Source organism: Stegodyphus dumicola, chromosome 4, assembly GCF_044657685.1.
Source record: "Stegodyphus dumicola isolate Sdum_Otavi_A_Nest chromosome 4, ASM4465768v1".
Taxonomy (NCBI): Eukaryota; Metazoa; Arthropoda; class Arachnida; order Araneae; family Eresidae; genus Stegodyphus; species Stegodyphus dumicola.
This window is the reverse complement of record NC_140771.1, coordinates 47,305,518-47,377,606: the sequence shown is the minus strand read 5'-3', so window position 1 is coordinate 47,377,606 and position 72,089 is coordinate 47,305,518.

Below are 72,089 nucleotides of genomic sequence, written 5' to 3'. Positions count from 1 at the left end.
AATTAATGTATGGAAATAAGAAGTGCTATTGCGAGCTCCAAAGGGAAGTCTACAAGGATGAAAATTACCCAGTTCGGTGCAAAATGCCAACTTTTCTTTATCAGAGTCCTGCAAATTGATCTGGAAAAATGCTGACTTCAAATCCAGTATACAATATAATTTCCTACCAGCAATGTTATGCAAAATCTCAGAAATTTTTGGTAAACAAATTTTGTATGATTCTGTGATACAGTTTAATATACGATAATCTACAACCATACGAAATTTTAGTGCATTTTTATCTTCACCAGGTAAATTCTTTTTCCTAACAAATATTACAGGAAAACTATAACTTGAAGAAGAGGGTTCTATTATGCCTGCTTCTAATAATTTTACAATTTCTTGTTGAGCATACTGTTTTGCAATTTTAGGAATAGGGTAAGGTCTAGTTTGAATTGGGAAATTGTGAAGAAGTTTAAATTCTGGTACAACTTTATCAGTAGATCCTAAAGTATTATATGATTTTGAAAACACAGCATAGTTATTCATTAGCAATTCTATCATTTCATTTTTTTCTTGGTCATTTAAATGATCTAGTTTAAAGTCTGATACATTTAATTCCTCTTTTCTAAGTTTAATTACTTCTTGCAGATTTAGTGTGTTCATTTGTAAAGTCTCATGATTTTTGGGACTAACAATATCCTCAAAGTGAAATGGCACAGCAGTTCCAATAACAGAATTCTTCCTAAGAATTAATTTCTCATTGGTGTTGTTTTCAACAATAGTTTGAATGTGGTTGTGACAATCAACTATATGTAAAGATTCATTGATATGGAACTTATTTTGTGATGGCTTTGGAGAAAGCAAAATTTCTTTAAATTGTTTTAAAGCTTCAGGAACAGCTAAAGAAATGATTTGAGATTGACCTGGCTGGACAGTTATATTAGAAACCATTCTTAATGAATTTAAATTACAATTTTTTTTCTTACATTAACTGAGTTGCTTAATTTTTTATTGGGATAATTTTCTTCAAAGTCCCAATGAGTATTATTTACTATGAGTTTCTTATTTATGGAATCTAACAAAATTTTGTTACTTTGAATGAAGTCATAACCTAGGATTATCTGATAAGTAGAATTCCAATTGTTTTGGGTGACATAAAATAAATTAGTGAACCATTTACTTTGAATTTTAAATTTTAAATTAACTGCAGACATGTAAGGAATGCATGAATCTTCAATAGTTTTTATTCTTACCATCCGAGAAACAAATTCAACTTTAGTGAATTGTTTAATTTCCTCAATAACATCTGGTTGGACTAAAGATAAATTTGCACCAGTATCAAGAAGAGCTTCATAAGTCTGAGAGCCAATTTTAAGTTTGATTATTGGCAGATAATTAGAATTTTCTGAGTTACAAGACATCAACAATTAGGTTGAGTTTCTATTATTACATCTTTTATTTTTTGCAAACTTGTGTTGGACATTATTGCTGTTACTTTGGATCTTTTTTGGATTATGATGTCTATATAAGTGTTCTTTATAACCCCAGTCTCTGCGGATTCCTGCAAGGGGTCTAAAATTTTTGTTGTAATATATCTGGCAAGAATCCTTAGCTAGTTTAAATACTTATTCTGACCTTTTTTGTATTGACTATTATTTCTGTAAGGATAATAGTTCCTCCGCCAAGTATTTCGAAATTGTCTGTGTCCCCTGAATGTGTTGTTTCTAAAATTATGCTGGTGTTGCCTAGGAAAATACCAACAATCTGTTGTTAAGTATTTTTTGCTACATATATGACAAGATACACTATTAAAGTTGCTAGAATTTTGAGATGTAGAAGCATTGTGATTTATTCTTGTATAAGATGTGTTTATAGGCTTATTTTGAGAAAGTTGATTTACTTTATCTGTTAGCTCCTGAATAATTTTATTCTGTTTAAGTCTTTCTTTGAGAAGATTATTAATCTCTAAATTTTGCTCAACATTTATACTGTTCAAATATGTTTTCTCATCATTCAATGCATTTTCTATATTACTTGCCAATTCTACAGCCTTATCAAAGGAAGATGGACCCAATTTCTTAACTTCAATCCTAATGTCTGTTCTGAGGGCCTCAAGAAATTTAGTGAGCTTCATTTTCTCTTTTAATTTATGTAAACTAGAATCCTCAACCGAATCTTCATTTATGTATTTTGTCGCTGTTGTAGTAATCTCGTCAGCTAATTCCCTAACAGATTGGTTACACTTTTGAGAAATGTTTGAGAATTGCTGTAGAATGTCCTGAAAGGATTCAACTCGTGCAAATTTATTCTTTAATAATTTTTCTAAATTTTCAAATTTATTTTCCTTAGCCACTCTTGGTTCATTAATTAGGAATTCTAGAGCTTTATCCCTACAGTTTATTTTCAGAATGATTATTTTCTTTTCCTCTGACCATTTTTCTAATTTAGCAACACTATTTATTTGATCAAGAAAGAAATTTACATTTTCAGATAAGTTGCCACTAAATGTGGGCAGAGCAGAAGCTAGGGAAGTTGCCATACCAGTGTTAGATCTACCTTTAAGCTTTGACATGGATGAAGAAATATAGTTACTTATGTTGCATTACCTTACAATCTGCTATTTCTATTTTAATGTTATTGAGATCTACATTATTTTACACAAACACTTAGCACTCTCTCTGATAATTTACATATACATTTACCAAACATGCATATAAGAGTAGATAGCAAAGTTAAGGTATTTTTTTTTATTTTATTTTTTTTATCTAGTAATTAATTAGGATCTCCTGTAACTTTAACCATGCATACATCAAATTAGTGATGCAATATAAGTACATTGATCATTAACACTTCTGGATTCTAATACTGCTGAACATTATTTTATCATTACATACCACAATCCAATGAAATTACTGAAATCAGCTTTTGATTCAAATATCTTAAAACTTCCTTTAAATATGCACATATATATAATAATACATATGAAATTGAATTTTTGAATTATCCAAAATAGAATTACTCTTTCATGACATATTACCCATCATTTATCATAAATTTTCAACAATATAAATCATATGTGTAGCAAATATACTATAGGTCACACATTTTATTTGAATTCTCAACCTGAACTAAATGATTTTGTTATTTCTTTTGTCACGGCACCATATGTGGTGAAATATTATTGAGAAGAGCTATATGTAGTGAAAATATTTGTAGCAGTAAAAATACTTATATATTTTAATTTCTTATCTAATGAGAAATGTGTTAATTTCTGCAAGCTATGAGAAATATTTAATATAATTATTCAGGTGTATCAGTGATAACCAATATTTTGAATATCAATTTTAACAGCGATGAAATTATGACAGTGATTAAGAGTACATCACGTTGTTTCCGCAATAACCCGAATGACAGGGATAAAATATGTGACCCACAGAGGATAGCAAAATAAAGTACTTACCCCAGACTTCGTGATAGTTGAAGAAGAAAATACAAGTTATTCATCTACTATTTATCTTTCCTATCAAAATTTTATTGCTGAGCTCACACAAATAAACAAGAAAATTAAATATCAGATCATAACTATAGTCCTACTATAAATACAGAGCGTCCATTCGTTTATCGATATACTACAGAGCACTATCCATTTGCATCACTTTCTATAGATCACGAAATATCTGGAATCGAAGAAATATGTAGACCAGGAATATACGTACTTATCTTGAAATTTCTTTTGATTTTGAAGCTTCTACCAGTGCATTAATTTGGAGCAGCTCACCACGTGGCGATTAGACAATGGATGAGTCTTAAATTGCACAATGAGATCTTTTATGATTCTTGGTTTAAAACTATGTTCATTTTCATATCTATGCTTCGTTCTGCCCAATACTTTGTATAAAGACGGGCGGGGAATTCGCCCGCCAGGATGAGGTTCCTTGGATTAACAAGATTAACAATTTGCCGAGGCAAGCACACAGGTCGAAACGCGTGGTTCTTCAATTTCTAACTAGCCACCTCCACGCTCGTGAAGCAAGAAAGCACACTTCGAACTCGTTTCCTTTCTATTTAACTCAGAATACTTCCGCTGATAATTTGAATCCTTGCGCGTTCTACTAAAATTTACATACTCTGGCATTGGCAGTTCCAGGGGAAAGTAAGGCTTGACAGGAAAGATAGTTTAAACTTAAAATAAATGTTAGTTAAAATAAATATAAACCCTACATCGTATTACAAAATTAGTGCTGAATGCGACAGAACAAGATTCGCAAATTTAGCATTTACTGTGTATTTTATAATTAGGAGTGATTGTAATTATTGATCTGTAGATAATAAATATGAAAATAATTAAGGTTTAGAAAATATTTCTTCGTTAAATAGAATGGGAATTAGATTAACAAGACATAATTCTTTAAATTATTATTATCTAGATTGTCAGCTGCAATTAGGGAGTTCTTTTAACTATTATTATGGAGACTTTCAGCTGCAATTAGAGAAAAGGAACAATTTTAAGGAAGAATATTTAAAATATAGCTCAAAATTATATTACAAAAAATCTATTTTGAAATAATAAAAAGAAATTGCTTTACTTATTTATGTCTTTATTCTCTCGATCGTAAAATGTCATTTAAATACTAAGCAAGTTTGCTTTCCTGGAGCTCTTAACAAAGAATTTAAGAAACTATGAAGAATTTTATTTTCATTATAAAGATGCTTTGAAAGTAAATTGGCTTTATGTTTCTAACAGATCGGGTATGAAATAAGAAAGCATAATAATCTACTTCCGTTTTATGAAAATCATAGTGAATTACATATATACTGAATAATATTTAACTTAATGAATGCATTGTTGAATTTTGCATGTATTTGTTAAACACAAATGCTATTAAAGATAATTTTTCTTCCCTAAATTTATGTTAGAAGAAAATAAGCTAGGAAATATTTTGAGATGTATAACAATGAAAGGAACTTTTAAGAAAAAATAAAACATATTTGCCACTCACGAAGCGGTTTTGCAACAAGTCGACGGACTGCTGAGCTACTTGGTAGAACAAGACGACGCGGAGTTTGGCCGAGAAACTTATGCTACGAAAAATACAATCTCGGATCAAGAGAAAATGCTTCCAAAGCAAGAAGCAAACACAAATGACTGATTTCTCCAAAAAGGTGTAGTTTTACAGTTATGCTTTTGTAATTACATAATACGTTACAGTGTTAAAACAGTATATATGTATTGAATTCTCTGTGTATCTTTGACGCCTCTCGTAAGCACAAAGCACTTTTCTGTTTTCATTAACGAAATGCATTTTAGGTTAGTTTTGAGTGATATACTAAAATATTAAACGTTAGTTAAACATTTCCTGCTGTTTATTTTACGTTTTATTGTACATAAAAAGATTTTTCAAAGTTGGAATGATTGTTTTCTTTTTTGCAATACCCGTTTTCAGCTTTTTTCGGATTATCCGCGATTTTTGTTATCCGCGGCGGCCGCGCCACCCAATTCCGCGGATAATCGGGAGTGTACTGTAATAATACTGTTATGATACTAATGTTTCATTATAAACTAGCCGCTACGCTGCCAGCCTTCGTCTGCCTTTTAAATGTACCTGAAACACGCCTAAAGGGAACATCAATCATTAAATTTAAAAACCGCACATAATTTTACTCTGCAGAAAAAAATTATCAAAAAAAGGGGGGAACCAGACACAAATTTAAATAAAAATGTCTTACATATATTTCCGAGTGTCAACACTGTTGATATCAGCAACAATGGCTGCGTGCCATTGTTGCTGATATACGGAGAGAGAATTATCGATTTGATACGATTTCATCACAAAACATAAAATAAAAAAATAATAATAATAATAAAAAAAACGCATTCGAATTTTGAAAAAAAAATCGCTTCGAAATGCACTGGATTTTGTCTTAAATTCACCTATGTACTGTTACGTTTTTTTTCCTGACACCAGTTGTTATGTTATTTTCTTCCTTCCCGTTCGTGTGGATTTGGAGTGAATAACGACGATACTACTTGATGGAATATCGAAACACACTTTATTTAGCCAATATTAATCAGGACAGCTCCAAAGTCCCTTTTTACAGTCTTCGAAGATCTACTAGAAACACGCAGGAACAATAAGCGACACAGCCTTCAGGCTATCAGGCTATCACGGTGAAGACAGCTTCACGGCAAAGCACCAGAGTACAGCTCCCGACTCTGCTCGGTTGTTCTCGGAACTCCACGTACTCTCGAGACTCTCCACGCTACAACTCGCGATGCACTCGACGACATACGGAGCATAGCTCCCGCCTCTTCGTTTCAGTCGTTCCCGGTGCTTAACACGCTCTCTCGACGATGCACTAACCGCGATACACTAGTAGACTCTTTCGGTGCACTCGACGACCCACTCGGCACTCGCTGCCCGACTATCGACTCGGATCGACTCCGTGCGGACTAACTCGAGACTAACTGTCTCGCACTTGACAAAGCACACTCTGACTGCGCACCAGCAGGGTTTATACAGCTTTCGGGTTGTTTTCAAGAACATTCTGGGCTAAACCGGTAAGAATTCGTTCCAGAAGGTTCTCCATCCGTCTATAGCATATCGCCAAGTTTGTCGCCAAATAGGCGATTTCTCGCCAAATGTGGCATCCTTGCCTTCTTTTGCTATTTTATTCCAACCCTAAACCTGCTTTGCGGGAAAGCTATCTCACCGCGTCTGTACATTTCGTATCAGTACTAAATTTTGTATTTCTGAGTCTATCAGCTTATGCGCAGCACGAAAGAAAGACACACACAGACAGACAGACTCTTCCTTTTATATTATATAGATTAACATCACATGGAGATTTATGAACGTCTTTCTTTCTCTGTTATTAAATAAAGAAAAATCCTTATGTACTCATGTATGTATGTTCCTCGCATTGCTGAGAAACTGCTGGATTTTGAGCCACCACATTTTCAACACACCTAGGTCTCCACCCATATGTGTGTACCTAGAAACTCAGATTTGAACTTCGAAATTGCGTTTTACGTATTTCATATTTTCTCCGTATTTAATAGCATTTTCCCTAACAAACTCAACGATTTAAAAACAGTATGCTACCACTCGGCAAATCGTAAAATATTTATGTTTTAAATTTAATTGAAAACTCGACGACTTCAAAGAATTATGGTCTCGGTAAACTGGGTAACACATAAGATTTAGGATTCCTTTCAAATTTAGGAAGTCAGCGATTTAAAAGAAATGTGTTGCTAGTGTCAGATATAAAATATTTTAGTAATTTAACTCTCCACGCTCCCATTTGTTGCCAACTATCAAAGCGTAACATGCTTAAGTTCCCTTCCAAATAGTCTCTTATTGATAAGAAGCTAGCGATTTAAAAACAGTAATGATAGCTTTTCATCTGCATTATTAGTAATTACTAGTTGGATTCGTTAAATTATAAAAGCCGCATTAGAATTAGTATTTAAAAAAGGAAAGATGGTACTTTCCTGTTTTGCCAGTGCAGGCGATAAAGTCGCCAATAATGGTAAAACTGATGCCAAACGATCCTCACTGGTAACCTTTTACGCCTCATTTTCAAAACAAATCGCAGCCATTTCTTATCAGAATAATTGTTTTTTTTTTTTTTTTTTTTTTTTTTTTTTTCAATACTGGCATCAAATTACATAAAATTTTACCAGATATTTCAATTTTATGCTCTAAGACTATTCGCGGTAATTAAGTCAATTAAGAAGCAATCACACCGCTCACCCGAAGACGAAAATCTAGTAAAGACAAAGTCAAGGGTTAAATTCATCCAATTCTAATAGAATACACCAGCGAAGTAAAGCACTGCGGTTTTACATAATTTCTGAGTAAGCTATTCGTACGAATTGAAACAATTCTTGCAGTTAAACTTGTATTTCAAACTAAGATTTAGCTTGAAATTAATGCAGATAATTACTGACAGAAAAAGAATTTTTGTAACGTAGATTACGTGAGATGAGATCACATGGAGTCACGTGATAAGAACCGGCGAATCAGGATGTTGAAAGGGAAAGCATAGCAAATTCTTAAATTAATGTCTTTTTACAAATTTATTGTCTTTATTTATTGGCTTTTTACAAAATTTTAAACGCTATTAAAACGTTTATGCCTTCAAAATGAAAAATTCTTAGAACTAACATTTGTTAAATTTTTTTTATGTGTATACTGTATGTTGTCGCCAATAAAGTCTGCTTGGCGAGATTTGCCCCAGCGAAACGGAAAAGTACCGAAAAGATTTAGTTATTCAAGCATTTATTTTATTTCTCACGATGATATCATGATTCAAAGGTTTGCAACAAATATCTCACGCAACTGACAAAACTACGTCTTTTGCCAGGACTCGAAATCCACTACGCGAAAGAGAGGAATGCATCTTTGAGCATCATCAAGCGTACAATAAGGCAAAGACAAGCAATAAAGAAATATGAAGTAATAAAATTATATAGTAAATGAAAATTTACAACAAAATGCATATAAATGAATCATACAAATGTCAAAACAAGTCATATAAATGAATAAAATGAAATATTTACAAACACAGCAATCAGTCTTTTTGTCATTCTGAAATAATCGTTGATATAAGACAGATATAAAACATATGTTGCTCAATATTTACGTCAGCCTGCAGTTGACTGCAAAACTATAGAATATCTGTTTCGAATTTTAGAAGTAACTTATGTCCTAAAACCATTTCAACCCAATTTGATGTACATTTTTTTTAATAATCTTCTGAATATTTCGATACTGTCTTTCAAAATGTGAAACCTCCGTACTTTTCTCAAAGTTAAATGCCTTAAAATAATAAAAATGTATGTTTATTTAGTAGAAAATAAAACGTTCTGGCCAAACGTCATATTGCTTTTTTATGTTATCAGACGGCTGCTGAATATTTTTAACATTTAGAATGTATGAAATTGATCCGCTATATATCTGCTGACAGCATCAAATTCTTTTGACAGCCGGATTTTAAAAATGATCTGAAATTTTCCCTTTTCCATTGGAACTCCTGCTTGTTGCAATCCCCAAACAAACTCTAAAATAGGATATCTGATAAAAATCGCTCTGGACTAGCAATGAAGAAAATTCTTCGCTGATCATTCGCACCGATAACAGAGTCCTGGCGCTTTGGAATCGTTGGATCAGAAGAAGGCCTCTGGACGTTCCAAAAGCCTCAAATCGAAGAAAAAGGAGAGAAAGAATTTTATTTTTTGTTTCGAATGAGCCGGACAAACTGGCGAAGGTGAGCAGCTTACTCGTTCTAGAGAGGGGGGATGTCGTTTTCTGAGGGAAAAGGAGGAAGTCTGAAAGATTTTGGTTCAAAAACTTCGTATATATTTGATTTTTCGCTTCCGCACATCCTATGCTTTTTGTGTTTCAAACTGTTTTTAGTTTATTTTTAGGTTCTCTTCAACGTTTTTCATTTTTGTTTTAGGGAACGTGAAACGGTCATTGATGATTCCGGTTCGAAGACTGAAACATCCCCTCGAATTTTCTCAATTCGAGGGAGGCGCAAACTTTATTTCTCAGTTTATTGTTTTTAAGACGTTCTTAAAAGTTGTATTATTTGTAAATGTAGAAAACATTGACAGAAACTAAGCATATTTGCTTAATAAAGGTTCTGTTAGCTGGTGTTGAGTAGGATATTTTTTATACGTGATGCAGTAACTGTAAATATTTGTGGTTATTTACGTGCAATTTGGTTTTGTTATATTTTTTGTACTTTTCTATATTAGAGTTTAATTATTTATAAACAATGAACATGTCCCTTTTATGGAGGGAAAAATTGAAATATTATTTTGGTAAGGATTATAAAGTATTGCCGCTCTATGGGGCAGTAGTTAGTAACTTTGTTTACCGTACCGAAGAGCCCGGGTTCGAATCATGGAGAAGGCCTATATGTTGTAAATATAAATAACGTTTCGTCATGGAGTTACTCTATTTGTATTTAGGGTACCCTATCTGTACTTTAAGTGAATGTCGTTTCGTGTAGTTTGGTAACAGGGGAAGATCGAAGGAGATACTCAGATCCATCCCCCGATGATCTCTTTCAAAATTGGGGTGGAACTGGGCAGAAGACTTGCTGTAATCTGTAAGATTCAATAATATGTACACGACAACAACAAAAATAACATTATAAAGTATTAAAGAAGTTCACAAAAATACAAAGGGAAAAAAAGGTAGAAAATCACTAAAATAGCAAAAGTAAGCCAAGTTATGTTGCATATTGAATATATCCTTTTTTTAAATTCATTTCATCCTGTTCGCTGCTGATTAAAAAGTTAAATTTGAAGTTACTGAAAAAACTTCTATTTTTGAGATTTGAATTTTTCCTCCTTTATTACGTCCTTCGCCGTTATGCTCTCGAGGAGGACTTTTTAAGGGAAACTCGCTTGTGTCCACATTACACACGGTAAAAACGACGAAAATGCCCATGCAGCCAGCCCGTTCAAATGGACTTGAAATCCGGACCAAACTACCAAATTTCAACGGCTTTTACTGCTCGGGCACTGGTGGGAAAATTTTCCTATTAATAACAATATAAAATAGTATGAAAAGTTTAATGCTATTAAAAAATTTAATCACTGCTCTTGTAGTAATTTTCAGCCCCATTTTCGTTGCGACTGATTGAGATGCATCCACAACATGCTCAAAAGAATGACGCAGTTTCATATGTTAATAATAAATTATTTCTTACTTTGCACGTGCATTACCCACAACATCGGCAGTAGCAGCTGCTAAAATTTCATATGTAGTGTCCGTTACCCATGCTTGTTACGTGGCTGCGAGGGCAGTTTTCAAGATGGTGTCGCAGCAGATGACTTTCTTTATAATTAAAGCGAAGCTAGAGTTTCATGTGTGGTTTTAATATGTCAAAACCAGTTATAATGGTGACATTTTCCACATCCATTTCACATCAATATGCAAGACCTCTTCACTCGTGCGTAATTTACTGTAATACTAGATCGGCCGAGATTCAAAATGGAGATAACGAGTCTTTTCCTTGAACATCCCTTCTGCCAAATCTTAACAGTATTCGATTTCTGACAGTTTCCATATCTCCCGTACAACTGGACCGATTGGCGAAATTCAACTTGCGTTTTCCTCCATGTCTCGAAAGCTCGACTTAAGATATGTATTAGATTTATAAACAGTATTGTTCTAATGTAGGTATTTTGGCACAATTTCGGACTGTTTCTGAAATGACATACCAATGTTTTTCCATATTTCAATTCTAGGACTCAAATTGCACTAAACTGCCAAGTTATGTAAAAATCGCACGAGTAGTTTTTAAAAAATTAGATCTCAAAATTTTAGCTCCTCAATGTTAATTGCGTTTGGTATATATTTATTAATATGTCTTTTTTTATTAAACTTATTTGACTCTTCCCTTCACATTTCGAAATTAGGTTTATTCGAAATAAAATTCGTCCATTTTTTATTTATTTTAACAATTTGTATTTTTAAATAATTTTTATGAATTTTTCGAAAAAATTTTAAATTATAATCTATAAAGTTTTACCATCATCTTAAAGTAGATGCATTTTTAAGCATACCTGCAAAAAATTACAGTTTTTTTATTCAAAATTTCCGAAGATATACGTGAATTTATTCCAAAAGTTAAGCACGGAGAGGAAAATGATAATTGAGTATCTGCAGCGAATTGCATCCTCTTCAATTCTGATTTCCGGAAGCCAATCAGAATTGAAGAGGATGCAATTCGCTGCAGAGGTAGATGGAAGTATGCAAATATGTTAGGTAACAGCCAATCGCGTTTTCATGTCAAAAAATATGCAAAAAAAGGCATTCTTATAAGAAGCCAGCTTTATGAAGGAAAGACGAATGGAAGATTCTGAGCGCTGGCGTGCTGTGGGGCGCATTGAAGCAGGACAGTCGATCACAGATGCTGCTCTTTTCTTCGGCATTCATCATTCTGTAATTTGAAGTTTATGGAAACAATTTCAAACCACACAGACAGTTGTCCGAAGGCCCGTAGCCGGTCGCTCAAGGGTTACAACCCCCGCGGAAGATCGATATATTGCTATTTTAACCAAGCGGAATCGCAGAGCGACCTCCACACATGTGGCATCTATGGTTACAGCGTCCATTGGTAAGGCAATATCTGCAGCTACTGTACGCTGAAGATTACATATGAGTAGACTGTACGCCCGAGTACCTCGAGTCTGTGTTCCTCTATCCATCCAATCAAGAGAGGTACGATTACAGTGGTGCCGGGAACATGTCAATTGGAATGTGTCTGACTGGGGCAATGTCCTGTTTACTGATGAGTCAAGATTTGCTCTTGAGCCAGATGACAAGCGTATAAGGATATGACGTGAACAACGAACACGCAATCAGTCCCAAAACATCACCGAACACCACGCATTCCGAGGCGGAAGCATTATGGTGTGGGCAGGGATTTCATTAGGATACCGCACCGACCTGCACATCTTTAAACGGGGTTCTTTGACGGCTGTCCGGTATCGAGATGAAGTCCTAGAACCCATTGTGAAATTGCACGCTGCAGCAGTTGGCCCTACTTTTGTTTTAATGGACGATAACGCACGTCCCCCTAGATCTGACATCGTCAATGACTACCTGGAGAGTGAAGGGATTGCACGTATGGCGTGGCCAGCATATTCGCCCGACCTTAATCCCAATGAAAATCTTTGGGATGCTCTTGGCCGTGCTGTATCTTCATGTTTCCCACCTCCAGCCACTCTTATTGAGCTGGAAACTGCTCTACAAGAAGAATGGCGATTGCTTAATTCTGCGGTGGTTGACCACCTAATTGAAAGCATGCTCACAAGATGTAAACTTTGTATACAGAAGAGGGGGGATCACATACCCTATTAATATCCTTTTTTCATTTTATGCTGTTTATTTTCACTTTATACATAAGTCTGTTTAAGTCTCCAGTATGTCATTATCTGATAACTTACAAAAATTTAATATTGTTTTCATTTTTGTATATAATTATTGATTTTGTTTCATGCATATATGCTACTTTCCTGCCGAATTTTGTTAAATCAATCAATTTTGTTAATTCAATCAATCAATTTGTTAAATAAATCAATCAAAACAGTATTTGTTGATTTTTGTTTGTTTGCATTTTACATCTTCGTGCTTAACTTTTGGAAGTGAGTGTATATTGTCGCCTTTTGAAATTTGGCATATTTCTTGAAAGCGATAATAACATAATTTGTGGTTTTGGCACTTTGTTAAAATTATTTGAGAATAGGAACGATGTGTCTTTTTTCCGCTCATGCACAATGTAAAAAGGTAGGAACGAGTGAATTTTTTTCCGCTCCTACACAATGGAAGAAAAAGGAAAATAGGTTGCCATATATTAAGAAGTTCGCCAAGTGGATTATTCTTGGCACAAACTGAAACAAATTTGCCAAGATAAATTTTTCAATGTCTCCGTTAGTTCCGCATCAAATTTAATAAAATTTAACAAAATTTAACAATTAATCAAATTTAACAAAATTTGATATCTAGGCATAATTTGAGTCATAGAATCGAAATATTGAAAAAAGTTGGTATGTTATTTCAGAAAAGTCCGATTTAGTGTCAAAATATCTATGTTAGAACAATGATATATATAAATCTAATATATATCCTAAGTCGTGTTTCCGAGATATGAAAAAGGCAATTTTCATTTCGTCAATTGGCCCAGTAGAACGGGAGATATAGAACTGTCCCATTTTTTTTCGCAGTATATGTTTGATGATCCGTGCTTTACATCTAAAAATTTGTTATTGACTCATGAGACCCCTAAATAGTTCTTTCTCCTGGTAGAGATGACGTAAGATGAAAAATTTACTTTTTTTAAGTTTCGAAATTGTAAACTAAATCATGCTAAATACAGTCTTTAGAAATTCTCTGTGAAAATTTTCTTTGTTTTTGTTCTCAAAATTCTGTAATTGACTACATTTTAACTTCCAGTTTAAATTTACACATTAGTTTAGAAATTAGGTATGGGTATAGCTTATTGTATGATAATAATGTGTACAAAATAACAATGAAAATGCAATCAATTAGCATGAGCTATGGTCAAGAGTCCAAGGTTGTCGAAATTTGAAGTTGGCAGATGGCAGTGAAAATGTGGCTAGAATGGTGTGTGGTCACCTCTGATAGACAGACAGCATCCACTAAAAGCAGTCATGCTGTTAAAAGGAGAGTTAAGGAGTGTCTGTGGAAATCCCATCCACTCTTCGACAAGAGCAATTTTTTAACGCCTGAATGGTTCTGTGTGGGATTTAGCGTATTATAATCCTCTCAGGAGCATCCCAAGCATATTCAATAGGATTAAGATCAGAAAGATTTGGCACGCCATTCCACTTGGGGAATATTCTCGCTTTCCAGATAGTCATCAACCAAGCGGGAGCTATATGGTCGTGCTTTCTTGTCCATAAAATTAAACTCAAGGAAAACAGCTTCCCTGAAAAGTCGCACATAGGGCTTTAGGACCTCGTGCTTGTATGGTCCATGTTGCTGGGATGGAATCGGGTCCCAGATTCCATCCATATCAATAATCAACGGGAATTAGGTTATAGAGTGAATATGGACCCATTCATGAAGAGAACTTTAGCCCACTGAAGCTCTGTCTAGATTTGCAAATTATCAGTTTTAAAGAAATTAAAATTTACGAGAAAAGAAGAGAATTTGATTTCCCTACTGTAAAACTCATTCGTTGGCACATCAGTATCTCCAAAAGGTAATACTTAATAGCATACATACACTATTCCTTAGAATAAAAAATATTTGCAACAATGTTGGGTACTTACAAGAAGAAATCAATAACTTAGTCAAAATTCTCTTTCTGAATAAAACACCTCTATTCAAAATTTCTATATCTTTAAAGAAAGCTGGTATTAACTACTTTTTTCTAAATTTCTCATCTAAAGTGAAGTGACAATTATTGCTTAAACCTTAATCGAAGGTAATAGTTGCATGACTACGATAAGAAATTTAATGTAAATATGTACAAAGATCTTGTTTCTTTCCCTTTTAATTATTACTTATACTATCTTTCCAATATTCTGTAAATTTAATAACTGGCAAATCTTGATTTTACTAAAAAAATGGGGCTTCAAGTATCAAAAACGTATTGTACACCGATTACGTGAAGACTTTTATCTTTTATAACCTGTATTTTTCCTTTTCCTCAAGTTTGAGCCAGTTCTGTTTTCGCATTTTAAGATTGTTTCTTATGCCGCCATTTTGGAGCTGACAATCACCTTCCTCGTCGGTAATAATTTTTACAAACCGCCCCCGAATTTTGGCACCCCTCTCAAACAAAGTTTAACAGGATAGAACATTTTGAACACATGTTAAATTACTTAGTTCTGCTACTGGACACTTTGAACCTTATCGCATACTTTTTCAAAGAGCTACTAAATTTTTGCTTCTCCAGAGTAGCCCTGAATTCAACTTTCTTTTGCAAGGAATACAGTTTGGTAGACTTAAGAATTAAAGTTTACATTAAGATGGTGCCTCCCAGACGGTACAGTGGTTAGGGAAGGCAGACTGTGATACCGAAGGGCCTGGGTTCAAATCTCGGAGAAGGCATGGTTGTAACTGTCCGTCCCTTCAGTAGACACCTAATAGGAGGCGATGGGGGTCCCACCTATTAGGTGCCTCCATAAATAAAGAGACCAGCACATCTGGCCTTGTATAGATTAATGGACTGGGTTACACTGTAACCGTTCACAATCTGCCATTAAAAAAACACATTACGATGGTCGTCTTAAGAATTACATAAGTTTGCGGGTTTCTTTCTTTCTTTCTTTCTTTTTTTTTTTTTTTTTCCCAATTTTTGTTTCAAACAGGTTTTTAGAGTTTAGTTGTTTAAGGATCAGATGATATTTTATTATTTGCAGTAATCTCTATGAAAGGTTTTTCCTTTTTTTTAGTATTACAGTTTAGGTTAATATAATCGAAGACCACCCAATTTTTGAGTGTTGTTTAAATGACAATTTGATTTAAAGTCTATTTGTTACGCCTGGTTTTGAATTTCGGATTTCCATATAATGTTTTTAAACCAATTTGTTTTTTTGAATGTCAATTTACATAATGTAACGTTTTACGGTTTTTTTAGTAGTCAATTTGGCACGGTGTCAAATTTATTCTTTTTCCCAAGTGTTTCGAAAGCGTGTAGGGAAAATTCTGGATACATTTGAGATTCGATTTTATATAGGAATTTTTATATCTTAAATGGGAATTTAATTGAATCTTTTCTCCATATTTGATCCCAAATGAACTAGGAGAACGAAACATGTTTTCGAAACATATTAATCGACATTTATGAAACTTTAATTCATTTTCCCCTGATGAGTTAGTTCTGAATTGGAGCTTCAGTAAAAGGAGATTAAATTTTATATTTTCATAATTTTGTATATGTTTCCTTTTCGCATTTTTATTTTTCGATTTTGTTCTACTAATGAATTCTTCTTTTAATGTTGATTAGATATTGTATTAAACCTTTTTTACAAGGTTACAATTATTAATATTGTTAAAGAATTGCCTTGCTTTGATTCCAATTTAGTTTTAACTTTAAATACTTTTATTTTATCTCAATCCTGCAACTATAGTGCAGGACGGATTTAAAAATTTTGTTTTTATTTTTAGCCTATCATTATGCCTCTTTTTGTATTTAACACACACATGCATATGTATAATATAATATAATATAATATATGTAATGTTCTAATGAGTACAGGAAATGTATCCACCTATGTTTACAAGCGATCTATGCTTACTGCCTTTTAAAATGAAAGATGGTGAGAGATTATGGCTTCAGCGGAAGTGAGTATACTTTTAGATTCCTTTCACAATTCACTCAGATAATTATAAGAATAACATATGAAGCATATTCTAACGGACACATTTTCATATAGATTGATGAACAGTCAGACTGATTGGTGCATGATGTACTGAAGAACCATTGCGCATAAGAAGCGAGAGCTATAGAATAGACATAAAATAGGTTAATAAAAATAAAATAAAATATTGCAAGCTAAACATATGTTAGCAAGTTAAACATATGTTGCAAGCTAAACATAACACTTTTCAATATATCTTTCTATATGTATTCTTTTTATTTTCTTCCTAAATTCTTTGTTTTTAAAATTGTTAATTTTTAAGTGTTTAACATTTATATTACCCGTTTGGAATTTCAAATATTACTTTGGGACATGTTGTATTTCAATTTCGGTTTATATAAATAAAATGATAATTTGAATAACCTTCTGCTTAGAAGGATTCCTGAATGCGAGTAGCAACAATAATAATAATAACAAACCTGAAGCTTGTATGCACCGAAGTTATTTTATTTATTGCTCGGTAAAATAAATAATAATTAAAAAAAATTAAAGAAGCACTGCATTCCGGTAGGAAAAGATAAATCTATCGCTTCGAAATATTTAGCTAACAAGTACGAGTTCAAATCAAATAAAAATCACTTGCCTTCAACATTTCCATTCTTTCATAGTCATTTAAAACCATCGTCTTCCACTTCACGATGCTTAAAATAAGACTGAATCTCTGGAGGAAACTAATTTGTCAACTACTCGTCACGGATATTGGGCGAGATCGGCCAGATTTCGGGGGGCGGGAGATGCGTAGAATATTAATCTGTGCACGGGCTGACAAATGAGAACATTCTCGATACATTCTCGAAAAGGACGCTGGATACTTTTCAGCGAAAGGGATGACGAATGGCCCGCTAGTGTCTCTAGGGAAGTTATCACCAACCTCCATCCATCACAACTCCAGCGACCATTTTAATATGTGCTACATTTTACGGAAAGGTCTTTTCAGTGGTGCTCCCTGCTTCACGAGGTCATTATTTTTTGTCAGCAGCTTTTATGCAGCGAATATTTCTCGAGCACATTTTGGAGTAGATACATTTTTAGCAGCAACTTCTACCTATTGTTTGCCTGAAAAGCAATATTAAGTCGAAGAACTAGATGATACTGTTATTACCATTGATGTTTTACACTTAACTGTCCTAATTACTCATCAGTTTCATAAATTAAACGTGTTAACTATGTGAACTTGTGGAATTTGTATTAATTAATCGTTCATGAATACGGTTATACAGTTATCTTCATAAAAGCATTTAATACTTGTAATATGAGATACGAAGCTGCCCATTTGATGTCGCTAGAATAACGTGTGTGAGTGTACCCTTATTGAGTGAGCCAATATAAAAGCCGTAAATTTATCTATTCATTTAATAAAAGCTGTGTATGGAGCTTTCTGTATCTGAGCTAATAGCACCATAGTTACCAAATTAGTTTAAAGTGGGCCAATGTGTGATTGCCCATTTCGGTACTGTGGTACACCATACGAGGATCCTAAGGTTGGTTGATTGCTAAATTAAGATAGAGCACTTAAGGATTATCTACTAAAGGAAGTGATTCTTTGTAACACTGTATTGGGTTCAATTAAACTTAGCTTGCTGACTTGAGAATGTGGTAGACTTTTGGATTATCAGTATATCTGTAGGAGCTAATGAATTACCTGGAAAATCAGGACCTCTTATTTTATTGTAAAACTTATTTATTATAATTTCTACTCTGCTGATGAAAATATTATATGTAACGAAAGCGCTGCATTTTGTAGTTTGTAATTTCATTTATATTTTAATTTGTAAAGCTTATTGACTTTCCTAATTGTTGTTCGTCGACAAAATGTACGTACGAAACATTTGAGGCAGTTTTGTCTGCTTTTTTTTACTCGTATGTCACTAGAGCACTTTGTTTACTTATTTTAGTAGCAATGTCCTATTAATATCCTAACATAAGCCGTATATGAGATTCCAAGATTTTGTTTTTAGTCAAAAACTTATTATTATTATTTTTTTACTTTTTGATGTATCTGATAAAATTTGAATAATTTAAACGTTTATGTATGAATTTGATTGTATAGTTTTATTCTGTAGTATGTGAAACCTAATAAAAAAAGTACTTCTTCTGATGTTAGGAAAATAATTGCTTCTTATCCATACGAACAACGAGTTGATAAAATGCGCATGACTTCATCTTCTTCCTCCAAAGTATGACGATTTATATGATGGTGTTCATTCATATTCCATTTATTTAAATTTATGCTTGGCTTAGAAGTTCCATTTCAGCTCACTTAAAATTCATCCTCTTACTAATAATGAAATATTAAATTTAAATTTAAAAAACATTCAGTTTTACCAATTGCATGATAGCTAAAAGAATCGCCTGATTTTTAAAAAACCTCCATAATTGGGAAAAGTATTTTAAGATTTCCGAAATACCTTCATTCCAAAGATACGGCTATTCTAAGGCATAAAGATTCGAATTAAAAAAAACTCCTTTGAGGGTATAGCGCTGCTTTTGCGAAACGTACGTGAGAAAGTACGTGTTCACGGGAGAATTAACGTATATAAAAATATACGTGTTTCAAGAAAAATCAGGTGAATTGAAGATTGTCGAAAACATTGCAATATTCAATCGAAAAAAGTAGATCAATCATCTTAACTAAAATTCTGTACGAAAGAACTTCTCTCTAGCTGTTAAATAGTGAAGAGCGTTTTGTTATAAAAAATTTTAACTTTTAAGGCGTAATATTCATTCATTTACCCTCACTGGTTTATCGAAATAAATTCTGTCATTTACTTCACATGAAGAATACTAACAGAAGTAAAATACAGCAATGTGGTTTTCACTATATTATTCCAGTGTACACTCACGGTATAGGTACACTCACCAGTGTACACTCACGGTACACGCGCTGTACTGTTACTATGTACACGCACTGTGTACTATTATAGAGCACACGCACATTGCAAGTGGAATATCAAACATAGTGAGTAACATAGCAGCAAAAACAGCTCGAAAGAAAACAACGCATGACGGAAACGTCGTTGAATAAAACATGGTTGGGAAAAAAGAAAGCAAGCAGAAATCTCCGCAGTTCCGAAACATCGGCATCGAAAATAAAATTGTTCAAAACTTCACATTTTCAAAACATCGTGGTAAAAATTAAAGCAACTACAATTCATCTTATTACTATAACATCACAGGCATGCGTTTTTCAGGCTTTAAATTTTGTAACTGCATATTCAAAATATGATTTGTAAAAGCAAGGCGGAATGAGGAATCGTTTGCATGGTTTTCCTGATGTATAACGTCGATATTAGCAGTTCCTGACAACGTCCTCCACAGAGGCGTCCCTTCCCTTAAGAAGGTAGCGCTAGTGTATTTTGCCATAATTCAGTAAATCCAAATCCCCTACTGAAATATTACATAGCTCATATAATTTGTCATAACTAACAAATCAGCATCCAAACAACACGCTGGGCATGAAAACATTAATGACACTATAAAAAGATGAATAAACTGAAAAAAATTCTTTAAAGGAATATCAGTTTAAAAATGTTGAAGGAAACCCATCTAATAATTTGACTATTAACTAAACAATTTTAATACCGGTAACCTCAAGAATACTCATCTTATGTTTTTAGCAAAAAATTATTAGTTAATTAAAAAAATGAAATGCAAGCATAAAAATATTTCCCATTCCTTCTTGTGCTCTCATATGAATATGCGAGTATGCATTTTCAAAGCCTGGAAAATACATGCATGTGATGTTATCGTCATTCTATGATTATTTGTATATGCTTAATTTTTTTACCTCGATGTTTTTAAACTGCGAAGTTTTTGAGCCGTTTATTTTCAACGACGATGTTTTGTACCACGATATTTTAGTTACTGCGATGTTTTCTCTTGCCTTCCTTTTCTCGTAACAATGTTTTGTCCGACGACTTTCCCGTCTTGTGTTGTTTCTCCGCGACGTTTTCGTCTGAGATGTTTTTGTCGCGATATTTTCGCCCGTAATCAGGTGGGAAGAAAGGACAATCATTGTGCCATGAATCTCATCCAGGAAGAGATTTACTCTGTTAGAAGGATGTTAAAACTTGAAATTTACTCGGAACATCATAAACAGGCACCCTTGATATTCCAATCAGCAACTTTGAAGAATATAGCAAGAAATATATATCGCGGTGTCAATTCGAATTTTAAATAACCAGGTGATATTTCTAGCACCTCTTGTAAAAGTATAGCTTTTTTTTCCACTTTCATTGAAACTTAGTAAATTTACCGATTGATTAATACCCTGACCCTAAAACAAAATAAATAACAAGAAAACAAATACATGACCTTTTAAAATTAGAATTCCCAAGCCTGGGAATCGAATTTAAAGGCCAGTTTTAAAAGTATATTTTTCTTATTGAAAAGAAAGCGAAAAAAAAAAAAAAGAAGATTTAAAAAATTAAATAAAATATTTGAAAGGTTTCAGATTTTAAATTACGCCCAAAGAGGCATTCTTTAACGTTTTGTGTGTTACCTTTATTTATTTATTATTATGCTCTTTGCACTTAAACCATAAAATTCAGTTCAACAGCAATGCCGCAAAATAATTTTAAAATAAGCATATTTTTAGAATTTCGCATACACAGTTCCGCGGGCGCTGGAGATAAAAAGGTTTTTTTTTCTCTCCCGTAGAGTGTTGCCATTCTCGCTTTTAAATCGTTGAGTTTGTTAAACAGAAATTCGTTAAAGTTTTACAAAATATGAAACCGATCATAAAACAAATTCCAAATTTCAAATTTGATCTTCCACATGCCCATATTCGTAGGAGGATTACATCATTCAAAATTCGATGGTTCTATGTACCGTTGTTTTATCACAATGCTAGAAATATATATACATTTATGCAGATTTTTCATTATTTAATTTCTTCAAATATAATGCAGAAATCTAACATTTGGTGGCAACAGTTTGAAACGTAAAACGAACAAGTGATTCAACGCAAAATTTCAAAACGAAAATAATAGTCCTTCAGGTACAAAGCCCCTTTGGACTAATAACTCTACAGATTATTTTTTAAAAATATATTGATTTTCCGAAAACTTTCGCTTTCGAAACATCCCAGTTATATACGAATTAGAAATACTATTAATCATCTAATACTTATCTATTTAAAGTTCTGTCATCCACTAATTGTATATTTTATTACTGTAGCATTACTGTAGCTCAAAAATTCGATTACGCTAAAGATTATTTCAGCCACAGATCAGACACTAGACTCCAGTGTATGAATATAACCGGCAAAAGGAAAGAAAATACACACCATCTAATATTTGAAGGAAAGTACGGAAATAATGGTTCAAAGATCTGTTATATTCTTAGAAACATCATGAATCCTCCGAAAAGAATTCAGATTCTCTTCAATCTAAATTAAGATTTGAAAAATTCTTCAGAATGTAAGAGAATATTTCAAATTACGGGTATTCGTAAAAAATGTAAATGTTTCCATGAGTTCCCGTTATTTGTTTACTTTCTGCACGTCCGTATATTTACGTTCAGCAGGGTAAGAATGAAATATGCACCATTGGTTCCACTAATGAGACTTAATTCTTCTCAGGGACGCAGCTGAGAAACGCTGATCACGTGACAGAAGAAAAACAATGCCATCCGTAATGATTAGAAATATTGGGTTGAGATGATGATTCTCTGCGTCAAAGCTATTTCAATGCCAGTTTCCATGGTTACCACCAACGAGAAATAAAGATGTTTATTTGGTTAGGTTTTCTGAATGTTATTACCTATAACGGGAGAGAGACACACAACAACTTTAATCTAATGTTGAATCATCTACTATTTCTAAGCGTCAGAAATCTTTAGACAGTTTCAGTCATATCAATCATAATTACGAAAATATTATAATAGCGCATAATTTACGTGTTAACAACCGGCAATCTTCTTGGAAAACATAGAACGACGTCGGATAATTTCGGTAGATTTACGTTACATAATTTCTCATAAGCTTTGACCTGAAATGATTCGTTACACGGTAAAAAAAAAGTTCGCTCTTTACAGGCAAAAGTTTGTAAAGTTACAGAAATCAAAAAGGTACACAAGAATTTCCTGTAATGGTAACAGGTTGAAAGCAAACTGTGGCGGGGACAGCAGATTTGCCTGTAGCATTACAGATAATGTTTCAGAAGCCGCGCGGAAGAATCACGTGACTGACTGAAAATTAGCCAATCAGGAGAAAAGTGTTTGAAAGCTAGTTGCAGAAAAAAACATGGCTGAATGCGTGTTGGTTGTATAGCGCAGGTAAGTAAGAAAATGTTTACAATTACTGTTTGAAATATTTTTTTGTTCATTTTATGCAGATTATTCTCATGCACTTTGCACTGTTACATGTAGTGAGTAAGTATTTAAACGTTTAAGCTTAGCTATTAATTAATATCAGTGTTCGTAATGTCTAATGAGTTGAAAGAGTGCAAAATATTTATTCCAAATGCAAATCTAATAGTAGTATTTTGTCATTACACTCCGATAAATTACGCCTTAAATTGCCCGTATTATTATTTATAACTAATTATTCCAAAATTTAATCACTGTTGTGGTATTTAATTGAACCGGTAATGTGGTTGTTGAAAACAATATTAATTATGTTAGCGTTCGTTTGCAATCATCTGACCAAAGAACGTTTGACATCTTTTTCCCGGCAGGCCTTGCGAGAAACGTTTATATAAACTTTTAGAATTCTGAATGTAATGTATATATTTTTTGCTTACTAGTTTTAGTTTATTCTTTCTTTAGGATTACCTGATTAATTATACTTGGTTTATAATTCAGTCTAATAATATGTTTATGTACGAGTGTGTTATGAAGTAAAATTACAAAAACTTGAACAACGCGGTCGAGAATCTCATTTATTCTTTAGTGTAATAATATTTTTTTTTTCACTGGTATTAATTTCTTACGAAAATGTTATAATTCCAAAATGAAGTAATTATATTGATTAAAAATATGTCGCATCAAATACTTCTCGTAATGTTCTGTTTTACTAACTAGATGCAACTTAATTATTCCATATATTTTAATATACCAATATCAACAGGGGAAAGATGGAAATGACCTAAAATATTTTTCTAAAAATTCGTTAAACTAGTTATAAACGAAAACTAAAATTTTGTACATTATTTCCAAAAATATCATTTCATTAATATTTTATAAATGACAAAATTTATTATATTGTATAAATATCTACCACTGCATACTTATAAGTTTTAAACATTTAATGTAGAATTTATGTTCATTTTATTTTGCCCAGTTTTAATACAGTTTTGAAGTATGATAGTCTTGTTACTAGGATAGCATGAATCTGCTAATACAAGTTTAATACATTTCTTGACAAATGTTTCTCTTATTCATGTTATATAATATATAAATCATAAAATAAGTTTTCTTTAAAATAAATTATAATTGTTTATTGAAATTTAAAACAATTCTGTATCTGTATGTTAGTATTAAAAATAAAATAATAATTAAATTTTAATGAAGCATTGATTTTAGCATTTAACAATGTAAATATATATACTATATACCCACATGAATAAATGGAAGAGCAAGCTATTTTTCCTTACAAAGCCGTCCATGAATATATACTTTCCTTTAGGCTGATAGACTTTGCATGCTTTGCCATATTCTATCAATCAAATGATGCAAATATGCAAAAAATTTTACTTTTTAAAGTTAATGCAGGAAATAAAATTCAGTGCATTTGTAAACTACATTAGTTCTCTTATAGCTTGCCATTTAATTGCCCAATGACTTACTAGTCCAAAGTAATGCAGAATTCAGATATCGTTCAAATAAAAGAAATTTATGAAGGTCTGATGTTTTAGACGTATATATGAAGATTAATTTTTTTAAATATTATTTTAAGTTAACCAAATTAATTTCAAATTTAAGTAAATATTCATGCCTTTCAGTAGCATTATTTTTGGAAATCTTAAATTAAATACTGAATGCAATATTTCTTGTTAATAAAAGAAAAACAATGTTATGAAAGACTAGTGAAGTCTATTTGCAAGTTCTAATTACGAAAGGCCATTTTTTTAAAGAAAAGGTTTTAACGTAAAACTTCCAAACTCACACATGTGGAATATTAATTCTATATATTTTATCTCATTCTTACGTTATTGAATAATTTCATAGCATTTCATGTGACACTAGTAGTAATTATTAATTACATTTTATGCAGTTTCTGATCTATGTTTTGATTTTTATTAATTACGTAAGGTTACATAAGGTTTAAAATTATGTAAGGTAAAAAATCCTTCTGCATCTATTAATGCATGCAGAAGTGACTGAAATTATGCCAGTGAATTTTTTTTAAATCAAAAACAAATTTCTGTGGAAAATTAAAGTTATAAATTCTAAATGCAAACAAAGGAGGGAATTTGAAAATTATCAAATAAACCAAAGTGTTGGTAATTTTTGCAGTTTTGCAGAAGAATTTTTATACTTTGCAGAACGGGAATATGATGTTTGGTTTTATTAGTATTAATTATTACAACTGAATTATTGCAACTTAAACACGTAATTTATAATTTTCTAATTTATTTTGATCATGTATATTTCATGTGTAATAAGTCTTTAAAATGAACTTAATTCTCATCATATTTATTAACACAAATTTTTTTAAAGAAGAAAAAGTCACATTTGTTTTTTTAGTTGCACACAAAGATACATGCCTACATATATATATATATAGAGAGAGAGAAAGATATGTTATGTTTACTTGCAGACATTTTCATCCTTTTTACTAATATTATAGTATGAAAATCAAGGGGGAAATTAAGCAATCAATTTAATTTTGAAGGGTGTGATTACAGTAAGATAACCAATCAAAAATATCCATGAATGAACTACTGGTAACTATCATATTATTTAAAAGAGACCTACATTCCAATAAGAATGCTTAGTAACATTAAAATTTCAGTATCTGATAATAATAATTTTCATTCCCACTTCCCTATACCTTGAATTTCACTCTTATTATTGTCCACTGCTACTCCCTAGACCTCAAAGCATTTAATGCATCTGGAACTGCAATTTGTGTCGTCTTCTACAGCATGCAAGTTATCACCGTTCAGTTTGTACTACCACGAGCAATGATCTTCAGAATTACCGTATTGAGTTGCATTTTCCACCCCACCCAGCTTTAGAACCAGATTCTCATAATTAAAAAAGTATTTGCAGAATTTTCCCCCTTTTAATGCATTCAGAAAATGAAGATCCCAAGATTTTAAAATGGATTTATCGACATAATGATTGTTTTCGTCATACTAACAAAGGCAAACTTTTGCACATTAAAGGCTCCGTTGAATCTTTCTCTTCTAACTGTTGAATATTATGTCAGGCTAATAAAAAAAATTATCTATGATAGTTAAAGCAAATACCAACTGCCATTCACTGTGCAATTTTGCCATATCAGCTGCATATTCACCTTCTCTAATTATTTATGTATGGTCTGAGGTCTAAGGAGTTGCAAGAATAACAATGAGAATGAGAGAAATTCAAATTATAAAGAAAAGAGATAACTTATTAGATGTTGCAATTATGTGTATTCTTATTGAAATAGAGGTTTCTTTTAAAGAAATAATATTGTGATAGTAGTAGTTTATACGTGATTACTTTTCATTTGTTATATTCCTACTGTGATTGTGTCCTAAAATTAGTAAAAATAAGTGGGAATATGGCATCAAGAGCATTAGATATCCCCATTTTCTTGAAGCTGTTCACTATTATTGTTTCATCAATGATAGACCATGCACCCAAATTCCCTTAGCAAATCAGTTAGTAAGATGAAAACGACCACTATGCGGACGAAAAATTGAGGGTAACTCGTTTTGTGAGCGCCTTAAGGAAGACAAACATTACCAAAATCATTAAAACATAATCAGAATCCTGTGCTAAAAGAAAGCTAGGGGGAAAATGTTGTCCGAGTCCCAGTGATTCATTTGGACGAATATGTAATATTGTTTTAGAAATTTATAACAAATACAACAAAATTTATAACAAATTTTATGTAAAATAAATTTATAACAAATTTTATATAATTTATAACAAAATTTATAACAAATTAAGGTAACAAATACAATATTTTTCGAATGCTAGAATAGTTCGAGAAATTTATTCAAGTTATGAATTCTGAATATAAGTATACTGTATATTATATTTAATAACTATGGTGGCTTCATTTATGAAAAGATTTGCATATTGGCTGTTTTTGTACAATGAACCTTCTCTAAGCTTATTATAAAGAAAAGAGATAACTTATTAGATGTTGCAATTATGTGTATTCTTATTGAAATAGAGGTTTCTTTTAAAGAAATAATATTGTGATAGTAGTAGTTTATACGTGATTACTTTTCATTTGTTATATTCCTACTGTGATTGTGTCCTAAAATTAGTAAAAATAAGTGGGAATATGGCATCAAGAGCATTAGATATCCCCATTTTCTTGAAGCTATTCACTATTATTGTTTCATCAATGATAGACCATGCACCCAAATTCCCTTAGCAAATCAGTTAGTAAGATGAAAACGACCATACGTGATTCCTGAAGATTTTGATCTTCAATGATAGTAGGCATCCTAGAGAAGTTATATTTACTTATTAGTTATTTTATGAGGAATGCTGGGTAAATTTAAAAAGTGGTTGACAGGGGTAGTTTGTCGTAATGAGACGGTTCACTGTAATCCAATATTTTAAAGAATTTAAGCTGTTCTTAATGTCTTAAGATATTATAAAGAAATATGATTAAAAGTGTTATATAAGCACACGTTTAAAACATCTATTAAAATAATTTTTATAAGCTTTTTAAGAGCATGGTTATGATTTAAAAAAAATGTTTTTTTCTTTATTTAGGAGGCATGGTTTACAAAGAGGGAAAAACCATTCATTTTTTCCAAGCAGTCGAAACGAATTTTTATGAAATGTTTGTTATATTGTGTTATTTTTAATTAATTCTTTTTTCAGATTTTATGTAAAGTTTATGAATTAAGTAATAAATTATTATTACTTCTGTATTTTAATTAGCATATTATTTGCTTCATAATATTTCACAATAAAATTATAAATTCAATAAACTTCTTAATTAACATGCTGTAATATATACATATAGGGCATAAAGTTTGTTTTGTGGTGTCACATGTATATTTCACAATTTTGTATGCAAATCTCGAACTTTATAATAAATAGGAATACTTTTTTAGTATCACTTTCTAAATGGTAAATATTAAGCTTAAATTTATTACATATCATGTTTGTAAAAAATTATAGGTAAAATTAAAATGCATTAAATTTTAAGCTAAAGTGAAGTATTAATTTTTGAAACAAATTTGTTAAAGGCATAATTGTATCAAGCATTAAGAATTTTAATGGAAGCAAGGCTTTGAAAATTAATGTCAGTTGGTGAAGTTTTATACTTATTCAAAAAACATGACATTAGGTTTTTAATGAAAGACTTCTATCTGTTAATTCAAAGGAAATTATTTGAAGGTAAGTTAAAAACGTTATGCATTTACCATCTATTATTTCAAACAATAGCAGACTGTTGACAAACACTAAGTGCATATAAGAATAAAAAGATTAGTTGGACGTTGTAATGCAAGCTTATGAACAAAATTTTGAATTCCTGGTAGTAACAAAATGAAGTTCATTGCTATGTTGAATTCTTTAATTTATTGAAAATGTCATTTTTTAGAAGGAGAGAATATAATATTTTTGAAACATAAAGAACAGCTGTTCTGAGTTCTTCATAGAAATATTTCACAAAATGTCTTTTACAGTAATAATATGATCCTATCAACATGTTTACTCATATAAGTTAAATCTAAAGCAACATGTGTCTATTTTAGCTAAAATTACTAAAAAGAAAGTTCTAGAACATATCTTAATAACTGACACTAAAACATGCAAATAAAGCATATTGTTTTTTTTCTCAGCTATTTTACAGGCCAAATATAAATTCCAGATGCCATTTCATTATTTTATATAAAGGATATACATGTAATTTAATGTAAGGAGTAGCATATCAATTTGAACTTAATTATCAAATTAAGCTCAAATCGATTATTAATCAAAATGATATATAACATACAAATATCATTGTTTTACTCAAAACATATTGATTTCAACGTATTTTATTATAATAAGCATCATTTTAGACAAAATTCTATTACTTTTATAGACATATCCTTTAGTATTTCATGTATGAAAAATATATTGTACACACATATAATTACTTAATGAGATATTAGAAGGAAATAATCTGAAACCCTTACAGATACAACCATTGGAATTTTACGTAAGAAAATATCTTCTACTCACATAATAACTTGCAGAAATAATACAAGCAAATAACCTGTAACGGTTACAGATATATCTGTTGAGATTTTACATGAGAAAAATATGTTCGTTTTACATAATTATTTGCTGTAATATTACTAGCAAATAATCTGTAACATTACAGATATATCGTTTGGGATTTTACATGAGAAAAACATGTTCTTTTTACATAATTATTTGCTGTAATATTACACGCAAATAATCTGTAACCATTACAGATACATCGTTTGGGAATTTACATGAGAAAAATATGTTCTACTTACTATATGCTGTGATATTATAAGAAAAAGATCTGTAACCATTACAGGCAAAACTCTTGTAATGTTACAAAGAAAACACCTGTTTCTGTTACTCAAATAACCCATGGCATCCCAGTTTCTACGAGTTTTCTTAGTAACCTTACAGATTTTTTTTTACAGTGTACATAATAATAATAGTTTAATATATTTAAATAATATAATAATATAGTGATAACATATGGAACATTTTATAATAATTTTCTGTTCATGAGTGGCGCAAAAGACATGGGAGTTAGCAAGGCCAACTGCTAAAATGCTTGGCTCATGTTTGAATTCAAAAGGCGTAGAAAGTACAGCCTCTTGCAACTTCCGTATGCTGCTAGTAATATTTTTGCAGCATAGAAAAATTTAACATCTGTTCAGCAAGGAAGTGTGGAACAAGCGCACAACATGTAAGATTACATCCATTGATGATCTTAGATTGCCATTCAAACCATCCATTGGATATATACGTCTCCAATGAGATCGATTTGTTACGATGGTGCCATGCTTAAAGTCCATGGTTTCAGATGTACGACAAGTATTATGATTCCGCTGGGGATAACACAACACCAAAAGTAAATATCCGCGGTAGTATATTATTAGGAGTTTCAATCTTAGCTATTTTGACCAATTGACCATACTCATGATGAGTACTGAACACGATCAAATCACTGGCATGATATGATTATCCCAAATATGGCCATGTAAACTCCCGGTGCAGCCTCACGGGGCTCCAGCGAGTTGTTTCTTCGAGATAGTGGAGGACGTGGGACATATGCCTGTTTACTTATATTATAAGCCAGGCGTCCCCGTCCTCCGTCACCCGTCACCTAGCATGATATGCTGAGCAATAATATGAATAATTAAAGTGATTTTTAATGACTTATTCGGTATGAAAATGATTAAATTATAATTTAAATGAGGAGTAAGAAAGCAACAGATGTAAGTCGATTTTGGTATCTGATAATGTAATATTATTGTTAAGAACTTCTATATATGTAAGTAATTTTAGTGAAGTTTTACGTAAAGTTGTGGTATCTCGCATAATGTAACATGAAATGCCTCGAAAAAGCGAAGCTCTGTCGAAAAAATAACGTTACAGAGGAAAGTCCAATTTAATATTGAAGTAAATTTCCATCATGCCAAAGTTGCGAGACAGCGCCAAATTTGTCGCTAAATCCAGCTAGAAATCGCTAAAAGACGCTTGGGGAACTTGGGGATCATTTGGCAACATTTTGGCCCTACCATTGTAATTGTATAACTATGCAACTATTCAAATTCCGGCTATGTAACTGTAACTGTGTATGCAATTTGAAGAAATCGAAGGCTTGAAATTACTCGGCGGCAGAGAGAACACTGCATAAAATCAAAGACAGCATTAGTTCTCAGTTTTTTAGTTCAGAGTTGACTTCGGACTATTGAAAGATCTCTGTGAGAGCTGTGAGTTATGTTGTTGATACGTATTATGTAACCAATTATGTTATATTGTCCTTATTATGTAAATATTGAACAATTTATAATAAATAGCAGATAGTGGATGGCCCCAGGTAATGAGCAATTAAGGTGATAAGTCGTCATGACGGTTCAGCTGATTATTTCGTGGTTTCCTGTCTTGTCTTGTGAGAGTTTAGTCAGCTTTGAATTGCGTTGTTTTGAACAGTCTTGGTAGTTTGAAGTGATAACTACTGCTAGTGCTCTGTCATACTGAAAAGTGTTGTACGAGGATTTCTATGTAAAGTTCCAGAACTGTAAATTATTTCTTTCGTGGAAGTAAATTTTGTCAAGCTATCATCGGTTCTACGTGCATTCAATCCATTACGAATCAGCACGTTTGTAAAAGTATTGTGACAGTAAAACGGGGACGAGATATTACTGCTTCTTGAAGGTTAATGTTCATAAGAGTAAGTATTTTCTTACCTTATAAATTAAATGCGTACATGTGTACTTTAAGTGTACCTTAATTTGCTTAAATTAGATAAATAATTAATAAAGTAAAATACGATATATGTTCCTAAGAACTTTGAAATTCTTTGCTTTTATGTAATTCACTGATGTAATTTGTATAACTTGGAGTCATAGTTTTTATGTACTTCACCGAGTTTGCTAACCCATAACAGATTGATTAAATTTAAATGGTTAATAATACTTCTGTGTTTTGCCAGATGGCAACAATCTGAGACCTGAATAAAGGCCTGATGTATTCTGATGTAAGAATTAGAACTTACGCTACCAGCTGTGTCAGTATTTGTCAAGGTGCCCGAAAAGAAATGCAGAGTAACATAGCATAATGCAATTGTGTACTTTCAATAATAAATAATCCGAAAGGTTTCAGATTTTAATGATCGTCCAATAGGTTTGTTCAGTTTTTATACACTCTCGTTGAGCTCTCACTCTGCCAGTCTACTGTAGTCCTCGCTCTCGCAAACCCCTTTCTATTTGTCGTTTTAGCTTTATTACACTCATGTTCATAAATTAAGGATAATGCAAAATCAGGCAAAGGAAGAGTTAGAAGCAAAACAAATTTGACTTATTTGTAAAGCTTATTTATTAAATTAACCTATTTACAAAAAACCAATATTACATTGTTGGTATGATTGTTAATACATTGTATGTCCCCCAGACGATGCAATACAGTCCGTACAACGCCTAGGCATGCTGACTATCAAATTATCGATCTGATCTTGGGGGATATTACACCACTCAAAAAGCAATGATCTCCAAAGTTCCGGTAGACATGTAGGAGGAGGTTGACGGGCTGGAACTCGTCGGCCAAGCATGTCCCACACGTGCTCTACTGGATTCAAGTCCGGTGAGAATGCTGGCCAGTCCATACGGATGATATCCTTCGACTGAAGGCATTCGCTTACGATGTTTGCACGGTGAGGACGGCCGTTGTCATCCATAAACACAAATTGTGCGCCCATGGCGCCCCGAAACAAACCTACATGTTGTTCCAGAATGACGTCCCGATAGATTTGGCTTGTCATGGTTCCAATTTGAACATACAGGTCAGTTCTGGAACCCAGAATAATTCCACTCCAAACGAGCACTCCTGCACCACCGTAACGGTGTCGTTCAATGATGTTTTCTTGGTGGTAACGGGTACCTGGAGCTCTCCATATGAAAGTCCGGCAAGAATCAGACTGCAAGCTAAACCTGGACTCGTCGGAAAACATCACACAAGCCCACTGTTGCTGTGTCCACGATGCATGCTCTCTACTCCAGGCTAACCGCAGGCGACAGTGAGTTGCAGTAAGTGAAACGCATCTGACAGGTCTACGAGCATATAGACCAATCTGCCCTAAGCGTCTGTACACGGTCTGCCTTGAAATTGTCGTACCAGTGGCTGAAGAGAGCTGACGGGACAGGTCTGGTGCTGTGCTCCGCCTGTTTCTTTTGGCAGTAACTGCAAATACCGGTATCTCTCGTTCGGCGTTGTAACTCTGGGGCGATCTGTTCTGTAACGTCTACTCACATTACCATCATCTTGGAATCGTTGTCAAAGCCTGGAGATGACACTCTGGTCAATTATAAGTTCGTCTGATACTTCCAGTTGGGTACGCCCACATTCCAGACGGCCGATAATTCTACCACGTAAAAAATCATCCAAATGCGTCCTTTGTATCATAACTATTCGGTTATTGCACTGAAATGCTTATAAAGCGCCTGCGAACAATTTTACTTCTTTGCCTGTATTCCTTATGTATCACTTTCTTACACTCTCGTCATTGTAACGTACCATCGGTGTCATCTAGTTACTTCCTGAAATTTGCATATGATTCTTGAAGATGTGTGTAATGATTTTACAGATGATATATTTATTTTATAGTCGATTTCCGCGTGACTCCTAATTATCCTTAATTTATGGACATGAGTGTATTAAGCGTAATTTTCTTCGAACGAATGCCATATGCAATTCAACGGCAAAATTAAAAAAAAAATTAACAGCATCATAGCAGCATTTGTTTAGAATTCTTAGAATTTCATGTACAGGGGCAAGTATTTGCATACATTTTTCGATTTTTGCGAGTCTTTCCTCAGTTTATCTTATCAATGCTCAGTTTCTTAGTAAGATGGTATGCAAAACCTTTTTTTGTCTTTTTATGGTAAACGTTTTGTGTGTTACTTTATTTATTAAATATCATGTTCTTCGCACTTACGCTCGTTGAGTATGTTTAACAAAAGTACATTAAAGTTTTACAAATTATGAAACATAAAATTCGAAATTTAAAATTTAGTCTTCCAGGTGCACATGCTTGAATGGAGAACTGCGTTATTCGGAATGTGATGGCTCTAGGTGTCATTTTTTTTTCACAGTGCGAGGAACATACATACATACATGCCTCAGATTCTTCATTATTTAATTTCTTAAAAATAATTCAATTTAAATATAATTTAAATATTTAAATATAAATTATAATTTAAATATTTAAATATAAATTATAATTTAAATATAATATATATAAATTTAAATATTCAATTTAAATATTTTTAATAAATTAATATTTGGTGGACCAATTTCAAACGTTATTCGCCATTTATAGAGAACTGACGCAAAATTCCATATCAAGACTAATAGTCCTTCTTAGACTAAAGAAAAAGAAACTGGACAGACAACTGTGGTTGATTTTGGAATGCTGAATATCTTGCTTCTTCGACGGCCCAGTGGACAAAGAGATTTTTTCCAACGAACTAAGTGCAGGCATTTTCAGCCGTATTATAAACTTACTCAAATTTTGACCGGTTATGGGAACTTTGGAATTTACTAATTTCGTTTCAGTGTTGTTACTAGTGGATTCTGTGCTTGGGGCGATGCCGTGAAAGATGTGAAACATATTTTATTACATTGTATGTTGCATGCGAGTGCTAGAAGTGCTTTTCAAGTGAATTTAGAGCAACTCTTTCTTTACTGGCCTCCTTTATTCCTATGATCTATACTGTCTTGCGGGACTTTATTTGTTGCATGAACTTTTAGAATTATTATGTATATGATTGGATTTTAGTCTTTTATGTGTCAATGTATTATTTTGTGTATTATCTATATAGGATTACGTTATGTATTGATGTATTGTATTGTTGATGCTTCATTTTCCATTTGTATCAATATTATTTTCAAGTCCTACTTTATTTTTATTATTATTGTTTTATAATCAAATTGATTTATTTTACGAGCAGTAACATAGTTTAATTATTCATGGTACATTTTATTATTTTTATTGTAATTGTATTTGTATTTTACATTTCTTCTTTGCTTTCTACAGACATTGATATTATGTTTGTATTTTTGAATTGTATCTGCTTGTATTATGAGTTACTAACTTACATCTGCAGCTTCGTGGAATACATTATGGAACACGAGAAGTTTTGTGTTTGTTTTCTTAATTTTAAAAAAATAAGAAAAATGCACTAAAAGCAACCGAACCATTATACGTAGCGATGAATGTGTCATATGCCAATATAGAAAAATATATATTACAAATGTATTATTTACTTCTTAACATCATTTCTGTGTAATTTCTATAATCAATGTTCATACCAAATTTTGTCGTAGGTAAATGTATGGGTAACATAACTAAAACTTTTCAACCAATACTGTATCATAGTGTAACATAAACAACAAAACAATTCTAAATTTCAGAAAAACTTGCGTTGTGTTGCTAAACCCATTCTATGACTGAGGTCCAGTGTAAAAGAATTAATTACAATAATTACAACAAGGTAAGTAAAATCAAACTAACGTTTACTTTTGGTGAAAAGGATATTAGGTTACAATTCTGATAGAGTCATGAGACTCACTATTTACGTTACAATTATTAAGAGGTGGCTGGATAATGAGCATAGCTGAAGAACACAAAAATATAAAACATACCTTTAAAAAAATAAACAGGGTCAGAGGGGGCCTCACAACTTTAAGGGAAGTATGGAATTCACACAAAAATCTTGAAACTTAACATGTAGTAGGACTTAGGCACCGTTACTAGGATTGCAGCATATCTGTTGAAAAGAAAGGATAGAAGTTAGCGAAACAAATAAAATCAACCAATAATAACAACAACGACGAGGTCTGGCTCCTATTTGCCGCCCAAAGCAGCAATTCCGTCAGGAAGGTTCGATACGTCTAACCTCTAGAGATCTGAGAGGATTCTGAGAGGATCACGGACCACTTCATTTTTCCTTCTCGGCTTAGCATATGGTGTAGGACGTATTTTCCCTGCAACTCTCGGGGTCTGCCAGGCAGAATATAGAAAAAGGTCTCATCTTGTCGCTGCAGCTGCGTCAAGCATCAGAAAAGAAAGGTGTCACCGAAAATCCTTTCCTCCTCTCTCCTCTCGAAAACACTGCGCAGACACTTTAATAGCTGGTGCGTTTTTTGAAAATTTGGCGTAGAAGGAGAACAGCAACCAGCCAAGTCTTGCAACCCAAACAGAGAATTCTTAACGGGAAGGGGCTTCCCGACTACCAGAAAAGCCAGTTAGCGCAGTTCAATCATTCGGCCTCCAAGGCCACACCAATGTGTGAACAATTTCCGCAGACGATAACAAGGGGGATATCTAGCCTCGCACCAAGGTCCAAGTCGACCATGTAGAGCTTCCTACCCAACGATTATTTCCCCCTCCTCAAAATACGCTGTTGAACCTTTCCCTGCTCGCCCTGTCCAGCAAAACGGGGTCCTCTTTAAGGGAAACTCCAGATGGTGTATACATCCAACACGTCATCCGCACATGTGGTTTTTCGTTTGGGCGAAAGAATTTCGGGGTGCAGTAATCCTCTGATAAGGGATTCTGAGAATGAATTCCAAGCCAACGGTTAGGGTGTAAAAATTTTCAGAACCAAGTCAACACAAACGACTTTGGGAAGTTAAAAATTAAACTATTAATTACATAACAATATAATTCATAAAAAATTTTAGTACTATATAAATTGTTTTTTCATCAGCATATTAAGTGTAAATACTCATAACCCAGATTGAGTTACAATTACTATTGATTTACCTTGCCGCCAGTCAGAAAATATGTATTCGACAACTTTAATAGAAAGAGGGGTAAAAAATTAAGTTAAGTAAAAACAAAATTAACACACTAACAGTGCAGCAACAAAACTTTAAAATAATTAAAAAGTTAAACAACATTAAGGGTCAAAATAAATAAACTTAAGTCCCTAAACTCAAATTAAAACTAACCAACTTAAGAAAACTTTTAAAGCAACCAAACTTAAATTTAAAGTTTACAAAAGTTACAGTTTAAACTTACAACCAACTTTAAACAACTAAAGCAAAAATACATAACAAATGTTGAAAATGGGAACAGGAGAAAAATTTTCTAAATTCCTCGTTGACTGGAGTAATAATAGAGTATAGTTTGCTATTTAATAGGGGGACAGGAAAGTAATGTCGTTTCTGCGCATGTCGACAGTAACATGCTAAGGACAGAGGTGGAAGCAAATCCATGTCAAACACTCTTAACCAACCTTGGTCGACCATCCAAGAACATTTAAAGCAGAGTGGAAAAATAAGCAAAGTAGGTGTTTAAAACTCCCATAATCTGTCCGAAAAGAACAAAGCCAACCTATCCATCACATGCAACGTATTGCTTCAACGGCACCATACAGAACCGTTTTTTGATCGTTTGATTAGTGGAGACAAAAATATAAGTCCTATATGATAATCCAAAACTCAAAAGGCAGTTTTAATAGGGGTTCCAAAGGGTTTACATCCTGAAAAGGCGCTTCTGGGTGTTTGATGGGAGTATTCGCGGAATTGTTCATTTTGAATTGCTGAAACCTGGACAAACTGTTAATGCAGACCTTTATTGGATGTAGTGAACCAATCTTTAATCGAAAAATATCACTTGTCAACAGAAAAGACGTCATTCTGCAACACGACAATGCAAGATCGCACTGTGCAAGACGAACACTGGAAAAAAAATTAATGAATTGGGGAGGTACTGCCATACTCACCCACCATACTCGCCCGATATCGCAGCATTGGATTTCCATTTATTCGGATCCCTACAACGTTTTCTTAGTGGCAAAAAATTTGAAAATTTGGATGATGTCCAAAATGTCGTCTTGAGATATTTTACTCAAAAACCAATTGATTTTTATCGGTCCGGGATTGAAGATCTGCACATTAGATAGCAAAAGGGTGTTGATAACGAGGGTAATTATATTATTGATTAAAAATAAAAATTTGTTAAAAATGTATTCATTTGAATTTAATGTAAGAAAGCGACATTACTTTCCGGTCCCCCTATTACTTGAAGTTTGAAACCCTTTACTGACGAGAAAGGAACACCGCTCATTACTATGGAAACGGTCTGTGCATTTTCGTGACATCATCCGCAGCAAAACTCATCTTTAGATTGGAATTAGTTGTACAGAAAATCTGATTAAGTTCATCTTAACAAAAAAAAATGAAGTATTTTATATCTTTTCAACACAAATGCATTAAAAATACACACGAAATGATAAAAACTTAAGTTTATGAATTTCACTTTGCGAAGTTAAAATAGAATTCCCCAACTGAAGACACTTTTCGAAAAAGAAGCTCTTTACGAAATTGAAGTTAAAAGAAAACGATTATAGAATTTACTTTACCGCAGGGATTTATTAATTAATGCTACTGTGATATTAGAATTTATATAGATACACACACACACACACACACACATATATATATATATATAATTGCTTATATATATATATATAAGAAATAATTTAAAACATGGTCTACAAGAAATTTTTTTATATTATGTTACATAACAAAATTTTTTAAAATGCTAAATAAACAAACAATGGAACTATGTTTATATTTTCATGTGCACAGAAAATAAAAGAAACAGAGTTGAATATTTTTAAATGTATTTTTCAAGCGAAAGAGTAGCGCAGATATTTTAGTTAATTAAAGATTTACGACTTTTTTGGGCTCATATGACATTTTTACAATGCACTTGAAGAGCACCAAATTATTTGCATTTTTTATTTGTGAACAGTGCTTTCGTAACATAGGTTCGTGTAAATGTAATATGTTTTTTTCTTTTCAAAAAATAACAACACTAATGACAACGAAATTTTTACTCTCTGAAGATGTCTAAGAGAGAAAAAATAACTTTTTACACACTTAGCTCTGGCTCTCAAGACGCAGTTCTGTGCTCAAAAATTGAAACATCAGACGGTGTTATTTTATAAAGATAAAGCTTAGGGAAAAAGTTAAGATTTTGCAGACGACGAATAAAAACAAAATCCTCAACAAGGCTCTCTGTAAACAGATAAATTTTGATTTTAAAAATGCTCCGCTAGAGTAGAACAGTTTACTTAGCAATGGATTAATCTTTCAGAAGAAGAAAAAATGAGTCAGAGTACATAATTTCAGAAAAATATTTGAATCAAGTATACAAATATTTTGTCGATAAGAAAATTCTCATTAGAAATTGGACATAACCTTAGAAACAACAAACATCTAAAGAGCAGGTTTCAGATGTTCACGAATATTTTTCTAGTAGATTATTTCTAGAAGTAAGTTTAAAATTTTACTTTATTAAGATTAGTCTGCATTTTAATCACTTAAAAATAAAATTAAGAGAAAAATGTTATTTAAAAACTTCAGATTATAATCTGACAGTTCTAAGAAATTTACTTTTTAAACGTTTCAGAAAGACTGAAAAAAAAATTTTAAAAATATATAAAATGTGAAACATCGTGAAAACCTTTCAAAATTATTCTGTATTAATTAAGTAACATATTAGGAATATCTCGTTTAAATTATAACAACGCAGATGCTCAAAAGAATTATCAGTTGGCTTGTCATAAGTTAAATATAAATTAACACATTTTTAACAGAAATATCTTTTTACTTGATCAAATTACTAAATCAAGTTATCATTTTACTTCATCAATCTGTAATTTACATTTAAATTATTAAACTGTAAAGTTATTAGTCTCAAAGGCATTTAAGGCATTTTGCCGTTGAATAACTAAAAGCGTTGTATATCTTTTCAAATTGTTGCCACCAAATATTATCGCCCTGTATTATACTTAAAGAAATTAAATAATGACGAATCTGCATAAATGCATGTATGTTTCTTGCATTGTCAAGAAAGGGTACCTAGAGCCATCAGATTTTGAATAACGTAGTCCTCCACCCGAATATAGGCACTTTGATGCCGGAATTTAGAATTTGTTTTATTGCCAATTTTATATTTTTTAAACTAACGAATTTTTGATTAAGGAACTTAACGATTTCAAAGCGCGCAGTAGCAACTCACTGTACGGAATACAACATTTTGATCTCCAGCGCGCGAGACGCTCTATCGGAAATTCTTATGGTATGCTGTTTTAAAACATTTTTAGCACATATGCTCTCGAAACATGCATGTGTGTGTAAATGAAAAAAGCCCCTTTGGGTGTAATATAATATCTGAAAGCTTTCAGGTTTTTTATTTTTATTTTATTTTATTTTATTTTATTATTGCTTTTAAATCTATCATTTTCTTAATTAATAGCAAACTGAACGAATCTCAAAGATTGATTAAATATGTTAGGTCTATTTGTATGACAACATTCTAAAAATCTAAGCACGTTGGAATATAAATTAAAGCAATGTTCAGATGTTGAAACTTATTTCTCATACTGGGTAAATTAGAAGTTTTATGTTTTACCACTATCAACACTCGCCAAAAAATGCTTTCACACCTTTAATTAAGGATGGGAAGCCTTAATTTTAGAAAGGATGTTAAATATTAATTGAAAACCAATAGCAGATAGCTTTTTTACATGGACCAAGGCTTACTAATTTCTGTGATTTTCAGCATTACACTAGGTGGGTATGAGAAACAAGAAGTATATCACGTCACATAAATATTAATCACTCGTTATTGTACAATTATTTTAATAGTCACTTAAGATAGATTAAATTTGAATCTTAATATTTCTATGATAGATAGAATAATTCATTTTCGTAGCTTATCCAAAAGCTGAAAACCCGTCGCATTTTATTAGAAGAATAAAGTAAGATTTCTAATTTAAAATATTTTCTCGGCTCTCTTCAGGCATATGAAAGCAACTATAAAACGGAATGCTGTTCTGTGATATTATGAGTAAGAGATAAATTGAAATTATCTTTTTTTCCTTTAATATCAGGGTTAGAAGAAAACTACTTAAAAAAAATGCACGAAAGTTGATGAAATTGTCTGTGTGGAAATAACGTTTTACGAAACGGAGAATCATAACAGTAAGGAATAAATTATCATTAAATTAAACAACATATATTTCGCACAGTTATTAAAATCGCAATACAAAAATTGGAAGAAAATTCGTAGGATGAAAGAAGTGACAGCAGACGGTGTCACAGTAGATGACCACCGTGGATAGTCACAGTAGATGTCATAATAAATAGTCATAATAAATGGTCACAATAGATGTCACAGTAGATGGTAACAGTAGATGGTCATAGTATGTGTCACAATAGATGATGTCATAGTAGATGTAGTAAATGGTCATAGTAGATGGCACAGTAGACGGTCATAGTAGATGGCACAGTAGATGGTCACAGTAAGTGGCACAGTAGATGTCCCACTCGATGTCACAATGGATGGTCCTACTGGATCTCATAGGAGTAATGGCAGATTGTGTCAAGGTACTTAGAAATTGTTTTCATCTTGTAATACTTCTTTGGCGAAATGAAGCAACTCCAATGATGGAACACAGCAATAACTTTTATTTAACACTCAAAAATGACGACATACAAACAAGAAGAGAAAACATATTCTAACATTTAAAAATAAATTACATTCTTCGTGCGAGAGTCGCACGAGGCACTCGAGTCTGGTTTCATATATTGCCATTCACAAATACCTTAATGTTCATCTATTTAAATTATTTAAACTACAAGATTTTAATATTATTTAAAGCTGTTACAACCTCTCCCCCAACGGAGAGACTTTTGCCGAAGGGAAAAGTTCTGTAAAATTCGAAAGTTTATAAGATCGGCTTGCTAAATTGCATAAAGAGAAAAAGATAACTTCTCTCATAAGTTTCCAAATTTTCAGGCCGAAAATTTTAAATTTTAAACAAATATTTTTACACCACATTTAAATAGAAAATGGACAGTGTTCAAATTAGTCTTCCTTTTTTTTCCTTGACGGCGCCTAGATCTCTTCCATGTTGGACCAGTTCCTCGGCTATAATTCACAGCAAAGCCTTTCCTCAGTTCATCTGTGCCTTTCGGATAATATTCATTTGTCATTTGCTTTCGACAATTGTTTTCTTCGTCTATTAGTAGCGGCTTTGATATTAAATCAAAAGCCGAAAGATGATGATAACGCTGCATTGCAAAATAATTCTCAATATTAATTTCTTTACCGTTTTCCAGTTTTTCGTGAACATCTTCCACGTTTAATTCCGGTGATTTTACTTCTTCAAAGACATCTCTGGATGCTTTATTTTCTTCCTTCATCGGTTCCAAGATTTCTGTTCAGCTATTTTTCTTTTCCTTTGAGCTCTAGTAGAGACGGCATTAAAATGGTATCACTAAGTTTACGTTCAAGTGATAAACTAATAAAATAAGGCAGTTCAGTGTTAACAGGAAGTAATAACCTGATATCACTAATATTGCGTTCAGTGATGAACTAATAAAATAAGGCAATTCAATATTAACAGGAAGTAATAAGCTGGTATCACTAATATTGCGTTCAGTGATGAACTAATAAAATAAGACAATTCAATATTAACAGGAAGTAATAAGCTGGTATCACTAATATTATGTTCAGTGATGAACTAATAAAATAAGGCAATTCAATATCAACAGGAAGTAATAATCTGGTATCGCTAATATTGCGTTCAGTGATGAACTAATAAAATAAAGCAATTCAATATTAACAGGAGGTAATAATCTGGCATCACTAATATTATGTTCAATGATGAACTAATAAAATAAAAATACGCACGATTATTCGATCTCGCCGGTGCCTCCAAAATAATTATGACTGTAATACTTCTTTGGCGAAATGAAGCAACTCCAATGATGGAACACAGCAATAACTTTTATTTAACACTCAAAAATGGCGACATACAAACAAGAAGAGAAAACATATTCTAACATTTAAAAATAAATTACATTCTTCGTGCGAGAGTCGCACGAGGCACTCGAGTCTGGTTTCATATATTGCCATTCACAAATACCTTAATGTTCATCTATTTAAATTATTTAAACTACAAGATTTTAATATTATTTAAAGCTGTTACAACCTATAACAGAATATAATTTAGTTGTGCACCATTCGGAATTTATAAACATCGTTAAATCATCCGTTAAAATATATTTAAATTTAAAATTAATTAAATGTAAAACTACTCTTCTTCTGTTTTTTATTTACTCCGGTCGAGTAAATAGAAATACAAACGTAATATGAACAAAAATATTGTCGCTTCTGATTTAAAGCTTGCTTTCCTTATTTTGAACGATGATTTATTTTATATAATAAATTTATTTTGGAAATTAAATTACTTAAAAATACAGATAAACTGTTAGTAGTAGCATTCTGTTAATTCTAATAGGCTATTCCTATTTCCTGTGCTTTTTTTATCTCTTCGCTCCTCACGTCGAACCGTGACGCTCAGTGTAACTATGTGCCCGAGCGCATTTGGCAGTTAAGCCCAACATGCAAAAGAAAAGCGTTCTGATAAAGCCAGCTTTTTGTCCAAATATATTTAGATTCTTGCATATATTACTAAAATAATATTTCTTGTAACATAAAAAAATATTAATACTCAAAATTCAAATAAAAATTCTGAATAAGTTATGCAAAATTAGTGACATTGATTATACTCCCACATTTAAATTATCTCTGTATAATAATGAAATACAAAAGTTATGAATTTGAATGCCGTGCTTATTGTATCCTTTTGCTATATTTACCTGCAGAGATTTTAAACCGCTTGAATTGAGTGAAACGTTTCCAAATTATGTTAGCGTTACGCATTTTAATTTCGTAGAATAATATAATAAATAATACTCATCACGACAGCAATAACACTCTAAAGATTCTATTCAAAAAAATTTAGCATTATTACTACATAATTTATGTACATTTATAATTTGAGATAAACTGTTCAGTTTCAGCTAATCGAATATAGTACGATGGGCCGTCAGTGATACTTCGTTCCCGTATCACATTTCATACGGTAGGCCAACGGAGGGAAACTGATTCATATCATATATAATAAGCTGGAATCGAAGAGGTTAATGTGTTGCGACATTAGGTATTTTTGTAAGCAAGAGAGATGAAAAATTAGCAGTCGTCTTCGCCGGGAATCAAACCATGGACCTCTGAAATACCGGCTCAGTGTGCTGACCACTACACCACGAAGGCACGCTAGGAAGGTTGAAGAAATACCTTATAAATGGCTGTCGAATTAATCTTAATTTGGGGGGTGTCATCTCCGCTATTGCAGGAGTGCGTCGAGAGTATACTACTCTTCTTTTATTACCAGAGCATGAAATTTTCCTCTTTTGATGAATTCAGAGAAGGCGGCCAGTTCAGAGTGCGAAAGCTATAATACTCACTTTCGATTGTTAAAGCACAAGCATAAACCAAAGCTCTAAATTAATTTCGTGTAATAAGCATTTTAATTTCAAAGCAAATCGCATCTGTTCATTGGAAATCTTTCAAAATTTTTCTACACAATGATGTAACATAGCACTGTGGTATTTACATTTTACTAGCGAAATGTTGTTTAATTTACATTTATACTTTCTGGCTGTTTTTGTCATGAAGTTTATTTATTCCAGAATATATACAGATTTCATCGGCAAGCAGTTTTTACTATAAACTTGAGAAAAATACTAAATTCGGTTAATCTTTGGATTATGGTAACTTGGCGAATTTTTGACGAAAATTTGGCGACCAACCCCGCTACAGAAACCTGCTAGTTTTTGTTTCGATGCCATTTTGTTTTCACGAAGTAAAGGCATTTTTTTTTTGTTTTTTACTCAACATTTTTTTCCAACAATCTGCTAGCCTAATTACGCTTATGCTAGAACTTTTATGGAACAAAAGTGATTAATCATGACGGACATTAGGTGCAAAATTGGGAGAAAGTGCAGAATCGCAACCTGCTTGCCGCGATTTTAAGAATTGTACATACACGGTATCCATGTACACGTCGACCTATTTTCACTTAAATAAGCATCCCAGAATTGCACATAAATGGCATTGCGCACACTCTTGACTTTATCCATGTACACTGCTAAAGTCCTAGCTAGTAACCTTTATCGCTTTACCAAAATGTCGCCAAACTACCTGTTACTATATTCCAAAGATTAGCCCTAAATTGTTGTGTAAGAGTTTTAGTGAGTCGTCCCCTGCTTCTTTGCTGAGTATCGGATACTGGCGGTTCCAAAGCTGGTTTTTTATTAGGATATTGTAGAGTGAGGTTAGATACAGACCTGGTAAATCACGTGTCTGAATTTCTGTCGCGCTGTACGCATAGCTTGCAGTCTGTATAAAGGTTAGATTAAAATTTTTGAACTGATAGATTCTGAGAAACATCTTGTGTGGACACCAGGCGAAGTTGGCTGGCATATTTATGTTTATAGATTATTTTAATTTAATCCCTTATAAGTGATGAGGTATAATAAGTTTAATATGATGTTACTTCTGTGCAGCTTTGCTTAGCATTAAATCACCTCCCAGCCATACGTAGCATCTTATTTTTATCGAAGTTCAGCTAGCTAAGATATATACGCACACTAGGTGTTACAGCACTGTGATTTCCATGCCTTTCAGTATGGCAGATAAATGATTGAACTTCTTTTTATATTAATTTACTTAAATCCGAAACGTTAAAGATCCTTATCTGAACAACGTATTAGAAATCGATTCCTCACTAGGAATTGATGTAAAATAAAACGAAGAATGAGTACCAGCTATTAGTAGCGAATAAGTATTAGCAGAAACCAAAAATTAGCAGCATTGTGTGGTACTATAGTATTATCACTGGTTCCTAAAAGCATGCCATGTATCATAACAGTCTTAAAATACAAAAGCCGGCAAAACGATGGAAAGTCAGTTTTCCGATAGTAGGAAATATATTTCTCTTCTAAACCACATTTAAAGAATAGTGTATTATGATTTTAAGTATTGATAAAAAATGCCCTATTCCGTTAGATGAAAAACCACTTTTATAGAAATATTCTGAGATGAAAGAATTTCGAACTGTGACACTTCAGCAAGTTTTGATAGAGGAAGAGGAGGGAAAAATTCTAGAATGAATTCGAATAAGGTAAAAGCTGGCATCAAGAACTGCAGGGGGGGGCAGAAAATTGTCTACCCTCCTCTTTCCCAATACTTTGGCACTTGCGGCATTCCATTCTACTTCCCACCCTAAGTTTTTCGACTGCTTCCTTTATATATATATATATATATATGTCATACTATTATTTCACGAGTAAAGATTTTTATTTATGGGAGGACGAATCTTTCGAAAATGCGAATAAAAGATAAAGCTCAGAGATGTCAAAACGTCAATTTTGATGTCAGGTGGATGTCAAAGTAACATTTATGCTGGGGAAGATGTCTTGAAATTTAATTTTTTTTCCACCTAACCGTTGCCGCTTTCTTTTGTATTGATTCTCTCTTTTATTTATTTTATTTTTAGTAGAAATTTTTCTTGCCTTTGATTTTTCCTTCCGCATCCCCGTGGGCAATCGTAACTGTAACGGTTACTCCGCTTTACCAATGCGCGGCATTTTTCTTCAAAGCAAGCGTTACCGAAGAATCTGAAATATTGGATCAAGCGTAGAAAGTAAGAGGAAATGAAGAAAAATGAAATTGTCTAGGGTGAAAAGTATCTCTATTTCGGTTTTGATTTTCCGATTCCTCTTCATTAAGGAGCAGTGATTTTTCTTTATCCTCTAACAAAGCACTTCGTGAGTTATAATGTAAATGCGCCTTCCTTTATTCAATTTATGCGGTATTTTGGTGAAATGAAAGATCGCAGCCTTAACGACGATGGAATACAGTACGCATTCTCTAAAAGAATTTAACAGTTTAGACACCGAATGCATGTTCATCTACAGAAGATATGAAGTTTTAAGCAGCCAATCCTTTTATATTTGGAGTTCTTTGTAGCAAGAATAAAATAGGTTTTACTCTTACATACGAATACAAAATGATTTCAAGTTATTTAAGCTATTTGCCGCAGCATTTTTCTCGTATATGCGTTCCTTCACTTAGTCCTATACTCGAAAGTTACTGAGTTTCTAGTATCGAGATGAGCATTAAAATATAGCTAAAATATAGCTTATCACTCATTTCTCTCCAAAATTTAGAAATATATCTATGAATAATCTTCCTCATCTGAAGTCCGCAAATTCATCATGATCAACAGGGAAATGGCTGCTTTAACGTCTGCCAAGGCCCTGGCTACCTGATAGGCGACTGAGTTTCTAAGCAGCTCCGATTTTTATTAAGAACGTGCCTGAGTTCTGATCGAAGAGTTTTCAAATTTTTCTCACCGATATATATATAATATTTATAAAATATAAATTCACGTATATCTTCGGAAATTTTCAATAGAAAACTCTAATTTCTTGCAAGTATGCTTAGAAATACGTCTACTTTAAGACGAAGGGGAAAAGGTGTATAGTTTGTAATTCAAAATGCTTTTTGAAGAATTTATAAAATTTATTTAAAAATACAAAATTAAAGAATAAAATGTAAAAAATGGGTGAATTTTATTTGGAATGAACCTAAATTTCGAAATGTGAAAGGAAGAATCCAACATGGTTAATGAAAAAAAAAAAAAAAAAGAGAGATTAATGAATATATACCAAACTCAATTAACACTGAGGAGCTAAAATTTTGAGAGCTAATTGTTTGAAACCTACTCGTGCGAGTTTTACGAAACGTGGTAGTTTGGCGTAATTTGAGTCGTAGAATGGAAATATGGGGAAAAATTTCATATGTTATTTCAGAATAAATCCGATTTTGGGTCAAAATACCTATATTAGAACTACGAACAATTTCGTCAATCGGCCCAGTAGAACGGGAGAAATAGAAGTGTCTATTTTTTTTCGCAGTGTACCTTGAATGCAACTTCAGTTAAAAATTGTTTAGCCTTAAAAATCTCAGCTTTTTCCTTTTATTACGTTTTTTTTTAACATGAAACTTCGTAAACCAAACTGGACAAGTTGTGAAATATAAGTCCTTATACATTTCCTCATAAGTCCTTTAGATACTACAACATCTTAACTTATTAAAACATCTAGTTATTATTAAACATCTAGATAGTATTAAAACATCTTAACTTCAAATCGCTGTTTTTAAACAATAAGGATTTGATTAAATTCGGAAGGTGAAATAAAATTTTGAAATCATACTTATATAAGACTCTGAAACGGATATTTATAAACCTTGAGGAAGATAAATTAAAGATTCCACTTGGTATACATTCGTTTTAACGTGCTGTATTTTTTTGTAAATATATGGGTTTTTTTCGTCTATTATGCTATTGATCTTGTAATTTTAAAGTCATCGAAGGAAAGCTAGATCAGATAGAATAGCAGATATGAGCAGAAACTCTCTTGAAGGAATTGCCTCTAAATCTACTTAACGTCGATCAACTTAGATCGTGAATATTTGAATATTTTTCGCCAGTTTAAGGATATTCTGAAAGCTTCCAGAAAGCGCATGAATGAACTGGCACGAAGCGTCCAGATGCACGTTTTAAAGGGAATAAACACTGGCTGTATTGAGCTCAGTTAGAATTATTCAGTACATATACTGGTTATGCGAAGTATTGTGTAAAGTTATTGAGTTCTTGCTCGGTAATTTCTGCTTCAAATTTTGCTGTATTTATAATTCTGGTGATCAGCTATACTCCTCACATGTTGAAAAGTATTTGGTTTGTTTCTGTTGTTCTCCTTTTATATACCCTTGCTATAGGATTATATACCCTTGCTATTTGTATATACCCTTGCTATAGGTGTTGTAGTATCTATAGGACTTATGAGGAAATGTATAAGGACTTATGATACAAGGCTAAGTAGGACTTATAATTTATGCATGGACATATATATCATCGACCTATGTATCATGGCCATATCATGGACTTATATATCATGATTATCTTGGACATGGGTCGAATCATTGACTTATGTAACATGGACTTTTATGCTATGCAATTATGTATGTATGATGTAAAATATTTCACATATGTATTGCTCAGTGTAACTGTAAATGTAGATATTTCCGAAATTGTAATAATTGCCGTCTGGAGTGCTAATCCTTCTCTTGAAGGGGGACCAGCTAGTTTCAGGTGGTATCTACCAGGACGACTGTACACTGAAAGACATAAGGAAACGTAAGGAAAAAGGTTATCCTTGGTGGTGTTAAAAATTAACTATAGGAACTATTACCTCGTTCAGTTAAGCACCAGATTCTTCCTGTTTATTGTACGTAATTATTAATAAGGGTTTCACAAATCCATAGAGTGCATCACTAATAAGCTTGTAGCTAAGCTGGTAGCAGAAGATATTTTAATGTTCATAAACATGATAATTTCTAATTTGATCAATATTAAGAGAAAGTAACTGGATAAATAAAAAATTAAATTATATATAAACTAACACATAATTGAAAAGTTATATAAAATAATAACTGTAGTTAAATGTAATGAAATTTAATAGCGCAGAATTGGTTATTCACGTGCAAACACAGTAACATTTATCGCAATAAAAGAAGCACGATTATACGAAGCGAGAAACAGAGTGCATTAAAATTAATGAATTTGCATACCTTACTTCCTCGAGAGACGCACTACGACACTGCAAGGCCAAATCAAGGCAACATTAATAAAAAAGGGAAAAAACTGCCATAATCTTTATTGAGTCTGTTTTCATTATTTTTGACGAGGTAATGGAACGAAAATTTGCATAATAAATGTGCAGAAAGCGATAAACTTCAAACCGGAACTAAACTTATTATAAATGACATCATTAAAACAAGAAAATGTTGCTTCGGCGAAGTTGGATGTATAAAAATATGTTGTTATGACGTCGACTGGGAATTCTGCGTAATAAGATACAAGTATGCGACCATTGTGAGCAAGCTGATATATTCTTGGAAAATTCTTGGAATAACTTTGCTGCCAGATGGTCTCATATATTGTTAAATGCGGTGAAAATTATTTTATTACTTTACAGTAAAATATGTGAAAAATAAAACAATGCAACTTAGAGTTTCAAATAGGTCGACAGATGAGTCATTCTGAGAAGCAAATAAAACGTTTAGAAATCCCCAACAGCTGTTTGCATCTTACTTCATAAAATTAATTTTTTCTAAAAATTTTCATTTCGATTTTCCTCAGCAAAGGAAGCTAAATATATCTTTTTGGATATTTGCTTTCATATGATTCCTTTAATGGTCCTAGCGAAAAATGTTAATTCAAACAATTAGAGATGGAGGAAGAAACAGCGAGCGAAGTGGAATGTAATTTCAAACAGGTTTATTTCACAGCAGAGGGTATTTTATATAAATATGTCTATTGCCTATGCAATGAAGATATAAAATTAAGATAGAAAAGGAAATTTTTATTGCTTCTGAAGGAGTAAATTAGATCTTTTGGAATGATGATTTTAAATTTTTGTTCTTCTCCATCCTCTTTTTTTCTACCGGTAATATAATTCCTATACTCCCCATAATTTTTAGGTACAAGCGATACATCCGAAATATTAAACTTAAAATTTAAATCTTTTTAACTCAGTGTCTAAATTTTGTCACTCAATATGATATTTAATCAATACATATTGATTAAATAATCAAGCAATCTGAAAATGGGATGCTTGTTTTTAAGTTGTAAGGTTCTTACGTTAAATTAACCAGTTATTTTGAGTTTGATCTTTAATTTAACTTCTTCTTTTCGTATTCCTCACTAAAACACAAATTAGTATTTAGTGTATTAAGGTTGAGGTCTTTTGGATCTTGGTCAGCGAGAGAGAGTTCCTGCATTTGCGATGTTAGATTTTGACGCTTTATCTAAAACTAATTATTTAAGCTTAGCTTTATCGCGCAACCCATACTTGAGGTGCCGGTAGATTATTTCAGCCCGCTTGTAGTTTCGCATACGACAGAGTAATCTTAGACTGCTTTACATGCCTTTAAATTTGAGCATTTTTTATTCTTATTCTATACCGCCACAAGTAGTGGTTTTTCTGTAGCACAAGGCGTGCGTTTTATGTTAAACTTTCAGCTGAATAAAATAGTTGTTATATCTTCGCAAGTCTTTGTGGTACATTTCAGACATAACGATAACTCTCTACTTATCTAGTAGGGTTGTAGGAATAAAATGCACACCAAGCACAACCTTATAAAGTCTTTTACTACATCTTGGAAAAATGAAAGGCCGTTCCGGTGTGATTTCATCGCATCTGTCATCGCAGTTAAATAATTTAGCAGTATAATTTACTAACGTGATAGGAAAAAAAAAAACCAAATCTCATGTTTAAGAAAAGCTCCGTAAACGAGACACTTAATTCTTAAAAATGAGAGCCTATTATTTTATATTTTTTCTCAACAGAGAAATCTGCTTCTAAAATATGCGATTCGATTAGCAGGAAATATTGAGTTTGTTTTGCAGTAAAATTCACCGGCAGTCTCAACTGAATTTATCATTTCAGTTTCAATAACTTTTAAAGTGTATTCTTGAGAAAAAATGATCATAAGATTTAGGCAGCATTCTAAGGATTTTTAGAGGACACATTTAGCTAATATGCTACACCTTTTTCCTTTATCAATCGATTGCTTGTTTATTTAAACTTAAATGCCTTTGCTTTTCATTTTTCTTTACTCAGTTTCTTCTTTCTTTCTTTCGTTAGGTGAGTCGGTCTTGTTTCAGTATGATTTGAGTTCATCTTTCTTTCGGGCCCACCAGCGGCCGAGCGGTAAAGACGCTGAACACTGGTAGTTCGGTCCGAGGTTCGAATCTCGCGAACGGGCTGGCTGCATGGGCGTTTTCGTGGTTTTCCCCATGTGTAACGTGTATACGAGCCAGTTTCCCTTAGAAAGTCCTCCACGAAGGGCATCCCTCCCCTTAGGCAGATAGCCCTAGTGTGCTTTGCCTTAATTAAATACACCACACCACACCACATCATCTTTCTTTCGATTAGCTGGAAACTGGTTTTCGAAGTAATTACGCTGCTGCTGCTTGAGTCTATCCTCTTTCATTTTACCTGAGGACGTTTTGTTCTTTTTATTTCGTTTCACTTCTTAGGTCTAATATGTCTTTTGAATTTCTGCTTCTTTCAACTGAAACATTTCCAGCTTTATCAAAAAATAAATAAATAAATAAATAAATAAACGAAATTACATGTCAAGGTGTAAGGTTATTATTGAAATTAACCAGTTATTTATAATTTCAGTCTTTACTATTACTTTCACCTTCCTCTGAGGACACCAGAATGCAAATGAGTACATGAACTGAGCTTTTTGGAATTTAAAAGAGAGAGCATGTTTCTGGACTGGGCAGGTACGCTGCGTTAAGCTCTGATAAATTGAAATAATTCGGCTTTACGTTATTGCTGCCGATATTTCAATTAGTTTCACCGGTAGAGTTACTGTGACAGTTTAGAGTATATTTAAATAGCATAATCTTTGTCTGCTACTGTACTTTTTAACTTAAATTTCACTCTTCTGTTTAGTTGGATCCTCACGTGCTGTGGTTGATTTTCTAAGGCCAATAATGTGCATGTATATTCTAAATTCTGCCTATTTAAACCTTTCTCTAGCTTTATTTAAAAGCTTTATTTAAACCTTTCTCTAGCTTTATTTAAAAGCTTTATTTAAAAATTTCTCTAGCTTTGTAGTTACTTTCAGACGCAGCGATTTTGAACTGATTAATTTTAGTAATGTAAAAGTTTAACTTCATTTGCTACTGCAAAATGTGACTTAATCTTTTAAAAGACTCTAAGCAACTTATCGCTTAGTCTAAGAAAGTATATACGGGAAGTTCCGAAGAGTGCAAAAGAACCTTTTATTCTAAACTTGAATAGAAAGCATACTTGATTCTTACAAATCCACAAGGACCAGGCGAGGACGAGGCGAGGCTTATCGCGACAACTCAAAGACATAAATTCAAATGGTAAACTAAACAAGAATAGCTGATATCCAAAGTTTACACAAAGCATCTTCCCCACGAATTTGGCTCTGAATTCATTGGCGGGAAGTTTAACTATCGGCAAGTAGCAATGCCGAAGACAGGAACTCTTATCTAGAGTTGTAAACCTAGTAACGCGGCTTTCAAACGGCAGACCATGCTTTGACGTCACAATCTCAAGCCCCTCTCTTAAATATATTTAAGCATATTTGAATTTAGGAGGGAAAATAAAAAGAGAGAAGTTGAAGTAAAGATTCAAAATATAACTTAAATAAATCTTATAAACCTTTAGCGTATAAAGTAAAACTTCATAACAGTTTCACGGCATTACTCCAGCTATTACAAACACAATAATGTTGACTTATTGCTGCAAAATAAGTCTAGATCATGGGTGGGTTAAATATTTTCAACTACGTCCCACAAACTCTTTTTTTTTTTTTTTTTTTACTGCAGCACGCTGGCAGGGTCGTCGCAAGGTACCATGGTTCTTGTGTGGCAATCTATTGGGGATTCCTTAGCTTTTACAAGGACAAAATGGAGGGAAATTTCCCTTTCCGGTAGAAACGCTTAAAAAAACTGCAATTTAAAATAGAATTTTGCGCACTTAATTTCAAATTTTTTACTTTAAATAAGCCTCTTCTAATTTGCACTTTCGCCAAATACGCCAAAACAGAATCTCTTCCTATTACTCATCAAATGTTTAACATGTATACTGCTTCATTTTCGATTAAAAATGAAAATCTGACATGTTCTTTGTTAATTCTCTAGGCTCCCTTTATTTATCCGCCTCTTTATCTAAAAAATGTTCATATTTAATCATTTCATTTTAAGTTAAATCTCTTAGAAATGATAGAGCTATATTCTTCTGCTGATGCACATACTTTCTAATATTTCTAGCATTCTCAGTTTAGATAAATATTGAGTACAGTCATGCCCATACATTCGCATATACCCTGTAAGAATAGATTCGCATTCGTGTTGCTGATTTTGGTAAGTTTGCTCGCAAAATCGAGTATTAAAGAAACAAAATTCTAGTGGCTTAGAATTTTATAACGGGCTGGATTAACCTTTCCCTGAGGACTGGGACTAAAAGAAATTTAGTTTGCAATTGAGATTTAAAATTTGCTTCGTAATGGGGAGATGGAAATGGTAGAGCCTTCGTATTTGTTTTATTAAATATTAATTTAACAAATATAAATAAAGAACTATTTTCTCTGAATAACTTACCGTTATACTTAATTTTTTCATCTCTTTCGGGTAGCTTAGTTTCGACATAAGCTGTGTTTTGCCATTAATAATTCCCTACAGTTTGGGTACCTCAAATTTTAATATATGTATCCTTTGTACAACTTTTGCCCATTTGAGAACCTGCAGAAAAAATATATTCAGATGGTGTGTATTCCAAAAATTATTACTGCGCAAGTAAAGTTAAATGAGGATAAAACTGCACTTCATGTTCTATTTGCATCATTATGTATCAAATTTAGACATTTTGGAAATAGAAAAAAGAGTTGAACTTAAATTACATTATTCTCTTCGTTCCCAGAGTATCACATAAGATGCGACTCAGTTTCCCTCCATGGGATTACAGTATCAAATATCACACGGGAGCGAAGTGTCGCTGACAGCCCACCGAATCATATTTGATATGCTCAAACGGAACGTATTAAAATCTACTGAATAGAATTCTAGGGTGTTAGCGTTGTTGTGATAAATATTATTTATTATTTTATTCTGCGAAAGCTAAATGTGCGACGCTAAAAACGCGCGTTCATAGTTTAGAAATGTTTCACGCAATACAAGCAGCTTGCAATTTTTGTTGGTTAATATTATTTAAATTCTTGATTCCTTTGCTAAATTGTTGTACAGAAATAATTTAAATATGAGAATATAATTGTTATTTCTAATATTGCACTTTATTAACTTATTCCGAAGTTTTAACTTAGATATTAGGATATTCTGTTTATGTTGTAAGAAATATTGTTTGGTTAACATAGGTAAGAGTTCAAATATTTACATAAAAGAAAACGTTTCATAGAAATTATTTTTGCATATTAGGCTTAAATCTAAGATGTGCTCGGGCACACAGCAACGTTCGGTGTTCAACGAAGAGGTTTTAAAAGAGGAGGCTGGTGGGGCGGATTTTACGAGAGACTTGTGCGATCCGTCAAAACAATATTAAGAAAAATTCTTGGTAGAACATCACTGCTACCTGAAGAATTTGAAACTGTACTGACTGAAATTGGGGCGGTGATAAATCGTCGACCCTTGACTTATACGTCCAAGATAATGAGCTCCAAGTTCTGTCACCAGCTCATTTTCTGCTAGGGCAGAAACTTGCTAATTTGCCTCCTGTCAAATACACTCATGAAGTTTGCAGTACTAAAGAAATTCTTTTAAAAGCGCATCTATATCGTGAAAAATTATTAAAAAGCTTTTGGAAAATCTTTTATATAGATTATTTTTTGAATCTGAAATCTGCAAATTGTGTGAACAATCACCGTGCAAAGCACGACTTGAATGTGAACGATATGGTGATAACACATGATGAACATTTACCACGTAATATGTGGAGATTAGGAAAGGTTCTCAAAATATTTACTGGTAGAGATGGACTAATTCGCAGTTGTGAAATAAAGACTGAAAAAGGCATTATAAAGAGACCTTTACAATTATTAGTTAAGTTAGAATGTTAAGAGTATTAATATTGTATGATAGTATATTTCTTATTGAAAAGGTAATCTCAATGCTTTAAAGAAATGTATATATTAGAAAATTTTAAGGTTGTAGAAATATATAAGTGTATTTAAAAGTTAATTTAATACTGAAAAAAAGGAAAAGACAGGTTTTTGTAATATTTCTAGTATTTTAGTTTAATTATGATAATCTTGGCTTTGAAATCATTTGTTTAATATTATCTTGAGTTATATAAATTCTTGATTTAAATCCTGATGCTTGAACAGGAATGTTATAATAGTAATCCTTGATGAATGAAAATTTACTTGATATTCTTGAAACATATGGTGAGTTTTACATGTTCTTGATATTTATGTGACATTTCTTGATTACAAAAAACTTGAATTTGTATTGAAATGCATAATGATTCTAGAAAATAATTCTTGAAAATGTTCATGTATTACTGATAATCCTGATAATCTTGATTGTTCTGAACTACAGTTCAGCCAAGTCCAGTGTGTAAGAAATTTTATGCGAAAATATATTTTAATCGCCAAAAAGGGCGTAAATCTTTCATGATGCATACTTCTTGTTCTTGAATCTGGCAGCGCCAGTTTAATGTGTGTTAGACGTGAATAAACTTGGCAGTTTTGAAACCTGATTCGTAATGTTCATTTACCTTGGCAATTTGTGTGATTTGAATTAGTGTTTCTTGAACCAGGATAACTTGAAATCTTGATAGTTAATATAATATTTTATACCGTTACCTCAGCCCTTCCGTTTCTACTCGCCGTGCTGTGCGATAGTTCGAAGGACAACTTGGGGTACATTACTGCAATTCAAAATGTAAATGTTTTTTCCAAAAATTTACCTGAAGCATACGCGATGAATCTCTCGATTACCAAGATCCTCGTTTAATTCTGGATTTTAATACGCTTATTTACTGCAGGCTATAAAGGCGCCAGTGTTTTCCGTATGTTTTACCTGAGCTTCTTTATTACGTTCGGTTGCCTCGAAACTTGCTTGAGCAAAATATGTTTTGTAAATGATAAAAGGATATTTTGCCACAAAAAATGTTAAAGAAATATATATTTTTCTCTGATGCAAATTGATTGATTACATACGCCAAATAACATTTTGTCAAGTAATACCATTTTATCAAATTAAAAAGACCTTAGTGTCAGCAGAACGTTTCTCCACAATGAATGACAGCTTCTTTCAGTGCATTGACAAGAAAAATCCCATTCATCACGATATGAAAAATAATCGATGCCACCTAAACTGTTTAAACTCTTTCAAGTTAAAAAGTACACACAGTAGTTCTTCATAATGTTAAGCTATATAATCGTTCGTGTTTCATTAAGAGAAAGTATATTAATGATGATTTTCTAATTCCTTTTTAGTAGTTTTACTCCGATATCAGTAGCGAAGTACCAAAAATCTTTCTATATGACCTACTAGTACTACATCGAAGAAAACTTAAATATATCAGCATGAAGTTGCGTTGTAATTAGAAACGAATCGCAGGCTTTCCAAACTTGGATGATTAGACAAATTAATAATTATCAGTTATTATGTAGCGATTACTTAGCAATTAATTTGAAACAAATTAAAAGACACTAAACGGTCCAAACAATGAGCATAATTATACTCGGATCTATATAAAAGTGTGTATACGGAAATAAGCATTTTAACCCAAAAGCATTTTTTATAATTGCAAATCGTAGCAACCAAATACTTCTCTAATAGACGTGCAAATGAAAAAAAGAAAATGTTTATGGAGGAGGAATTAGGATTTTACCTGTAATGCTGGTAGCCAGCAGTACAGGCCACATTGCTGAAATCCCTCGAGAGTTACTTCGCGCTACCATTGAACACGCTTTAATGCGCTTTGAACACGCAATTGATGTCAATGGAGCGCACATTGAGCATATTCTGTAATTGAATAAATGTTAATGATTCTGACTGATTTTTTGTCTTTGTTTAGCAGCCACAATTCCCCCTGGTGGTAAAAATTTGAACTATTTTTATTGCAGAAATAGCTTCCCCCTTCTCCCTATATCATATATACAAAATTTCTTCAAACTTCAATAAGTAGAACGGATTCTAGAGTGGTCTGAATAGAGTCACTTTAATTAAAACCACCCTGCATTTGCGTTGCCTACACATTACCGAAAGAAGGATGGTAGGAGGCAGAATCCAATATCATTCGCAAAGTACCAAAAATCTCTCTATGCAGCCTATTAGACTTTTACCAAAGAAAAATTGAATGTATCAGTTTGTTATCAGAAACGAATAGCAGGTTTGCCAAGTTTGGATGATAACACAAATCATGTGTTGAGTGCGGCACGAAGATTGGATTTATTAAACATGACAAAGCAAATTAGGGCTGTTGCAGCGTGCATCCAGATACACCTCGAAGGCATGTCGAAAGGAGGGACAAAATACCTTATATATTTCACTCTTTTATAGGATGACTGCGAATTAGGACCCAGTCATCAAATCCTGATGATGACGAATTATAGCCCACCACCTTTTAATTCGTTCGCCATGGTATATATTTTTTAGAATTTTTCGAAGAAAAGAAACTGAAGAAATCTGCACTGCATTCTGAATTCGAACTTCGGACCTTCCGAATACATGTTGAGCAGGATCCAAGTTACATGACGAAGGCATGTGGAATGGAGGATGAAAATACCTGAAGTATGTTACCCAAGCTTTCATCTGTAAACATTAGACACAACTGTCTGTAATTGAGGAATAAGAGTTATTGATTATTATGGTAGGATATGTGTCTCTAATTGAAACAGGTTTCAAAAAAATCTTTAAAGAAGAGCAGCATTTAGCCTATTGGAGATAAAAATTAATCGCTGAAACTATTATTAAATTAATCGCTGAAACTATTATTAAATTAATCGCTGAAACTATTATTAAATTAATCTGTTTCTGGATGAAAATAATAAGGCTTGTATCAGCCCATCAACAATTATAAGAAACTATTTTTTTTTTTTTGCAATCTTTCTTGATGGCAAGTGCAATCAAAGTATTAGATGGGATTGAAGAGCAACAATAGGATGGAGGAATTTATAAAACGGTCCCGACTTTTAAGGCTGTAAATCTGACAAAAGAGTTTTTCTATTGGATTTAGGCTATTTCTGAGAAAGAATGAAACGTGTTTTATGTAGTGGATGCAGGCACAACCGAGTGCTGCTCTGCATATAAATCTTGTAGAGATATTAGATATTTTTGAAAGCAGGCAAGATGAAAAATTAGCAACGCCTTCGCCGGGAATCGAACCTCGGACCTCTGGAATACCGGGCCAGTGTGCAAACTACTACGCCACGAAGGCTTCCCAAGAAGGTCGGAGAAATACCTTATAATCTGAAAACGTAGAAAACAAGTCATCTGGAAAGAGATTCCTTAGAAAATTATTCTTGACGGTTTGTGTTCCGATTCGGTATGCGTATCTTATTTGCATTAAGTTCTTTGTGGTATCTGAAATCTGAAGCTTTTAAAATAGTTAAAAATGTATTATGAGCTATTCTGAGTTTACCGTTGTTTTGAAGGATTTTTAAAATTATTCCGATGTTTGATCGGGTAGAATTATTTTCGACCAAATACAGCATCAAATACCATTTCACTTTAATTGTGCTTTCATAAGACAATAAACTTCTAAGCATATTCGTTAGTATACTTATTGTCTGCGCTTGCGCTAATGTTCATCAAAACGTTTCTATGCAGAAATGGAATGCATTTAAAATAGGCATCGTAGGAAAACTTCTCTCCTTGAATGAAAAGAGAAAATAATCGATTTTAAAGTGCCTCTGAACAAAAACATAAACATTTTGTTTGCTTTGCTCGAACTCTGAGACAATAAACAAAGAGGACTTTGTTTCCAAAAATTGAATAACATCTATAAAGAAATCGGGGAGCATGCACTTCCACACATAATGAAGAGGCTAGAATCCTGAGATTATGTGCACCGATTCACACACGCTATCTGTGGTAAGATTAATAGTTACTTGGAAAGAATGGAAATTTTGTTCGCGAAGTGCAAACAGTAAACAAAGTCATGTGCTTAGAAAAGTTGGCATAAGTTTTTCTTCTCTAGTGCTTTATTTTCTGAATTGCTTTCAAAAGGGAGAAATTTCCCAAATTGCTTCCTGTTGGTTATGGAAAAATACTGCGATTCTCTTTGTCGTTAATGCAATGCTATTTATCTCTTTGAAATTCATTTATGGCTTTGTGTTTACCTTCGCTGTTTGCTGCCTGGAAAAGAGTTATTAATTCTTTAATAGAAAACTACCTTAATCTGTATTAATTCTGCTTACAGCTGCAAGGTGCAAAGATATACTCATTTAAAAAATTCAGGGAACGAAATCAGGTTAAAATTTGATACAACGTTTATTTTGGCAGAGAAGGCAGATAATTATCTCAAATTTGTTTTTTGGTATCTTATAACTCACTATGTAACATTAGTTACTTACCGTAACTTCTTTTTTAACACTGTTATGCGCGCGTACATGTTTGCAATGGATTGACTTCAAGCATAACCCATAAAAGCTTGCTGAAATTTATTTTTCAAAAAATAAATAAATTACACATAAAAGCATTTTGCATTTTTGAAACATTTAGGCAAAAGTACTGCTACAGCTGTTCTCAGTATGACAAAGCATAATCAGTAGTTAGCACTTCAAACTACTAAGAACGTTAAACGCATCGCAATGCAAAGGACATCAGCTCATACGGAAGTGCTTTCTAAACGAAGCTCTCTTATTACTCTGAATTCAAATGAAAACTAATGCTCTCTCCGGTTTTATATAGTTTTCCCCTGTTTGCTGCCAAAATATTTCCAGTATCTTTGATTTCTCGATATTGCTTGAAAACATATACAGTTAAAGCCACATTTGGCCGGATACTGTGATAGTTGCATAAGAAGACGACCAGTTACAAAGATCGGTTAAAATATACGTCACGCTTGCTGACGTCTGGCGATTTTTTGGCAATTCGCATTCTGACACTTATCATACTACGTATACCAGAGATACTACAGGTTTGCATATAATTTCAATAACATTATTTACACATGTATACAAAATTCATTTCATCGCCCAGTCCCTGGGCAGGAAGTCTTCCTTTGTCTTCCATTGGTGTGCAGTTAGCCGACTTAAGCTTGGCCATTGTTAAGACCAGAAGTGGTGGCGACTTTATTGTGGAAGCACCTAATACGTGGGCCACCGTTACCCCATTATAAGGGACGAACAACTAAAGCCATGCCGTCTTCAGGATTCGAAACCACGCCCTTCGGTGTCGCAGTAGGCTCCCTTATCCACTATACATCTGGGCAACGATGTATAGAAAATCAAGAACCCAATACGAAATCCAATACTAAAATAATTTCAGTAAATAACATACAAGCACTAAAATACTAAATCAATAAATAAATGCATGAATTTACAAGTTTTTATAAACACACGACCATAGTCTTAGTATGCTATTTACATTATATATTAAGGACTGCGTAAGGACCGTCACAGGAAGAAAGCCTCTTCCAGATTCCATAACTTCTTACTTTACCATAATATAAAGACTTAGCTTTATTTATATAGCCCAGATTTATGTAAATTCTCTTTCTGTCAGTGTATCACAATAGGCTACTGCCACATCATTGTCTATAGGATTGGGAAAATCCTGAAGAACAGAGCGACGAATGAAAACACAAAGGCCCCACAGAACAAAACCTCCACAAATCAAAATTCTTGATAAAATTCCACAGTCCTTGACAAAATCTCCAAGAAAAAAAATCAAACAGAATAAAATCAGGAGACTGGTGGCCACCACATTAACATATCTCTTCTTCAACGTTAACTGTTATCTATCTGAGTTGAAAATTTGGATTGAGATAATCTTGCAATTGCTTTAGATAATAGTCTTTGCAGAGAAATAGACAATTGTCTCGTAGAATGTAGACATCACTGACTTCATTCAATTTTGGAAAAGCCAGTTTTCTAATATGTCTAATTAAATTATCCCAATGATGCGTATAAGTCTGTTGTACCAGTAGATGCGGATGCATTGAGGGTTCGTGAAAAGTAAAGAACTTATTTATATCTCAGTATAATACAATTCAGTACCCTCTGTGTAATTTCTTTATTACAAATTTATAAACGCATCATGGCTTTATGGATAGCCCTATACTTCAAGAAAGTAATGCAAATTAATATTAGTGGCAAGTTTTGTTTTTAAACCTGTTTATTACAAAGTGAAAACTATAAGCATAATAAAGAGACAACATAATAGTTGTGATGTTTTTCTCCTTCCTTACCGCATGGCATCGTGTTGTAACTGGAAAGCACGACAAGTTAGCAATTGGAAGGTCCGGAATTCGAATAGCAGTGAGGGTAACACATTTTTCAACTTCAAAAATGTTCATGGTCTTCATATAGTTTCTATGCAGTTTAAGTACTGGATGGAAACTATGTAAAGACTATGTTCATACATGTCTTAGAAAAAAATATGTATGATTTATATTATATAGTGTTTATATTGCTAAAATGCACGATATATCATGATTTCTGATTCGTTTAGTCATAGATTACGCTGGGGAATTATGTATTATGTTTATATATATATAGTCATACCGCGGAATTTAGCGAACATAGTCACACGCATTAAGTGGAAACCACTGTTCAAAAGGTAATAGGTTTATAAAACGTTTTGTTACCCTATAAGGATCAAAATATTATTAAGAAGCTTACCTTCTCGCTTTATAATTAGCTCACTTTATAATAAGCTCCCATATTATAATAAATTATTCTCGCATCGATAATTAGCATAATGCCGCTGATTTTGAAATATTTCCGAAAGAAAGTCAGGAGACAGGTATTGCTGGCAATGTTTCATTGAGTTTAGGGTGCGCCGCCCATTTATTTTCTGTCTTCAGTAACCAAAATTACTTTCTTCATACATTTAAATGTATTTGTTGAGAGAAACAGCGCACAGATATTTGGTGTAAACGATTTCCTTAGATAAATTGTAAGAAATTATCAAATCTTCTTGTGTGTGCTTATTTCGTGCAAGTGTACCCTGCTTCTTTTGTGGTACGTAAAGCTAATTACATGACTATGGTTCAAATCCAAAAACTACTTTTCGTAATTCTAGCTTCAAAATACCTAGAAGTCCTTTCACACAGCGCCAGGACTAAAAATGGGGCGGACAATAACTTGTCATCACATGGATTTAGACAATTGGTTTCATGACTGGTCATGTCTTTTTCCAGTCGCCCTTTGAATGGGAGTGTATATAAGAAAGTTTTACATTTCTCTGTAGCACATTTTTATGGTTACGTGGTCAGCCTATCTTGCAAGTAGGTAAAAAAACTTGATTCAAATCCCGTCGAATGAGCTGTTGATTTTTTTTAACTTCCTACTTTAAAAATGTTTAAAGGCCCGTCCACACGAGTACGCTCGAAATGTAGCTGACAAACGCGCTTTACCAGCGTAAAAGCGTCCAAACGAGTACGCTTGCGAAGAGTGCGTTTAACCAATAGAATTATTTGGCGCAAAAATCACGTGACGCTGTATTATAGCGTCAACAGAGCTGTATCTTATTACTTCGCTGTTCTTCTGTATGTTTGCGGCAAGTTAGTATGCGATAATTTACGAAAAAGCAGAATTTATGTTATCAGTAGGCAGTAATTTATGAGTAAGTAGTAATTTATGTTGAAGTATCGATAAACTCCCGGTGCGCCCTTATGGGGCCACAGGGAGTTGTTGCGTCTGGATAGGGGAGGGTGTGGGACATATGCCTGTTTACCTCTGTTAGACGCCAGGCGTCCCCGTCCTCCGTCACCTGTCACCTGTCTGAATCAGATGATTTTTTTTATAGCTGAAACCTTACTATTAAGGGCAATTATTAAGCAGAGGCAAAACCGCAAAAAATGGCAAGAATGGGTCCGAAAGATTTATTTAGAGCGACCTGTTCAAAGAGATTTTTTTTACTGCCTTGTTTGCGAAAGGAATATACGGAATTATTAAATTCCTACTATTAGCTCACACTCTCCCTATATCTTGTTAAAATTTTCAGTACATAAAATGCTTTTTATTCATCCACTCAAGTTCAAATACTATTTTTTAAACTTGTAGTGAATGACACTTGATGTTAATACAGCTTTTTCACATATTAAATTTTTTTAATTTTAAAAAATCCTGTTTGTATTTTTATTCATTTATTTATTTATTTGTATTTTTTAATTTTTCTTTGTGAACCTAATAATAATAATAATAATTATCCTTAGCCTGCCTCGCCTCTCTTTGGGCACTACAGGTCATTCGTTATTAATTAATTGCAAAACAAATTACATTTATAACTACAATCTGATGTTGGTTTTTCCAACTTACATTGATTAGTTATATTAGTGAAAACAAGTTTGATTAGTAATTTGAATATATATATGAAAAAGTGAGTTATTTACATATTTATATAAGGCATATGCTGCCTTTTACATATCGTCAGGTTTTAACCTGGTATGACTTGTATAATGGTCTTGTTGTTATTGATGAAGCTGACAATCTGCCTTACTTCCTGGAGACCGTAGAAATCCGTTAGGTAACCTATGAGACCTTTCCTATGGAGTAGGGCGGTGTTGGCTGGAGATCTAAGCGACTTGGTGAGTGGGCATGAAGTGATGTAATGGACGGCATCTGCTGTTTGTGGACCTAAGTAGGAATTGACTTAATTTTTTTTTGTATATTACTTGTTTTTTAATTACTTCAGGATGAGTATCGACCAGTTTGACAGACTTGCAGATTCTATATTGTATGAAAATTAGGATTTATAAAATTCGTTTGGAATACAGTATATAAAGAGAATTAACTAATTTAATTCTCTTTATATACACCATCCACCATCTAATAAAACTAACTTTTTTAACTCCCCCTCCCTTGGTCTTTTGTTTTTCTTTTTTATTTCTTTTTTAATTTAGAATGAGGTTCAAACTTTGGACAGTTTATGAGAAATTATGTGCATGATAAAATATGCAATAAAGTAAAAATAAAGAATGTGTGTGTGATTATGGCAAAGCCTCGAGGGCTATCTGCCTAAGGGGAGGGATGCCTTCGTGGAGGACTTTCTAAGGGAAACTGACTCGTATACACGTTACACATGGGGAAAAACTACGAAAACGCCCATGCAGCCAGCCCGTTCGCGGGATTTGAACCTCAGACCGAACTACCAGTGTTCAGCGACTTTACCGCTCGGCCGCTGGTGGGCCTAAAATCAAAGAGAGAATTTATAGATGATAAAGAGATCCAGATATATTATTACATAAGGATTTCTATTTGCAATGCACATTTTTAAACTAAATTAAAACCAATAATAATAATGAATAAAATAAGAAATGAAAACAATAATAATAGGTAAAATAAGAATATAATGATTCATGATTAAATATAAGAAACACGTTTCAAAATGAGAAAAGCTAACTGAATTATATACTGTCTACGGGTGAGGTTCGAACACGCCACCTTTCCTTTTGCAAAGGAGCGCGCTGACCACCCAGCTATCTGTGATAGCAGTGTTTGTGAAAAATAATGTAACAAGTAGAAGTCGTTGCAAAGGTAATTTAATTAAACTTCAATAAATGATTGCTGTGTGACACAAGTTCCTCCAAAATTTCGTAATTGTATTTTATTGAATACTCTTTCACAGTCAACTGCTTTATTTTAGAAGTTGTTATATTGCTGAAGTTAGTTTTTGGTGTATTTAATATTGGGATATTTATAGAGCTTTTTATTACACATGAAATAGCCAATCTTTATAATAATTAAGGAGAATTTTGTAAGGCAGAAACTTTGATTTCTCAGAAACTGTAATTTATTTAGGTTCCTATTACTTACGGTGCTATAAACAGGTGGAGCATATGGATATACTGGTCGGATCATTGCTTTATAAATATACAGTTTTCCCCTTTAATGAGAATTTTAAATTTATACCAATATATACGGTTTGAGAAATCTGAAGATGGCGTGAACAATGCTGATTATTTTATTGCTGTATACAGTTATGATATTTCTAAGCAAAAACTCATCTCTGTGTGGTTCTGAGGCCATATTGAAACGGGTGAGCAAGAAGGTTTTCTGATTATGACACGTGATAAGAACTCGGCTATTGGCTATTGGCTATACGCCCGCGTCGCGGGCGAAAAAGCTGAACAGGAGCGAACTACGTCTTCTGCGTCACGCGAATTAACACCAGCGTCAAAAATGTTGCGTCAACTACGTCGCAAGCGTACTCGTGTTGACAGGCCTTAACAGTATATACGAGGATATTAATCTTTAATTGCAGGATAATTCATTGAGGCAGCATTTCAATAACCTTATTTTGAATTAAAATTTCAGTTATTTTTCTTTCCAGAGTTCGCATAAATGCCAGCTAAACTTGAAACACGTGGAAAATTACTGCGATGAAGAAGAAGAATTACTTTACGTTAAAATTATTTTCTTCGTCAGCAAATGAACAGCACACATGATTCACCGTTTTCATTTCTCTACAACTATTAGCATCGAGAAGATCGCGTATCACAGATAACATCCGAAAGCGTCGTTAAAGAGCAACATCTCTCAGAGTAGCTTTTACTGAAAGCGAAATATACTTAGAAGATTCCTTTGCAATTTTAATTAGCTAGTTGGTAAAGCCATGAGATTCTGCGAACAGAAAGATCCAAAGTCTTCCAGTATCAGAATTCATTTTTGAAAACGCATTCCTCAGCTTCCAATGGAACATCAGACGTGGAATATTTAACTTCAAATTTATTTCCTGATAACCATGACTGCGTCGGCTACAATAAAAAGACGTCTTCTCCTTTCATCATAACGTGATAAAAGTCACCCTTCCAGAATATGCCGTTGTATGCATATATGTATGAGTAGTTGAAATCAGTTGAAGTAGGGTATCTACAATTTATAGATGATAAAGAGATCCAGATATATTATTACATAAGGATTTCTATTTGCAATGCACATTTTTAAACTAAATTAAAACCAATAATAATAATGAATAAAATAAGAAACGAAAACAATAATAATAGGTAAAATAAGAATATAATGATTCATGATTAAATATAAGAAACACGTTTCAAAATGAGAAAAGCTAACTGAATTATATACTGTCTACGGGTGAGGTTCGAACACGCCACCTTTCCTTTTGCAAAGGAGCGCGCTGACCACTCAGCTATCTGTGATAGCAGTGTTTGTGAAAAATAATGTAACAAGTAGAAGTCGTTGCAAAGGTAATTTAGAGGCGAGTTTCGTAACTCACTCGTTACCGTGGAAACAGAAATCTGTGCTTTTTGGAGTGTTACCCTTTTCAGCCTTAATGACAAAAAATGTCAAAGGATCGTAAAAATTTTGAAATTCTGTCTGAAATGTCTTTTTTAACTACCTTAAAAGGGTTTTATTATTTTGCGATAGTGTGTAAATTTTCATCACCAGTAATAAAAAAGAACCATATTTAATGATTATATTCCATGTATAAATTGTATTCTAAGAAAGCAGCTAATTTTTGTGCATCTGAAGTATCTACAAGGAATAAAAGAATAAAGCCAGATGATTATCTATACCAGCATTTCTTAAACTGTGGGTCGCCACTCTCCTGGGGGTCACAGGATCTGCAGCAGGGGGTCGCCAAAAATGTAGCAGTTTTGATATTTCTTTAACTTCTGTTATAATAATTTTACAACTACCAAATATTCTTACACAATGTATCTGAAAATAGATAAAGATAAGACAATAGAGACAAACAAAAAGGAAAACGTTTCGGCGCATTCTTTTTTATAATAGAAACGTTCATTTTACTTTCTTTGCAAGTGAGGCTTGCATTTCCTCTCTTAAAATTTTCACATTGTTCTGTGTCTTAAAATTAGAAATTCAAGTTAATGACCTAAAACTGCAATAATATATTACAGTACAAGTGAAAACAATGACAGTTTCACACACGCGTGCGTCGGATTTGCGCAATGCTTGTGGGGTCCCACAAAATTTTCATAAATATTATGGGGTCCTGGGGGTTGCGAAGTAATCTCAGTGATAAAAAGGGGTCGCAACGGAAAAATGTTTTAAGAAACACTGATCTATACCAAGGTATGAAACGATAGAAATTTTTATTGCTGTATAACTGTAAAAATGCACCTGACCTGAAGAACTTCATTTGGATATATTTCAGATTATATGACTTAAATATATTATAAATTATAGCAATTAGATATATAATAAAAAAGAAAGGATTCTAATTACCTCTATCTAAATCTATTTCCATATCTATCTATCTATCTATATGTATGTATGTATATGTAATAAGATGACTTGAAGAAAGCTGCAACGGATTGGTGGTTTTTTTTTTTTTTTTTTTTTTTTTTTTTTTTGCGTTGCAATGGCTTGGAGAGGCTTTATTGCGTAGTTAGAAAGATTGCAGAGTCATCAGTTTATTTTGAAGTAGGAGACATACATAAATGAGCCCCCGAGACTCAAACCTGGACCTCTCGAATATGCACCGAATGTGCTAACCGTTACACCACGAGGGCATGCAGAAATGAATGAGAAAATACCTTACATACTCCCCCTTTTAAATTGCGAATGGGGATTAGGGGACCCAACTGCCAAATTCTGGTGGTGAAGAATCATCATCCATCACCATTTACTTCGGTCGCCACTGTAGAGTCATTAGGTTATTTTGAAGCAAGAGACATGAAATATGAGAAATGCCCTCATTGGAGCTCGAACCTGGACCTCTCGAATACGCGTCGTGTGCGCTTACCGTTATACCGCGAAGGCATGCAGAAAGGAGAGAGAAAATACCTTATATGATGCTAGAGGCGTCCCAAACAGCATAATAAGGTCTATTTCGAGACCAGGTGGATCGGGTCTTACTCCTCTCATTTGTAACCTTATAAGATGTCATTCGAAGACAGACGTAGCCGTAAATTCCACACATAATTATATTCCTTGGTAATTAATTCCTAGGTCACATATCTTTTTAATTGCTCATCATCCTTTATGAGTGGTACATACACCCCACAATTTACATCTTCTTAAGCAATGGACGAAAATGGAATAATGCCTGGCTAACGGCAAGGCGATACAGCGAAAAGAAAAACCCGCAGCAGAAGAGAGGGAGATTGTTCAGTAGTTACCTTTTATACCAGATTACGTTTCAGATCATATGACAGATCAATGTCCAGATGTTCGGTTAAGATTTCGTCCATAAATGCGCAATAGAGATTAGATGAGGGATCTTTCACAGGATTTCAGGGAGTTTACATAGAAAAATTATTGCTCTGTTATTTTTAGAATGAAGACAAGAGTTATAGGGCTATTATCAATTCATTATTTGAAAGATGGATATTTTATATTTTACATGCTAGCGGCAAGATGATGCAGCGAAAAGAAAACGCCGAAGCAGAAGAAGAGGTATATTGCGCAATTTAAACAGTGGTTAGATATCCGGATAGCGTAATGACGGACCGCACATTGAGTTGATCAATGTTAAACGAATGTCGCTAACTGCGCATGCCCAGAAGCCCGCTTGTCGCAATTATTACGTTAGCGGGATTTTAAAACATAAATATGGTATACGGTATATGTATCGCCTTCTGAGTGTAAACAATTGCTCCGTTTTTATCTTAGTAGAGTATACATGAAGTATAAAATAATTGCAATACTAAAATCTAATTTCTTTCTGTAGGAAATATCAACATTGTTACTGGTTCAACAATTGGAAAATTCATGGTGTATTTATGATACGATCGAGTATAAATTTAATTGAAGAGTGCAAAAAGTTGGTGAAAGAATTTAGCGTAAATACAAATAAACAGTAGATAGCGCAGTGCTCTAAACCTAATGCTACTGCAAAATTGCTTTCAGGTATGTAAACACTATTTTCATATTTCAGTAAGTCTGATATTGTTTATAGATACCTATACATGTAACAGTATCATCCTTCTTAGAAGATAAACCAAATCAAACACACATATATGTAAAAAAGATATGCATAACTTCAGTATAGTGTAATTAAATTTTTAGCATCTTTCTAAATTTGTACGTAATTGTGAAAATAAGGAAAAGGATTTATTCTTTACTGTTTTGATTTTCTCGACAAGACTTCATCATTTTCAGATGTCTTTAAGAAGAAAACTGTAAGTGTTTATAGCTTAATTATGTTGCAAAGAAAATTGATGCAAGATATATGCAGTTACATTATTTTACGTTATTTTTTTCTGGAAATGAACAGACCATTTTTTGCCTCAATGTGCTGAAATGTTATTTTTGAAATGAATATAAAAAATAAAATTTGATATACTCACTTGGTAAATATGAAATATAACTGCTTCAAATTTACTTAATTCCTTGTATTATTAAATATCTACTGAATAGAAGAAGCTGACGGAAGAACAAATGTTCTAAGGCAGATGAATGTAGAATATATAGGAGTTGATAATAATTTTTGATAATCCTAAAAATGTTATTAAAGTCAACGATATACTATGTCTGATATACCTAATTTTTCTTGAATGGTTACATAACATTGCAACTTTAATATTATACACTGTTAGCAGATTGTTCTCATGTGCGCTCTATATTATTGCAAATTTGTGCTTCATAAAAGTGGATATTTTTACTGTGAAAATGAAGTACTGAAGAATTTTTAAATTCCTTAATGTTCTTTATTTAATTCTTTGAAATAAGAAAATATAAAGCCAACTACGTTGACAAACTAAGCGAGAAAAATCCAATTTACATTATTGAATTATTAACAAATTAAGTCAAAATAATTATTACATACTGAATGTGTTAGATTAAGTGTACTATTCATCGACAAATTAGCCCAAATTAAAATGAAACATATCCCAGAAAAATGAGCAAATGCAATCGGTGTGGACGTCAAATAACGAGTAAATAAATTTCCACTGTATTGTAATTGTAAACGTCACTCGACAGCAATGGATTTGACGAATAAGGTTGTTTTGCTTAGTCGCCAATATTGCTTCCCGCGCTAGAGGTACATCATCGAGCATATGCAGTGAGCGGAATTCGCTTAACATTGATCAACTCAATGTGCGGTTTGCCATTACACATTCGGATGGCTTACTGCTGTGGATAAAGCTGTTCTCAAATCCTGTGAGAGGCTCGGCAGCGGCAGAGGAGTAAAACCTTCTAAACACTAATAGTTATGTCTCGGATTCAAGTCTCAGTAAACGGGCTGGTTACGTGGGCCTTATCGTGGTTTTCCTCATGCGTAACGCGGATACGAGCCATTTTCCTTTAGTACGTATCTCCCTTTCCGTGTAGTGGCTAATGGTGGAGCAGTTCATAAATAAAAAACGTACTGTACGATTATTTGCTATCATTGCTGTTTTTCCACACAGTTTTCTTTCTCATAGACAGTTTCGTTTTACGCTGGTGGTTTGTGATAGTACATTTCTTTAGTTCCATCATAGGCAAACTTAATACTTTTTAGATAGCATTCGATTAGTTCACATTTCGGTTAATCTGCCTCCTGTTAATCTAAATTTGACTACACTGCGTACCCAAATCAACCTTATTTATCCATGTTTGAGAAGTTACCTTTTGATTTAGATTCTTTTAAAAAATCAGATGATAGTATCGCTGATATGAAACTGTAAAATATCTGAAAATTCTTGTAAAATCTAAGAGAGGCAAATGGCATATAAATAAGTCTTTTAATCGTAAAACTGCTATCCATTCTTATTTAAGCCTCTTACGTAATTAGGTAATACAAGATTACTTGAATGATGATTATCATGACACCGTATCGAGTAATGAATCTGAGAAAAAGAAAGTTATTTAATGGTTAGGTAATGAGTCTGAGATGAGAGTAGTAATGGAGCTGTATTGTTACTCCAATGGGTATAGAATTTTACTTCCTGTTGCATAACAGAGAATATGTCTTGGCATATTACGAACAAAACTTTTAAAACAAATAAAACTCTTCGAAATCAGTGACTATTTCTTTTTACATTAATCTGTCCATCAAAGAGCTAAACATTTAAGCTCAGACTAACGATATGTGAGCTTTTATGTACACAACAACTTACTTTTTGTTTCTAAAATTACTTATTTTTCTTGGAAAACTGTTGAATTTCTTCAATTAAAAAATAGGACTCTTAAGTGATTGAGATGTTGTTTCAAAAATTTACCTTGAAATACTGGAATTAAACGAATAGTTCATTTAAACTGTTGAGCAATGCAGAATATGGTAATAAACAGACGAAATAAATAATTGCCTCTCAGTGTCAAATAACTGTTATAAAAAATCTGAATATTCAATCCCTTAAAGTTCAGTCCCTTAAGCAAGAAGTTGCAGTAAAGGTTCAGATCATAATAACCAGTTAATTAACATAAAAGCATTATAACATAGGAGTTTACATATTAGTTAAAAACAGTTTCTGTTTGACTCTTGTAACTGCACTTCAAATCAATAAATGAAGCTTTCTTAAAAGAAGTACACGAACTGATGTATTACAGGGTGTTTCATAGAACATGGCACAAACTTGGAGGGATGGTGGAGCGTACTAGAACAGGAATTTTTTATAGGAATGTAGGGTCTAATGTGACGGGTTAAGGTGTAGAGTCATTAGGATTTTTTGGAAGCCAGAGAGATGAAAAATTAGCAACCGCCTTCACCAGGAATCGAACCACGGACCT